This window comes from Tasmannia lanceolata, unplaced genomic scaffold (assembly GCF_043159265.1).
Source record: "Tasmannia lanceolata isolate RefF3 unplaced genomic scaffold, GAP_Taslan_0.1 ptg000012l, whole genome shotgun sequence".
In the NCBI taxonomy this organism is placed as follows: domain Eukaryota; kingdom Viridiplantae; phylum Streptophyta; class Magnoliopsida; order Canellales; family Winteraceae; genus Tasmannia; species Tasmannia lanceolata.
The window spans coordinates 41,188,110-41,259,866 of record NW_027518689.1 but is presented as its reverse complement, the minus strand read 5'-3'; the positions used below and the strand labels follow the sequence as shown (position 1 = coordinate 41,259,866).

The window sequence follows — 71,757 nt, the reverse complement described above, 5'->3', positions numbered from 1 at the left end:
TTAGGTACCTCATGTCCACTCATATTTACTACAGCCTCGCCCTGCCTCCCTACATTACTAAAGTTGCACTCCATATACGCTGTCTTAGTCCTGCTCAGTCTAAAACCTTTGGATTCCAGAGTAGTTCTCCAGAACTCTAGCTTAGCATTAACTCCTGCTTTGGTTTCATCAATTAATACTATATCATCTGCAAATAACATACACCACGGCACCTCGTCCTGGATACCCTCCATAAGTTCATCTATAACTAGAGTAAAAAGATAAGGGCTTAGAGCTGATCCTTGGTGTAGTCCTATTGTAATTGGAAACCACCCTGCATAGCACTACAAAACCTTTTATTTTTTGTGACAGTTTGCCCCGCCAAGATATTGTGATTTCTTTCTCACCACAGATAGGGTTTTAAAAATCCCCAAAATTTTGCTTGTTATTAGGGGAAGCCACAATGCATTGCTCCCACATCACATCCCTTTCCATTGGTCCCATAAAATAAGAAGAAAGAAACTCATGCAAAGAAATAGAAAATAACTACCTTTAAAAAAAAAGAAATGGAAAATAAAGGGTAGGGCGATGATTTCTTACAAGATTTGAAGCTTTGCACGGCGCTACAAAATCTTTTTTTTGTGATGATTTCCCCCTCTTCTGTATGTAGATCACAACAAGAAAGACAACTCGATTTCAATCGACAACCCCCAAGATATTGTGATTTCATTCTTATCACAGATGGGGTTTTATAAAACCCCCAAATCCTACTCCCCTCTGGCCTTGAATCTTCAAATAAAAGGGTTACTTTAAAAAAGGATTACTTTCAAAAAAGAATAAAAAGAAAGGGAAACAAGTAAAAATAAATTTCTATTCTCACGTTTCCGTAACAACACTATGAGCTGTGGTTTCGTGTTGAATTGTGTTTGAATTGTACATTAATGATTCAAAATGTACGATTCAGATCGAAAATCATACCCTTTGATCATATTTCGTAAATCATGTGAGTTTGGTAGCATTGGTTGTGGGAGTTACTTCTAAGATAATTTTACATTCAGCTGGTTTCTATAAACAAACAATGCGGCTGTTTATTACTTTTGTTTTAGGGAAGCAGCATAAATTGATTAAATTAAAGTTTGGAGCTTTATTCCATGTAAATCTTGCATACCCTTAAAACGCCATGAGATCACACATGTATCGCTTGAGGGGAAAGTGAGATATCAGTAAGAGATGTAATTTTGCACTTTATATTAGTAAGATAAAATCATATGTGCAATTTATATGCAAAAGCTGATCAAGGTGACAATTATAAGTACCGTTTTATCTTTCTGTTGCCTTTATTGATTCATCAACACAAGAAGGTTGTGCATGACTTGATGATATTCTGTTCCTATCAAAGTAGCTGTGGCTTTGGAAAATTCTATGTATATGCCAATGTTGTAGCATAATGAAAGTCTTAAAATAAATGAGGCTATCAATATTTTGTGTAACTTAGATATTATGGGTGTTGCGAACTTCAAAATTTTTTGTTGATATTAACTTTTATAACTGGTAGTGTCATTGTTGTCATTCATTCCTTCATTATTTAATGATACTCCTAAAGAGTTGCTTGATGACTCTTCTTTTATAAACAGATGGTTGATTCTAGATTCAAGGAGTTGCTTGATCACTCTGAGATCCTTCTAAAGAAGAAGTGGTTGTTTGGTATACTAGATGATTTCATCACAAAGCAACTCCCACATAATGTGACATGGGGACTGAGTTTGTTATATGCTATGGAACACAAGGGAGATCGATCTTTGACTGCTACTCAAGGTGAAATAACTCGTGTTATTCTTGTAGCTTTGTAGTTTCACTCTCGGTGTCCATAGCTTTGTAGTTTCACTTATGGTGTCCATTCTAATACTCTTCTCATTATCGTTCAGGGGAGCTCGCTCATGCATTGCGGTTCTTAGCATCTGTAGTATCACAAAGCTTTCTTGCATTTGGTGACATTCTTGAGTTGCATAAAAAATACCTTGAACTTTCTGGTGGTGTCAATCGAATTTTTGAGCTGGAAGAGCTTCTTGATGCTGCTGAAAGAGGTATGGCTTTTGATCATATTTTTCATCGGTAAATTTTGATTTTATTGTTACATTTGAACAGTCTTCATTTTTCATGTTAGGTTGTTTGTTTCAGTTTTAGGTTCATCTAAATTATTTATATTGGTGTCTTAGTTTGTAGTTTCATCTTTTTTCTTTTCTGGAAATGGGGTTTCTAGTTTCATCTTTCAACATTTTAAAAAAAAAAAATTCTTATATCATGTTAGTAGGAATTATAGGGGTTTGCTTAAAAGAGTTTCTATGATTTTCAAAAAACATACAAGAGTTTCTAAGATTGGCTTCCCCTCGTCACCATATAACTAGAATCCTAGTTATATTGGGAAACATGGGAACTTTCCCAACGGTATCGGTGGGATGCCTTGTCTGCGATGATGTATTTGTATTTAAGTTGATGCCATACTTAAAATTCTTGTTACTTAAAAAAAAGTGGGAAACATTCGCTCTTACCCACTTGCTCATACCATTTTCAACCCCATCGGTTTTAGCTGCACTTTTGTTTACCTTGTCTGCAGGCAAGTCAGAAATGGTCGAAACATTCTCCCTTACCACTTGCTCATACCATTTTCTAGCTTTTAAAGACAAATAGGGATGCACGGAATGCCCAGTAACATGAGAGTTTGGAGAGATTATGAAAACAAACAAAACCTACAAGCCAATTCTAATGAGCCTAGAAGGAAGACCCAGGGGAATTGCCCTAGGTTCGGTTCATGGATATCTGCATCTCAAGGCCTCAGGCATCACGCATCTTTTCTACGCTGTGTTGCAAGGATTCAGATTCGTGTGTCGGGATCCGACATGGATTTGAGGTGTTGGATTCGGCAAACCCGAAAAAGTAGGATTCATGGATTCAATAATTTGCATTAAATAAAATAAATTTAAAATTTAATGTATATATATATATATATATATATATATATATATATATACTAGTAAAAAACCCCGTGCGATGCACGGGCCGACAAGGAACTGTACGGACCACGTCATAGGTTGATCCAAACCGTCCATATGATAGAACACAACATAAATAGGTTGTGCCCCAAAAATCATTTCCACAGGCTGATCCTAGCCGTCCAATCTATAGAGGTTTCCATAATTCCTCTTAAATCGGACGGTTAAGATCACCCTATAGATTTTTTATTAAAAAACCATAAAGGAGGGGGGTAAGATTGAAATTATGTGGCTTTAATGGGTGCATTTGTTAAAAAGCATAAAGGAGGGGGTAGGATTGAAAATATGTGAGTTGAATGGGTGCATTTGTTAAAAAAAAGTGATGTGTAATTCTCATAGAATTTTCCAAAAATTCAAAAAATTCTCTTCTTTTCTCTTCTCCTATATATATATATAAAGGAAAGGATTTTTTGAATTATTTGAAAATTCTATGAGAATTACACCACTTTTTTGACTTTTTTTTAACAAAGGCACCCATTCAACCCACATATTTTCAATCCTACCCCTTCCTTTATACTTTTTAACAAAGGCACCCATTAAAGCCACATAATTTCAATCTTACCCCACTCCTTTATGCTTTTTTAATAAAAAAAATCTATAGGGTGATCTTAACCATTCGATTTAAGAAGAACAACATATTATGGAAACCTCTATAGATTGGAGGGCTAGGATCAGCCTATGGAAATGATTTTTGGGGCACAACCTATTTATGTTGTGTTCCATCACATGGACGGTTTGGATCAACCTATGATGTGCTCCGTACACTTCTTTGTTGGCCCGTGCATCGCCCGGGGTTTTTTACTAGTGTGTGTGTGAAGTGTAGCTACACATACGTTTAGCTAACTTAGCTACATCGACGGCTTAAAATACAGTGGGCCCCACATGCAAACCATTCATTTGATGGGCCCTCACATCGATAGGGTGTGCCCAAAAAATCAGCTCCATAGGATCATCCCAACCCTACGATTTGTGGAGGCAAAAATGGACGGGGTTTTTTACTAGTGTGTGTGTATATATATATATATATATATATATATAGAGAGAGAGAGAGAGAGAGAGAGAGAGAGAGAAGTGTAGCTACACATACGTTTAGCTAACTTAGCTACATCGACGGCTTAAAATACAGTGGGCCCCACATTGTTTGGGTGATGCAAACCATTCATTTGATGGGCCCTCACATAGATAGGGTGTGCCCAAAAAATCAGCTCCATAGGATCATCCCAACCCTACGATTTGTGGAGGCAAAAATGGACGTGTAAAAACCTTCACAAATCTGTCCATTTTTGCCTCCACAGTTTGAAGGGTTGAGATCATCCAATGGAGCTGATTTTTTGGGCACACCCTATCAATGTGAGGTCCTATCAAATGAATGGTTTGGATCACCCAAATAATGTGGGCCCACTGTATTTTAAGCCGTCGGTGTAGCTAAGTTAGCTACACGTATGTGTAGCTTCACTTAACTCATATATATATATATATAGAGGAAAAGGATTGTACGCTCGACCGTACCTAAAGTTAGGTACGGTAGAGTGCCAAATCACATGGGTCCCCCATTTTTGGTGGGCATCTAAACCATTCATTTGCAAGGCCCCATCATAGATAGGGTGCATACCAAAAATCAGCACCATTGAATCATCCTAACCCCTCCAAAACTGGAGGCCAAAATGGGCAGATTTGTGGACAAACACTGTCTGTCCATTTTGGCCTCCACAAATGGATGGGTTAGGATGATCCTATGGAGCTGATTTTTGGTATGCACCCTATCTATGATGGGGCCTTGCAAATGAATGGTTTAGATGCTCACCAAAAATGTGGGACCCATGTGATTTGGCACTCTACCGTACCTAACTTTAGGTACGGTCGAGCGTACAATCTTATTCCTCATATATATATATATATATATATATATATATATATATATATATATATATATATATATATATTCATGAAATTTTTTATAACGGAGGGTCGAGACGTTAGGATTTTTTATGAAGTGAGTCGAAAAAAAAGGAGAAGGGGGTTGATGTTAGAGGTGGAGGGTCGATGTACTAGGGCATTTATTAAGAAGAGGATGGGTTGTGCTTTTATAAAGAAAAAAGGTTAAGAAAACGTGTTTAAAGGGAAAATACACCGGACCCACATTTTAAAAGAGAGCAATATGTAGGATTCTCATAAAAAATAGGATATCTGTAGGACATGGCTATAACAAGAATCTGGATGTGTCCCACTTGTGAATTCATGGCCGATTCGCATGTTGGAACGTGTCGACACGTATTCTGCATAGGGGAGCAAAGAATCCATACAACACAATTTCTATTTCTCAGTGCGACATGAATTACACACTAACATGTGCTTCAGGTTACCTGTGCCTTACCGTCATACACTTCAAAATCATTAAAATAGGTGAGCTGTACATAGAAACTGAGATGATTCGTTGACAAAAGGTCCAGCCTCAATCTTTAAGGAAAGGTTGTATATACTTTCAATTTTCTCAATTGAATTATTAGTTTAACCCATAGTTTTAAAAACCCCCCGCGTTATCGTGGACTCCCCTGAGTCGACTCCCCTTTATCTTGGCCGCGTTCCGCATTTCGCCCTACAGAGTCAATAAAAACTCCTTTGACTCTCCTGAATTATGACCGCATCAATCGAGTACTCAGCCGCATCCACGTTTTTAAACACTTTAACCACATTATTATGTGAGTTTGACCTATAAACATCAATTTGAATTCACAGATTCTAATATAGTTGTACTGGTTTTGCTTTTTGAATTTGGTTCACAGACAACGATTACATAACTGATGTCCGATTGATAGATGTTGATTTAGCTAGCTGTTCTTTTATAGAAGATTATTCGACAATTGCCAGAATATTTTTTTTTGTAGGCTAATCCATATTACTAACAAATGCTTATGATACAGAGGTTCCTTTGCCGGATTCTCTAGCGGCATCTGAGAGGAATGATACCTCTGCCGAAGACTTTATTTCTTTCTCTGAGGTCGATATCCTCACCCCAGGGCAGAAGTTGTTGGCTAAGCAGTTGACATGTGACGTAATACCGGGGAAGAGCCTGCTTGTTACTGGTATGTGAAATGATTATTTTATTTTCTGGGAGCAAAATTTCCATTTCTCTATGGTCTAAAAATTCTGCTTGGCTATTTCAAGGACCAAATGGGAGCGGGAAGAGTTCTATTTTCAGGGTCCTTCGTGGTCTGTGGCCCATTGCGAGCGGAAGGCTTGCCAAACCATCCCAAGATATCAATCTAGAGATGGGATCCGGGTATGGTGTCTTTTATGTGCCTCAGCGGCCATATACATGCCTGGGAACCCTAAGGGATCAAATCATTTACCCTCTTTCTCCTGGGGAAGCAGAACTGAGGGCATTCAAAATCTTCAGGCAAGGTAAGCATTCCCAAACTCTGCACCCTTCAACAACAATAATATACCCCCGTCTCTTTCTCCAAACAACAAGAAGTCTTAAAGCCACTTGCCTGTTCTCCTCTTATTCGTGAATAATCAGGATACACTCTGCCTATGGATGATAAGTGAAATCATCCATTTGCTTAGCCATGATCGTTTAAGATTATGGCAACCGATTGTGAGTTATAAATCGGTTCTCAAATTTAAAAGTAATTTTGGGCCAAGAATCGCTTGGGGCCCCAACCATCGGTTGTCATAATCTGAAACGAACAGGGCCTTAATCAGGAAAGTATCATCCATTCTGAACGGATATTACCATAGCCTTTGGGCACTAAAGAATCAGGTATTTACATGGTGGAAATGGTATGCCAATCATTTTACTGTCAATGTATTTCACAGTGTTTAAAAACTCACTGGTCAAATCATTGACTCACCTTAGTTGACCTGGTCTTGGACCTACCAGGTTGATAAAAATATCTTGGTCAACCAAAAACTTGCAGTGTGAATGAGTAACTCACCCATGTCAACCGACCCAAGTATGAGTCTCTAACATTTCTACTTTGTTAGTTTGGTGAGAAGATCAACACTCCCATCACTTTTTAAAAATACTCGAGGGTGGCCCTTATGTTTTGAGGTGACCCTTTCCTTTTCTCCAAGAACATTAAAAATGTCCAAAACTTTTTAGGGTTGCCTGATTTATTCAAAAGCTATCAATGGATGCCTTTTCATAAAATTTGTTACCAAGGTTTGATGCATGTACTCTGTATGACTTGAACACATCTGGAATGGTTCACTAACACCTGTAAATATAGAGAGAAGACTTATTAGCCAACCATGGAACCCTCTAAACTCATAGAAGATTTAAAATCGCAATACAAAGAAGCCTTAAGCTTAATTGGATGGTGCTCTGCTTTAGGCTTGAGGTTGCAGGTTCATACCTAGGTTGATAAATGAAAACGTAAGAAATTCATGGCATTGTTAAGAGTTTCTGAGGGATTCATGGACATTTTAGGTGAAATTTCTGATGCCGCTCATCTACTTGATACTCACTTGAGGACTATTCTTGAGGACGTTCGGTTAATCTATCTTCTTGAAAGAGAGGCCGAAGGTTGGGATGCTACTCCTAACTGGGAAGACATTCTTTCCCTTGGAGAACAACAGAGACTAGGCATGGTAAGCCTAATACATTCTCATTTCTAAACAATAACATAGATTAAACATTACTAATTGTGTAATTTTCATTATTGATGCCAAATGTTATGCTTATTAGGCTCGTCTATTTTTTCACCACCCTAAATTCGGCATCCTCGATGAGTGTACAAAGTAAGTAAAAAACTATGGACCTGTTTTAGCTTTTCTTTACTATGTGATTAACAGAAATACCTAATCTTGGTGTCTCATATTATTTTCCTTGTTGATAGTGCAACAAGTGTTGATATTGAAGAGCACCTCTACAGGCTAGCACAAGGAATGGGTATAACCGTGGTTACAACCTCACAAGTAAGTTTGCATGTCAAATTCATAGTTAGCAGAAACGCCATTTGTCTTTTCAAAAAATGCCATTTGAAAAACTTTTACACTAGCAAATACCCAACTCAACTCAACTAAGCCTTTGTCCCAAACTAGTTGGGTTTTACCAAAAAAAAAAAAACTTTTACAGTAAAAAAAAACTCCATTTTTTAGGAAAATGTTTTAAACACTTTTGAAACGTGTTTTAAGCATATTAAACACGTTTTTTTGGCCCACTTTCCAACTTTACCCTTGCTATACTGTGTAAATTACACCGTTTTTTGGCTGTGTTTTTTTTTTAACCAAAACCGGATTAAACTTGAATTTTTGCCCTTCCCGTTTTATTGTCGAATCATGTTTTGCCAACTATGGTCAAAATCAGGTACTTAAGTTTCCTCTCTATTATTCATCATTCTCACCTTTGTTTCATATCTTGGGATTTCACAGCGTCCGGCTCTGATACCCTTCCATTCCACGGAGTTGAGGTTGATTGATGGTGAGGGTAAATGGGAGCTGCATTCCATCGGCCATTGAGTTGGTAGTGCTGACTTGAAAATTGAGCTTGTGCCTGCATTATCGACCCCTTTTATCGCGAGGTTAGTAGGGCTGAGAAAATTCGCAAAGGCAATTGTTCCACAATGTGTCGACACTTAAACAGACAGGTTCTGGTCTCAAAATAACGTCCCATGGCAAGGCTAAGATTTTTCAGTATTGAGGAGGAGCTAGAAACACGGTCTAAAATTACAGCAGAAGTACGAAAGTTGGCAACCCCATTGCTTAATTTGGTTAATAACAGTGGCTTAACGCTAAAATGATGTATATAAAGGAAACTGGATATAGGCAGGTATGCACATTCCATTTGAAATGCGACTGGTGAAAACCATTAAAAAGCATACAGTATTGGACAGACCCATTTGTCATATAGGTGCAATCTTTCTCTGAATCAGTAAAAAAGATGCAGAGATTTGGGTTCATTCCACAGTGTGACAATGGAATCTATATTTCACGCATCGTCTCCAGTTGGGCCTTGGGTGTGATTCAAAGGTGAAGGTGTCCTACTTGAATTCTTTGCATATTGCAGACTCTTGGTAAGTTGTATTGTTTTTATTCCACAAGAATTGTCATGCAAAAATATGTGCTTTTCTGACTAAATTTTCGAGATAAAATAGAGCCAGAGCTTCAAATTGATAGTTAACAGCTCCAAAGAAATTTACACGTGTGAAGGATTTAGTAGTTATAGGCTTTGTTCACTTGCCTTCTCGAGAAAGGGATGGAAAGGAAAGTTGCGTGTATTTTCTCGGGAAATATAAAATCTCATTGTTCTCTTCCTTTCTCGAGAAAATAATATGTATTACATGGATATTGAAAAGTATTACGTGGAAAATGGTCTTTCTCGCCGAATCCTTGATTTGTTTTCTCGCAAAAAGGTGAGGAAAGTTACTTTCCCACAAAGCGCGAGAAAATTTATCGAGGGTCTGTTTTTTCAACCCACCGTTCTCAACACATTTCAAGGTACGTTATCTTTTTTCTACCCAGCGAAACCCTAGCCACTCTTTCGTCTTCCTCACACACTCCGGTGACGGAAATCCTACCAGCAAGCATCGAACGACCGGAGAAGCCTATCTTTCTCCTCCATTTTTCAAGGTGCGTTATCTTTTCATCTTCTCCATGCATTTTTTTCACTTTTTTCCACGATTTGCTGTGTTGTGGGAACTATTTAAGATTGTGTGGAAACTATTTAGTTAATCTGTCTTCGCGGCATCAATCAATTTTGTGATTTTTATAAAATTGTGTGGAAACTATTTAAGATTTCAACAGAGTAGAGCTTTTTGCACCCATGGTAACACTCATAATAGATGACCATCACTTCCAATGGTTCTTCTTTCCTCTACATTACCATGTACCAAGATGAGTAGATCTTTTCGTACAGCTGGTTGATCTGGACCATTCAACATATGGTGGGCCCTATAGTGGACAGGCCAAGCAATGGTCAAAACTTGGAGCTTTAGGGAGGAACCTTTTGCCATGGATGTTCAGCAATTGAGCCATTTCATTTTCAACCACCCTTTTGAAGGCCATAAAATGAAAATGAAGGTGATTAGGATTGTCGAATAGATTTCTTTCCATCTACGGTTTGGATCATCCAATCGTGTCTACAACACAACAAGTGGCACACGTGTGTGCTGATATTGTGGGCCACGAAACCTATGCTCATACGCTCACAATCTAGACCTGATATTCCAAACTACTAGTTAAAAGAAGAATAATCACTGCTCTCGGGACCTTTTTGTTTTTTTGGCTTAATGAATGTTGAAAATTGGTTGCTGCCGTGATCTAAGGTTTGTAATGTCATCTAATATTCTAAGGATCAATTACCAATGGGGGACAAACATTAGGCGAAATTATCGACAGGAACCATGCTTTTCAAAAATTATCAACGAGGGACAAAAGAGGTCTTGTCAGTAAAAGCTGGATGAAAATGCCCTTTGGCATTTACAAGATGTTTTGACCTTGTTTTTTCCTTCTTTCCACTTCTTTTACTTTTTCGTTATCACTTTTTTGATTTTTTACCCTGCTAGTCATCTTCCTCCTTGTTCAGCCATCATTGTTGCTGGCAAATCTTGAAAACTTTAATGTTGAGTTCTTACCATCTATCTCTCTGTACCTAGGTTTTTTTTTTTTTTTTCTTTTTTTAATTCCTCTGTTTCTGATTTATCTTGTTTAGGGTTTAAGCGGTTTGTATTTTAGGGTATGTTCTGGAGATAATGCATGGATGGCTTCACTCACTTTTTTGGAAGACAAGTGGCTGTGTATAAGAAAAGGTTGATGTAATACATGAATGGATGGCTACACATTTTTATTTTTATTTTTATTTTTTATTTTTTTTGTAATACACAAATTGGGATGTAATACATGAAGCACATTTAATGGAAAACAACATCCATTTCTTTTGTTATTTCTATCATGAGCAGAATTGTAAAACCATTAGAAGAGTTGCTACAGGCAGGGGGTTTTGTAGCAGAAGGGCTTTATCAACTCTCTGAAAGGAGGTTAGTAACTCTCAAAAGTAGGGTTACAAATTTTCGAATGGGCTTATCAAGTGCTTGAAAATTGATCGAGAGTACTAGAGTTTTGGAAGGGGGTTTTCAAGTCTTTAGGATTGGGGTTATCTACTATAAAAATTGGGGTTACCAATTTCCGAATGGGGTGATCAAGTCTCTAAAAATTGGCCAAGGGTACTGGAGTTTTGGAAGGGGGTTTTCAAGTCTCTGGGATTGGGCTTATTTAGTATAAAAAACGGGGTTACCAATTTCTGAATGGGCTTATCAAGTCCTTGAAAATTGGCGAAGGGTATTAAAGTTTTGGAAGGGGGTTTTTAAGTCTCTGGAATTTGGGTTATCAAGTATCAAAATGGGGTTACCAATTTCCGAATGGGCTTATCAAGTCCCTGAAAATTGGCCGAGGGTACTAGAGTTTTGGAAGGGGGTTTTCAAGTATTTGGAATTGGGGTTATCTAATATCAAAATGGGATTACCAATTTACGAATGAGCTTATCAAGTCCCTTAAAATTGGCCGAGGGTACTGGAGTTTTGGAAGGGGGTTTTCAAGTCTCTGGGGTTGGGGTTATCCAGTATCAAAATTGGGTTACCAAATTTCAAATGAGCTTATCGAGTCCCTTATGAACACGTTTTTGCTTCCTGTTTTTTTTTCACTCGTTCATTTTCACCGTTTTTTTCTTTCTACCCTACGATTCATCTTCCTCATCCTCCATTCAAAGGGAGGAGTAGAAATACAAAACCCTAAAACAATTGAAAAACAAAACCTAGATACAAAGATAGATGGGAATGAACTCGCGTTTCAAGTTTTCGAACTTTCCCGCCTCTAATGGTGGCTAAATGATGAAGAAGATGACTGGTAAGGTAAAAAAATAAAGTTGAAAATGAAAAAGTAAAAAAAAAAAGGAAGGAAAGAAGAGAGGGAAAGTGGAAAGGCAAAACGTGTTGCTTAAAAAAAGGGCATTTTCGTCCAGCTTTTAATGACAAGACCTCTTTTGTCCCTCGTTGATAATTTCTGAAAAGCATGGGTCCTGTTGATAATTCCGCCTAATTTTTGTCCCCCATTGGTAATTGTTCCATATCTACTACTATAAGCTGGGAGGAAAAGAAGTGATTTTTTTGAACTTTTTGAAAATTATATGAGAATTACACATCACTTTTTTTTACTTTTTTTAATAAATGCACCCATTCAACTCACATATTTTCAATCCTACCCCCTCCTTTATGCTTTTAACAAATGCACCCATTAAAGCCATATAATTTTAATCTTACCCCCCTTCTTTATGGTTTTTTAATAAAAAATCTACAAGGTGATCTTAACCATCCGACTTAAGAGGAATTATGGAAACATCTATAGATTGGAGGGCTAGGATCAGCCTATGGAAATGATTTTTGGGGCACAACCTATTTATGTTGTGTTCCATCACATGGACGGTTTGGATCAACCTATGACGTGGTCCATACAGTTCTTTGTCGGCCCGTGCATCGCACGGGTATTTTACTAGTCCTAAACTAAGCTGTTTGAAACTACTCCTTTGACTATACAAGGGGGTGGCTTGAGGAAGAAAATGGGGCGAATGTATGATTTCCCTTAAAATACAAGTTGTAACCAATCAAATGCAGAAAGAAGAAGATCCTATCCGTAAAATAAAAGGGCTGCAAAAAATCAACGGTCTAGATTTTCTTACCAAAACAGTAAACAAGTTTTTATCAGATCCATTAAAGTAACAATTTCCAATCAGATGAACGAACCCGATCACTCCTTTGTGTGCTACATCAACTCCAAAACTGACTGTTATCAAAGGCAATATTCATACACAAATAAATAAAAGACTCAAAAGGAACACGTGAAATAAAGAAAGAAAAAAAGGCTTTTTAGAATATGAAGGAAGCGAGAGATGCGATGGAGTGGTGGCGAGGGAGAAGGCGAAGGCGAAGGCTTATATTTTTAGCCCTCTGTTCTCCCTTTCTCATCCCTTTATTTTGCCTATTTTGCCCTTTTCTCTGTATCTTCTTTTTTTGTTTCCGATTCGGACTCAAATCCCGTGGCCCGGAAGACGGATCTGGGCTCCGACTATGTGAGGAAGGCGTTGGTGGGCCTTTTGAAGGCCGGCTTTTGCATCGCTACCTTGAAGACCAGTTGGGTCTTGTTGGATCCGTCTATGATTGTGGGGATGATGATGATGATGAGAAAGGAGGGTTTCTTTTGCCCTGATTGTATGTAGATCGATTGAATTGAAATTATATTTTATGGGTTTTGATTTTGATTTTTATTTTTATTTTTGGTGGGCTCTATGTGTTTTTGATCGTAGGTTCTAATATTCTTGTTGTTAATGTTAAGATATGGGTCGGAAGGGGGTCGAGCTCTCTTTGTGTCAAATCATGTGATTTTGATCCGATCACAGTCACTGTGATTTTGTATCAAAATAGTCCGTTTATGATTGTGGGGATGATGATGATGATGAGAAAGGAGGGTTTCTTTTGCCCTGATTGTATGTAGATCGGATTAATTGAAATTATATTTTATGGGTTTTGATTTTTTATTTTTGGGGGTTCTACTTCTATGTGTTTGGAGGAGAATTTCTTTGTTCTTAGGGTCTGAAGGGTCGAGCTCTCCTGTGTCAAATCATGTGATTTGGATCCGATCACAGTCAATGTGTCAGTCGGAAGCCTATATTTCAGGAGGAATTTTCTTAGATTTTTCTGCTGATATTGACACTACAGTATTTTGATAATTGCACTAACTCTCCTTGATTGTTATTAGTTGAAGGAATATTACAGTTTTCAACAAGAAGTTCTCAAAAGCCAAATTAAAAAGGAAAAGACAAGCTGAATTCGTGCAGTTATCAAAATATGGTAGTGTGAATGATCAAAACCGTTCATTTGCTGGTCTTCTCTGGATAGATTGATTATGCCCCAAAACTCTTCTTCTCCCTTGGGGTACAAAAAACTATATAAATCGGTTGTTAGAATTGTCTGATGGAAGAGGTAAGCCATCCATTGTAGGACCCAATAGATATATGATCAGATACGTCCATCCGATTTGCAACCATTAGTTCATGATCCAGGCGGATGTGGGTGGGGCCCATGTGGGGTTCAAATCTCTAACTTTGAATGCTAGATGTGGACATTTACACGGTATCTACTTCTACATAGTGATAAATAGGAATGCAATAATTTGTAGAAGAGGTGAGGTGAGGTGAGGGAAATACTAAGTTCTTGTTATTTCTTATTTTTCTTAGGAGATCTTAAGAGAACACAAGCAACTAGGATGGGTTAAAAAAATTCACAATTTAAAGCAAATTTGAAGGGAAGTGATGTGCTCATCCCCTTTTTCTTCTCTGGGCCACCTCTTCTTGTGTATCCTCCAGTATATTTACGATTACTCTTTTTATACTATCAGGGGTGGGCCCGTGAAGAAAAGGGGTGAATATACTATTTTCCGAATTTGAAAGAGAAAATATTAGTTACACATGCTTGGTATGGCTGGTTTTTGCAAGGGCACCCTTCACTTTGGCACTCCTCAACTCAGTAATAAGTAATCTAACTACTATATATAAAGGCAAAATGATGGGTTAAGTTCTTCCACCCTTTGCCGTTATTTCCGCTTGTGTCCCACTGCCATAATTCCAATTGCATCCCATATGTAAGGGCATTTGTGTCATTTGCCGTTATTGTGTCCCTCCCTTTTGATCCACACGTCAGCATTACTCTTTTACCATTAACCCCTTTGCTGATATCTAACATCTGTCTCTATAAGAAATTATTTGAGGGTAAAATCGTAATCTACATACGAAAAGTAACGACACATGGTATATGTCTATGACAATTACGGCAAAAAAACTACCAAGAAGAGGTAAAGACATATGACAATGACAAAAGAACTACTTTATATTACTCATGTAGGACACTTACAAAATATTGATGGATTCCGAGCACCTGAAGAGGAACAACAATTATGGAAACTCCTATCGATTGGAGGGCTAGGATCAGCCTATATCGATTGGAGGGCTAGGATGAAGCTATGAAAATGGTTTTACGGGAACAACCGATTGATGTTGTGTTCCATCACATGGACGGTTTAGATCAACCTATAACCCTCTATAGATCGGAGGATTTGGATCAACCTATGAAAATTATTTTTGGGGCACAACCAATGTAGGAAGTGGCCCATCCAAAAGAAATTTCTTTTCTTTTTGTCTGGGATTTACACGTCAGCATTACTCTTTTACCATTAACCCCTTTGCTGATATCTAACATCTATCTCTATGAGAAATTATTTCAGGGTAAAATCTTAATCTACATACGAAAAGTACCGACACAGGGTACCGGCCATACCGTACATTTTAATAGAGTGAGGAGTGCGATCATCAAAATACGGTGAGTAGTGCCATTATAAAATATGGTAGTGAGAACATTAGCATTATATATAATTTCAAACCGTCGTTGTTACTTGGATGTTCCCACGCAGGTCGGGTTCAACCCGAATTTGGGTTGGGTCGGGTTAAGCTTTTTCGCAAATCAGGTTGGGTTGGGTTGGGAAAAATCAACCCCAATTGAAAATCGGGTTGGGTCGGGTTGGGCTGTCGGGCAACCCGACCTGACCCGACCCGAAACCCAAATTTGGGTTTCATCTGAAGAAGTTATGTATATGTGTGTTTTTCTTTTTCAACATTGAAATAGTCTCCACAGTCCACAATGGACGGTTTGGATAATCCTATAGTGCAGGCCATACCATACCTTACTTGAATAAAGTGAGGAGTGTGATCATCAAAATATAGTAATGCGGATAATATTTCCCTTTGTTAATTGTTAGTCCCTGTTTGGTTTGGATTTTGAGAACCGATTGTGAGTTAAAAACTTATTATTGGTGACTCACTATTGGTTCTCAAAATCCAAAACAACCCGGCTTGAGTTGAGGTGGTCAACAATTGGTACCATATCAAATCGGGTCAGCCCAACCCAACCCAACCCGAATTGGGTCGGGTTGACACTCAAGTTGCACCCGTAACGATGACGAAAAAACTACTTTTCCTTATTCACTATGTGCGGGTCAAATTATAGAAATGTTGATATTACGAATGCAAGACACCTGTAAAAATATTGACGAATTCTGGGTACCTTAAGAGGAACAACAATCATGAAAACCTCTATAAATTGGAGGGCTAGGATCAGCCTATGGAAATGATTTTACGGGCACAACCTATTGATGTTGTATTCCATCACATGGACGGTTTAGATCAACCTATGATGTGGTTAGTACAATTTTAAATGGATAGCACGTGCATTTTTACTAGTGACATATAATGGAGCGAGCAAAACAATGATAAAAAAAAAAAAAAAAAAAAAGGTTTCATGAAAAGAGCTATAGATATTTGGTTTGGAACGTTTGAACAAGTGGCCCCCACCTCTGATTTGACATGATGCTTCATCTCAGGTTATCATTGTGCCTAGATATACAGCGGCAAACTTTCACTGCTAAAAGGTCGAAAGAGATGAATTGTAAGTACCTGATCATCTTTGGCCTTTCTGGCTTTCTCGCTTCTGTGTGTCTTATTATGACCAGGAAAGTGATGAATTCTTAGTACATTCTTAAAGAATAATGCAGAGAGGCCAAAACTGCCAGAGAAACACATGGGAAGGCCCCAAAGGTAATGCAACACATTAGGCTATGCCCCTTAAACCGTCCCATAGCAGGCTGGGTCCTACCCAGTCCCATACCCAAGTAGGCACCCACTTACAATCCTAACATTTCAGTCGCATACCCAAGTAGGCACCCACTTACAATCCTAACATTTCCCCACACTTCCGCATCCACGGCAGTCCACTCTATGGTACCTTCACTTTGGCTCTTTTACTAGGTAGCTCTTTTACTAGGTAGCTCTTTCCAGGTAGTCCTCTCCACAGGTTGACCATGAACATGTGGCGTGGTGACTGCTCGGATACCGAATGTTAAATGCCTAACCAATATGCCAAAATGCCAAGAGGTGATGGAATTCGTTAGGGCTAGGCCCTGCCTTTACTAGTCCCATACCTAAGTAGGCCCCCACTTAGGATTGTAACAAAATTGCTTTGACAAAGAACCAGTATTGTACATGGAGTTAAAAAAGGGACTATTTTTATGTCTCGATCAATTCAACATAATGGAGAGAGTTTGAATCATTTGAACCACAAATGTTATACTTCAAAATGGAGATATTGAAGGGTATGGGCTAGATGCATCTTCAGTCATATCCGTGGGTGTTGCACAGTTGCTACCTCAGATGAGCTGCTTTGTTCCTATACAAGGATAACCTCACCTCTTATGCTGCATGAGATACCTATCAAAAAATAAATTAGACAATAGATTTCTTGATCTGAGAGATGATATCAAGTCGGCTTCAAGATCTTCCAAATCTGTAGATCATAGCATGCCCTCTAGTCAAGACAAAAATACTCAAAACAAAAATATAGCAGGATAAATAAGTAAAGAATACCTGTTAATATGGCCAAAGCAGCCCTTGAATGCTGTACTTTGGAGTGAGTTAGTGCACATTTGGGTGCAAGATTATCGACCATTCACCCTTCTACATGTTTTCACATATAATGAACCCCCATTTGTAATTAATCCCATATAGTCCATGCAAGAGCAGTGCGTGAAGATATGCCTCCAATTGTTTATAAATAGTTTTGAGAACTAAATATTACAAAGAATTTAATTATATATAAGATGTTAGTGTTTCATATACAATGAATTTGTGTATCAAATTACAACAGTAACAGAGGCAATCAACCCTACAACCAAAATCTTGGCAATCCTCTCTTCTCTCCACTAAGATGAAACAAAAGAATTTCAGTCCAACTGAATGATTACTGATACAAGAAAACATGCACGTATCAACAAATTTTGATCGGAGAACAAAATATAATCCAAGTTAAATAACTACCCATCTGTAAATCAGCCCTTTGCATGTCGGCACATGCAATCTGGCATGGGAAATGTGTATAAAGAATTATTGGGTTTCCTCATCTCAATCCCCTTCAAATCACTGTGATGAAGCATTTCTTGCATATGGTGCTTGAAAATATCCCATCTGCAATAAGAAATTGGGAATGTGCGGTAAGATTGCAGTGTCTCATGTATCATAATATTAAAAAAATTGTTAAAGCTACATAAGATAATTGCCATTCAAAAAGAAAAGAAAAACATATTCTAAGATAATGTATAATCACTATAACAAATCACCATATTATATAATCAAAACCATGTTTGGTGTTCATGTATTTGAATTGAATGATAGATAATGTTAGTAGTGCCTTTAAGTATCATCATAACACATAGGTGACCTTGTATCTTGTTCAATATGGGTGAGATTTGTCATGGTTTCAGGATTGGATGTATTTGACTAAATTATCAAAGACAGAAGATGCTACAGATCCACAAACTGTTGAGCTAAAACAGTTTGAACATTTTGCTCATGATTACACCACTGATACAACTCTATTAGTGAGTAATCTTGATAGAAAATAAAATCAATCTAGTTGGATAACAGTTCAGACCGCCAGACTCCAAACAATATACAAATCAGCTTTCATGTTTGAGGTGTATCCTGATATCCCACAAGAGCACAATAAGTGAATCAACAAATAACTCTAATTAATGAATAATTCCACAATATATTTTCTGGAAAAATATACACAATTTTACAAACAATATATTTGACAGGAAGGTTGTACAGATAATACTGAAATAATAGATTAGACTAAAACAAATTTAAAGAGAACTAGTATGAAACAGAATACAACTAATTGATACCAGAAAAAGAGTGTAAACAGGAATTTTTTATTGTAATATCAATTTGATAATTTTGCATCAAATAGAAGAACTGAATAATACTGGAGAAAAAAAACAAAAATATATAACCTTAACCTGTACAATCAGAAAAGAACACTTTTGATGAACTATAGAAGTTCTCCTCAACAAAGAATAGTGGATGTGACAGAAAACCACGCATCTTTAATGAAATCCACAGAAACATCAATAGGAATCCCAAAATGAAAGAGATGGCTCACTGATATAAAATTACAAGTCAAGAAGAAATAACCTGATCTTTGGATTATCAAATAACACCGCTAACTTTCTCTTATCAGGTTTGATTGTCTTGGCGTGACCATTGTATAGATAGCGTCTATGACCCATCAGAAAGTGGGGGAAATTGCCACCTTGAGTTGTAACGAATACTTCACTGTGAAGACAAACGGCATAATCGAGAGCAGCCAATCTAGACAAGTGCCCCTACATCAGAAACTCTCTATTAGAGATCTATCTGCTCCTTATTTTAAAAAGATAAAAAAAAAGGACTATCAAAATTGAAATGCTAGCACTAGCAGATGATTCCTGTACAGATGGGAACTCATGGATCATATCAGAAAGTGCATTCTAGATTTTTATGCGATATACTATTAAAAATTATACCATAAATGGAGCTAGTTCATCTGGTGAGGCTATAGTGTCTTTTGTCTCTAGAAATGGAAATAATTGTCGAAGAGGGGCCATATATCTTTCTGCCTTGTAAATTTTTCCAGCAGCAACATAAACTGAGGTGGTATTGTCAAAGCCCATGCCCCTAAGCATCATTCCCACCTGCATAACCCAACGATTTGATTCAGGAAGGGTTAAACATTTTAAAAATAGAACATGATCTTCGAAAGACATTTGAAACTGCATGAAGATTGAAAGCAATCATTCATGCACCACAACATAATAGTAATCTTCTGGCAATCAAACGAAAAATGAGGCATGGCAAAGAAACATAAAAAAAAATGTAAGCAAAAGCAAATCAAGACCAGAACTGGCTCTAGTTGCATACCTCCAATGGAGTTAAAGGGCATTTCCCATCCATTCGAATTGCACCTGGCTTTATTACTCGCCCAGTTTTACTGAACTTTCCTCTCCATCCCCTTTCACGAGCTTTATCCAATTCACGTTTCTCTTCCTTGCCACCATCGTAAGTACAACACGAAAAGGCTACCATATCCTGCAATATAAAGAGAACCAACCTTTAGAAGAATGAGAAACACAAGTAAAAACATGCATAAATAAGTAAATGTATCCCCATAAAGTGAAGAAACAAAGCATCACCTCTTCAAATCGAAGATGAACCGAGATGTACTTCCCACCACTCAAAGAGCTATTCTTAATCATTCGATCAACCATATTTTCTGCCAGCATTCTTATAGGTTCGGAAAACCTTAATGCTTCATAATTAGTCAAGCATCGAAGACCCTGGATATTTGAGGGAACTGCATGAGCCAATCTATTGGAGAAAGGTGCAATACGTACAGCCCTGCATATTTAATAGGAAAACCATATGGAAGTTACTTTAAAGGAAAATAATGTAAACTGTGAAGATTAGGTTCTCAGAAAAAATGTCCATAGCATATCATACTGAGTAAAGCAGAAATGAATCATCTTTAGACCACTAACTAAAACTGGGATTTGCTAACATGTGAATATCAGCAGAAGTTACTAGAACATGCAAACAAGTGATTTGCTAATGTATCCAAAACTGTGCTAGTTCGTCCAAGATGAAAAAGTGCCACAGGGGAGCTTCTGCAAGAATATATCATTTTAGCATAATATATCGGTTTGAGATTGTTTGAAACCTACAAAATAAATTGCAATCATTTAAATCACAAGCATGTCAAAACATGGAGCCTTGGTATAACTACTACAAAATGATGATTAATATTTTAGGAAGCTGATAAATTTGCCCCTATTTATTTCCTGTGGCTGCCCCCTATACCGGTTCAGGGCGGTAGCCATTTCCTTGCTGGCATAGTTCATACCAAACCCTCCTAATGGCCACCTGTTATCTTGGTTGTGCTCAACTTGCCGGCAGCTTAATAGCACCATTGATTTCTTCCTAGAAGACCTACCATCATGTCGAGTTTATCATGCAAAAAAAAAGTATTGGCAATTTTGGTGGTGTTCAACCAAGCTAGATATTAATGGCCAGAGTTCCATTCGACTTAATTTTTTGGGTAGAGAAATTTGGGGTTATGAAAAGAGATTTACTTGTGGTGGTGGAATTGCGTGGTGAAGTGGCCCTCTTGGTGGTTGAGAATGTTGGTTGTGTTTATTTTACACACACACGTGGGAGTTATGAATATTGAATTGAGAAGAAAAAAGGCCTGAAAACGATGATGATGCAAGCAGGGACGTCTAACAATGACAGGAGCCTTGAAGGCGATTGGGTCTACAAGAAAAACTGTGATGATTTACAATTGAGGAAGGCGATCACGATGGCAACGATGAGAGAGAGAGAGAGAGAGAGAGAGAGAGAGAGAGAGAGAGAGAGAGAGAGAGGGAGAGGAGGGGGGGCGGCATACGACATTCAAAAAAGCTAAGTAATGGGCTAGTACCTTTAATCATTTTTCACTTAATCATGTTAAGCAAATTATCCTCTACAATACAGGGACCAACAATCCTCTACAATACAGGGACCAACCGGACATCAGATTGCAAAACTATAGCATGAGCAACAAATTGATTTTGGACCATCTTACGAAATCTCCTTAAGTATAGCAGTACTTCAACACAGGATTTGATGAGATAAATCCATGGAGAGGCCAACTTGAAGCACATCACGACCTACTCGAAACACTAGAAAGACCCGAGAAGGGAACCCGATTCGAAATGATTGAGAAAAAAACCCTAAAGCCTCTAATAAAACTCATGTGCGTGCTTCAATGAGTCCCTTAAGCCAATTAGACCCAAGAGAACCAATCTCCCTTTCCATTAAAAATGAGCTTCAAGTTACCCTCTGGACGCTTCTTCCCTCCACCAATGGCTTCTCTTTGCTTCTTCCATCGTCCAAATTTGGTTGAAAAAACAACAATATACCAAGAGAGATGAGAGAGAGAACGGCATACGACATACAAAAAGCTCAATAATGGGCGACTATCTTTAATCATAGTTCACTTAATCATGCTAAGCAAATTATCCTCTACAAGGGACCAACCAGACGAAAGATTGCAAAACTATAGCATTAGCAACAAATTGATTTTGGACCATCTTATGAAATCTCCTTAAGTATAGCAGTACTTCATCACAGGATTTGATGAGATAAATCCATGGAGAGACAATCTTGAAGCACATCACGACCTATTGGCAACACCAACGAGACCCGAGAAGGGAACCCGATTCGAAAGAAAAAAAACCTTAAACCCTCTAGTAAAACTCATGTGCATGATTCAATGAGTCCCTCGAGCCAATTAGACCTGAGAGAGCCAATCTCCATTTCCATTAAAAATGAGCTTCAAGTTACCCTCTGGAGGCTTCTTCCCTCCACCAATGGCTTCTCTTTGCTTCTTCCATCGTCCCAATTTGGTTGAAAAAATAACAATTTACCAAAAGAGATGCAGGGAGAGAAAGAGAGAGAGAACGACATACAAAAAGCTTAATAATGGGCGAGTACCTTTAATCATAGTTCACATAATCATGTTAAGCAAATTAACCTCTACAATACAGAGACCAACCAGATGTCAGATTGCAAAACTATAGCATTAACAACAAATTGATTTTGGACCATCTTATGAAATCTCCTTACGTATATCAGTACTTCACAGGATTTGATGAGATAAATCCATGGAGAGGCAATCTTGAAGCACATCACGACCTACTGGCGACACCAGTGAGACCCGAAAAGGGAACCCGATTCGAAAAGATTGAGAAAAAAAAATCCTAAACCCTCTAATAAAACTCATGTGCATGCTTCAATGAGTCCCTCGAGCCAATTAGACTCAAGAGAGCCAATCCCCCTTTCCAATAAAAAAGAGCTTCAAGTTACCCTCTGGAGGTTTCTTCCCTCCACCAATGGCTTCTTTTTGCTTCTTCCATCGTCCAAATTTGGTTGAAAAACAACAATATACCAAAAAAGGGTCAGAAAATTATTCAAACTCCTCGACGTCAAACAATGAGAAAGTAGTGCCTATCAGATCCGTCATAAAGCCCATATTCTGAAGCCTAAAATTTCACTCCTAAAGTATGAATTTTGTTTGCCATCTCATACAATGAAATGCACTACTCTTGGGATGGTTCTTGTGCTAAAAGTATGCCCACCTTGGGAAACAGGCTGATGAATGTCCTAGAAGAGAACCATCCTAGATATTCAATTTCCCCATCTCACAAATATTAACTTTTTCTCAGGCCGACCAAACAAAGTGTGTTTTTGTGAAACATATGTTCCCAAAGTTTGCATATAATGTGATTTCAAAGTGTGCTTTTGTGCAACTCTTGGAAATTTTGTGTGTGTGCAACTATTGTAATCACTTGATTGAGATTTAGGGCTGTGTGAATGACCATCAGTTCATTCAGCAAAGAAAAACACTAAATATGGTTTATTCTTCCCATGCAGGTGCATAGTATATAATTTATTCTTCCTTTTAAGCTTGCTTTCCTCTGTAATTGTCTTACAGCTGGCATCAGAACTAGTATATCCTGACTTTAAAAAGGAGTATTAAGACCTATGAGATCTAAAAAAAATTAATTTAGATAGGCTATTAGATATCGTTCCGCATTTTTTCAGATTTTTTGCACAGGGTTTGGGACATCTAATTGATAAAAAAATGAAGGAAGAAATTTAATTTCCAACACAATCTGTTGATTTGAGAAGCAAATCTAGCTTGTGTCCCCGGGGCTTTGGAAGAGGGATGCTTTACCTTCCGGGGCCCTAGTTTCACACTTTTTCTGCACCTCCAGAATGGAAAATGTGACCAAGATATTGGGAATATTGGGTCATGACACTTAAAAGATGTAGTTTTTCTCTGGAAACTTCCAAATTAAATGCAAATACTTAATTAGAACATTGCATCCAAAACTGTGCAAAAATACAACCCACAAATAACATCCCGTGTCAGGTAGATGCCACATGCCATATCTTTGTGAAGAAAATAACTTCCTCAATAAATTCTTAAGTGACTCCAAGACCATAATGGTTGTAGTAATTTTTAATCGTCTTTGTGAGCATGGCAGGATATTGATATGTCAAGTCATGCGGCGTGCAGATGAATAGTATGAGCCAAAGTATGAATAAATTCTATAAGAAGCTATGAGTTCATTCCAAGAATCAAAGAGAAATTTTTTAAGAGTGAATGAAAACCTTCCAATTTTCAAGCTAAGCGATGTGCTCAAGTAAGTGTATGTGAGAATGTTATAAGATTAACCAGACGAGATAACTTCTTGGGAAGGCCAAGGATTTAAACCAGTAGTGACTGATATTTAAAAGAACAAAAAAAATGTAGAATGGCATACCCCAACTGTAACAACTTTGGAAGGACCTTCTGAATATAGTGGGTCGAAGTTGACCAAGCTTTAACTCTCAAATTCACAATGTTGCTGATATTGTTATCAAACTTCTGAAGAATAGCTTCAGGGAGCTCTTTGACCACTTTCACGTCAGTCTTTAACACATCAATGAAATACTCCTCGTCAAAAATGTCCCCAAACTTGCTACAGAAAATTGCAAATAACAAGATTATGAAATTGTGTATCAATATTTTGTAGCTGAAATATTATAGCTAGATAAAAGAAAACATCTTGTATTTTCAAGATATAGGAGGCTCGAATCAAATGGGGATTTGAATATGAATGTAAAAATATGACAGTCGAAATGTGTTCACAAATTCACAGTGAAATAAAAAGAAAAAAAGATGCTTCATAGAAGACCAGAATTCATTGAACTAAGTTTATAGATGAAAATCAAGATTCATAAGGAATGCTATAAACTTCTAGTCCATGCTTGAATTTGATATAGCCCCCGAGTTTTGTTGAATTACTACAACAGTTTGTTTCTTTGTATCAATTCATAGCCTTCATCTATGCCCTTACGGATTTTAATAATAAGCTATCTTTCCCAAGGAAATTGGATGTTTACAAAGGCTTTTTACATTTTTAAAATATGCCACCATTATCAGCTTACCCATTATCTCAGCCTCTCCCCATCTGCAGTTACTTGTTGCTTGCTCATAAACAATCAGCATTTTTCATTTTTTTTAACGAGATCACCACTCTTTAAAAAAATGGTTATGTATCAATGGACATAGAAACCAAAATTGTGCTCAAGGCAGTTGCAGACTTCATAGGAAACTCTTTTTCACTTCATCTTCCATAAGCTATAGCACCAAACTTTGAACAATGGCTAAAGACCTAGGCATTCTGAAATCGCCTAGCCCCTAACTAAAATTAATATAATATTCAGGTTAGAGGTTCTCTGGGCAGGAGTTTAGTGCCCATCATTGAAGACACATCCTGTGAAAAGCACACAAAATTTGTCTATTAGCTGCTTATTAAAGGGTGGTGACAAATTTACACTTGTCCACACTTTCTAGAAAGAAAAAATCCTGAGTAGCCAAAATGAAGTGTAATCAAGATAAGTGCTTGATTACACTTCATGTTTCACAATGCCTAGTGATATTGTTAATGTTGAGCAGATGACTTGTATTCTGCGGACCCTGTCGGACTGATGTGCACGTCCCCGAAGGAAAATTTAATTTATGGTTTTCTGCTAAAAGGTATTTCAGTAATTTTCTCGATCTAGTGGCATTGATATATAAGCCACATGTTAGGGTTATGGGTAGCTAGGTTTTCTTTGTTTTTACTTGGCTAAGAAGAAGAGTTTTGTAACCCTAGGCCGAAATAGTGAAAGCTCTTCTCCCGTGGGACGTAGGCACACTGGTGAACCACGTAAATCTTGTCTTCTTGCATTGTGTGATTGCGTTTTTTGCATTCTTTTTACGTCTGCTGCAAATCATGGCTGATCCTTATTCAAGAAGGTATCTCTCTGTTTTCTTCCATTAATGTTTTCAACTTTCGAGAATTCTATACCATGTTTCACAATGCCTCATGATATTCTTAATGTTTTCAACTTCTGAGAATTCTGGCTTCATTTCTGAACACTTTTTGATATACTAGATAAAGTTGTGCTCAATTTTTAAAGCTCAGAATTGCATCCAAATGTCATCTTAATTCTAGAGTTCAAACAAGCAAAGAAACATAAAGTACCAAACTCAAATTTTCCACTAAGAATAAAGAATTATTCACAACTGATTCACCTAAAAGATCCCAAAACCCACACACTTTCCCAATGCAAAGAGCTGGGATTTTTTTCTCAAACAGACAAAAGATCTGACAAACCCAAAAGAACTAATATATGAAGAGAAATAATTAATGGACAGCATGCTTAGGAAACAAATGTCAGTGTCGGTGAAAATACAAGAAACAAAGAGGGAACAAACAGGAAGCACCAAGGAGAAGGACAGCCTGTAATGAACTATCTGAATTGGGCCTTTGTCACTAACGAGACAGAACCAAACAGTGACATCTGACTTCATATTCTTGGGTGATCAAAAGGAGGACCAAGTCAACAGAAAAACTGAAAAGCCTCTACTGGTTTACAACTCATGACAACTAGGACACATATAATGAATATAGAGATAGACTAAAAAGGCAACACAACTTTTTCCTTTTTTTTCGTTAGGTACAAGGTTAAGATTGAATCCCTGATTTCAATGTCAACAGACTCAACATTAACACTCATCACCACTAGAGCGGAGGCTCAACTTCAACACATGTTGGGATTGATAGGTGGAATGTCTTTGCCACTATGCCACACAATAGTTAGACATGCTAACAAGAAGAATGATTTCAGTATAAAAAGCTAAGCAACTTACAAAGAAAATATGAATTAAATTGAGTCTTCACCTGGAATCCTGCCAAACACTATTCAAATGAAACATTGGGATGACAAGAGTAGCATTGAGTAGGCTGGCCACAGCAACTGCATCACATATCTATATCCAACACAAAAACACATCAGATATACATGAGTACAAAGGTAAACAGGTTGACTAGTTATACAAGAAACAAACGTCAATGAGTCATCTACCGTAGCCTTAATGCCCCTTGAGGCCACTAGAATATTAAAAAATGTGGAGAAAATATAGAGAAAGAATAAATTATAGAACTCGATGAAAATATCACTCCAGGTTACAGAGATTCACTTTGAATAATTATTTACATTAATTGTATAAATTGTTTTCCTCAAAAATAAGTGCGCTGTGCGCCCCATTTAAAATCTACCCTGTAAAGTACAAAATTTACACTTTTTTTTTTGTAAATTGAGTGGGGCTAAGTTCCCCACATCAAAAATCGAAAACCAATTTCAAATAAGTTGTAGGGCTAAAATTTTGCCCCACAATGCAAAATCCTACACTAATTTCAAACAAGTTGAGTGGGGATAAAATTTAACCCCATGGGTTAAAAAATCACAAAAAAAAAAAAAAAAGATATTGGGTGGGGCTAAAAAATCAAAAAGTAAAGCCCATGGAGGACACTAGACCATCAATACATAATGCCCAGAAGCCAGAAATTATAGAGAAAAACAAATTAAATAACCAGAAAATATCACTCCACATTATACGAAGCATGAAACAAGATACCGATATCCGTTGCTGATTCAGACCACCATTAGCTTCAATTATAAGGAAACCATTTGAGCTTGACAACCCTGCAAACACATAAAGAATGAAAAGATCATTTAGTTGCTTCTCAAAAATGAATACTACAAGGATCAAGTAGCCAGATACATTCATAGATGTGCCTGTTTAGCACAACGAATCCACAAAATTCAAATAACACATGAAACTAAATTTCCCATTAAAATTCCTCCAACGCTTAAATTTGTAGCAAATAAGATTGGTATATGTCACCTACAGTATAAAGTGTCTTTGACAAAACCGAAAAGCATATGCATGAAAGGAAACTAGTGTAACCTGATTATAAAACAAACATTTACAATCAGATCAATTGAACCCTCACAAATGACGTAGGACCAAGCAGCAGGGGACACAAACCCGGTGCTTTCCATTGGTCTCTTTGGGTAGCCTAAAAGGTGAATTTATGAGCTATAGAAGTGTATAGTATGGTTGATTTACAACCAATTTATAGAGGTGGTCAAGAATCAGTAGTTAGCTGCAGTCCACAAAATGCTGAGGTATATCAAATCCTGAACAATTTTTAGATTATTATCAAATTTGGGGGATCAAATAAGATTAGTTGAGATTATATTCCCAATATGGGAGCCCATTTGACACAATTTCCAGCAAGGACGGTAGTCTTTTTGGAGGTACATGAAGAAGAAGAAGAGCAAGAAAGAACAAGCTCCCAGCTAAGTTTCCATTTATCGCCTCCCACACGTGTGTTAGAAAAATGTAATGGAATTACTCTTTGTATAATTTAATCCAATTTTCTATGGTTAATCAGAGTTTACCCACTTATTGTTGTTACTCCTTATTTTTAGAAAGAAAATATTCCACTTCAGTTTGCATCTGTTTATGAAATGTTTTATCTTCTTTTAATAGCAACGAATTTCATTAAGGAAATCAAAATATAGCGCAGAGGGACCGATCAAGGTGATCAGGAGTTCAGGACTCACAATAAACAGACAGTATTTTAGCACAGCACAACCATAAAAAACTTTGGCTAAAAAACGTGACACTTCTAAAAAGCCTTCTATTCAGGCATGTGGCCTCTAATCATCAAATTGAGACAGTAAACTTCTCCGCGGATAAACTGCGTTTTATCTTTATTCTCTCCTAAAAATATTGCATCAGTAAGGTGGTAGCTTTTACATACACTTGTTTAGACATTGGACCCCAAAAGTACCCGAAAAACCAAAGTCTCAAAGATTAGATAATGTAAAAGGTGCCAAAAGGGACTTCCAATACACCAATTGCAGCAAAATAGAGATGTCGTGGAAACCCCAAAAATGAGTTCTGTAATAAAAATATAATGTGGTTTTAACACCCTGAACTCAAATCTGACTGAAATGATTCCACGGACTGGATTTTTGAACCTTTATGAATACTTCATGCTTGTAGCAGTGTAGCACGAATAGAGGAAGATAACTCAAAACTAAAAATCCTATCTCTCTCCTTTGATAACCTAAAATAACAACAAATGTCCGAGTAAGAAATCCATTATATTTACCAAAACCCCCCAAAAAAAACATATTAGGCTATGTTTGTTTGTTTTGTTTTTTTATAAAGGTGACTTTATTTACTAAGAACAGCCATACAAGAGGATGGAGGGAACAAGGTGTCCCCCCATTGCTGTATAATATGCGTTATGGGACTTTAAGAGATACAAAAAACAAAAACACTGTAAACCCAGGCGCTATTCGCCTGAGCAACACTAGAACAAATCTCTTCCATGCTTCGGAAATCCACTCCGACCTTGGCAAGCTCACCGGTCTTTTCATTTGCGGACCTGTAACTGTAAGTATGCGAGAAACTCGGGCGAATGACATTCTGTAGACACCCAATTTTGTCAAGGTGGAACTAATGATAGGCAAGGTTTTAAATCTCGATTTTGGTTTCGGTCATCAGCGAAACATTTCGGTTTCGGTACAAAATCTTGTAAAAATTTCACCTACTGAAATTTCCGAAAAGTTTCAACGAAATTTCGGGTGAAATTTTGTACTTCATCGAAAAGTTTCACCAAACGTCCGAAATTTTTGAAATTTTGTACTTTTCCGAAACTATGTGCATTTTGTTTCGTTTTCTGCCGAAATTTAAAACTATGATGATAGGTTGTCGCGAGGAAGAGTCTTATGACGAGTCCCAGAGCCCCTATTCTCTTTCTCTTAATCTCTCCTTTTGGTTTACGAAACGGGAAGGATTTTTCAAAAATAAATTTGTCCCGCAGTTACAACAAAAAGCCCGTCTTTACACGGCACCCGCCTTTTACGGCACAGCGAGAAGCCTGTTTTCACACGGCATTTCAACCAGAAGTTAACTTTGAGTTAAAAACTTACGTTTTTACCCAAAAACACTTCACACTCAAACCAACTCGTGAGTTTAGGCTCGTTGGATTCTCCTTGGAACAAGGAATCCAACGGATCTGACCGAGTACTATTTGAAGTCCAAACAAACAAACTACGATCTTTCGAAGTCCCCAAAAACCCGAAAAGCCAGGTTTTTGGACCAAAACACCCTCCCAAGCAAACTTGCAATTTCGCAAATTGCAAAATTTTCACAGTGTGTCGGGTCCAATTTCGTTATAAAACCTCTGGTTCTTTGCTTTTAAAACCCTTTTCAAGGGAGATTCTGTCTAAAAAACCCTACTTTCTTTACTTGAAAGAGAGAAAGTAGAGAAATTCTTAGGTAGCTCATACTGGGCGTCGGTATTCTGCGAATTTCCGAAGACCCGGAGCGACATCCTTCAACTAGCACCGTTGTTCTGCCAAATTTTCTAAGAACCCGAAGCCCCTTCGTCTGAATAGCTCCGTTGTTCTGCCGAATTTTCGGAGAACTCGAAGCTCCTTCTTCTAAATAGCGTCGTTGTGAACCCGAAGCCCCTTCGTCCGAATAGCATCCTTGTTCTGCCAAATTTTTAGAGAACCTAAACCCCCTTCGTCCAAATAGCATCATTGTTCTGCCGAATTTTCAGAGAACCCGAAGCCCCTTCATCCGACTAGCGCCGTTACCACGCCAAATTTTCAAAAAGCATCCTCGCTCCGCTAGTAAAATTACATTTATTTCCCGGCTCTCAGCACTTCTATTACAAAACCCGGTACAGGGTAGTTACGGGATCTAGGGCTCCTTTTGCCATGGGTCCTATAACGTAAACCCCTTACCTCTTTTTGTAAATAGGGCTACTTTCCCTCTCCTTATCCCACCACTCTGTCTCTGGTCCTAGCATAGACAAAAGAGACAGAGACGAGAGCCCACCCTAGTGCTCCACGGCGTTGGACAAATGGAGGGAATTATAAACCCAGTGTTTCATTTCGTTTATGTCTTGTCATTTTCCTTTTGTTTTAGTTATTCTGATTGAGGTCAACTGAGAGATCCTCTTGCGACTCGAAACATGCAGTGCATGACTTCAATCTGAATAATGCCCAAACCGATTTTTCTTCTTTTCTTTGCAAATCCACTTTATTTTACGCACAGGAATTAAGCCTAACCGTAATAAAGGATAAAAAGTAAAGATTTTTTATAGATCTCTTCAAAAATGCCAAATCAAGTCAAGAGACTAGGTTTACCCTGAGCATGAGGGGTGCCTAATACCTTCCCCGAATGTAACCATAACCCTTACTCAAATTTCTGTAAGGACCAGGCCTTAACAAACAAAGCAAAATTATGGGTTCTAGACACCCGACCTAGAGTACAACTACAGTTACTGCTTTTTCAATGAAACTCGGATCTCTATCCATGTTTCATTGGAAAAGTAGAGACGGGTCCTAGGCCCTAACCTAGGTGGCGAATCTGAAACTATATTTCTTATGAAATTCGGACCTCGATCCCGAGTTCACAAGAAACGCAGACAAACTAACACTCCCACTCTTTCAAAAAGAGCACCCGACGTGGTGATCCCGCGCCTCCCATAGAAAGCGAGCTAGCAGCGGCGAGAAAAAACCGGCTCCCACACATTGCAACAGTCCTGAATTTTTGAAATGATGTTAAATAGTTTCCAAGGATGGGGGCTTTTCCACTCACCCAATCTATAATGTTGGAAGAGTCACCTCCACTATCAAGGGGCTAAGACGATGATTAACATACCATTTAAGTCCATACGATAGAACCATCGCTTCCACCTTATTGGATTTGCATATACCTACAGAGCCGGAATATGAAAAAACTTTATTTCCCTCAGTGTCATGGATGAGTCCCTCCAATCCCTAGCGGGCCTGATTTTCCTTTTGCACTGCCGTCAAAGTTGAGCTTGAGCCAACCACAAATGGGCGGCTTCCAAGGTGGTGAAGAGCGACTTTTAACTCTCTTCTCTCAAATGATCACCTGCCAATTTCTCAAGATGTCAACTGCTGAGCTGCTGAGTATGACGCCAAGTGATCGACTGAGCTTGAGCCAACCATAGAGCTCTCGATCCCTCCTAGGTCAGTTTTGTCCAGACAAATCTGTTGTCGGTTTTATAAGGAAGTCACTCAAAAGTGAAAAAGCTATTTTTTTCCTCCCTTGATCACCTAAAATACCACCAAAATTTCTTTGAGAGATCTATTAGTCACCAAAAATAGGAGAAAAAGCAAGATCCTAGAGAAGGAAGAAAAGAAGAAGAGTTCCCATCTCACGTCATTCTCTCTCGCTGCCTCCCTCTCTATCTCGTTTTTTTCTCCCTTTCTTGCGTGCATCTCTCCCTTTGTCTCTTCCCCTAAATACTCTCCCTAAATCCCTCAAATCTCTCTCCCTCTCTTTCTTACCCTTGAATCTCTCTCTAGATTCCCTTCTCCCTAGCTTGACCCCCTCGCTCTTACGCCCTTTCTCTCACCCCCATTGTGCAATCGATCACCCTACCAGTACCTTTTCTTTTTCTTTTTTTCTCCAACCCGCGTGACCCCCTCTCTGTTTGCCGTTAAACTCCCCATCAGCGCAAATCCTCCTCCCTCCCTTGTATTGCCGTAAACCCTCCCCTCTCCCCTCTCCCCTCTCCCATCCACCTTTGCTGTAAACCCCAAATCCCTTTTCCCATCCCCAAAATCCCATTTCTCAACCACAGATCCCTTATTCTTCCCTTTCTTTCTCTTTTGAATTCCCACTTGAGGAAGAAATCTTCTTCCCAAATCCCTTTTGGCATCCCCAAACCCTAAATCTCTATCCCAAAACCCAAAGCATTTCTTTATGGTCTAAATCCTTTCTTTCTTTATTGGCTTAACCGCTTAAGTATTTGATTGAGTATTTCAAGTCAAACTAGATTTTAATTAACTCAGTAGGCATAATATGTGTGAACTCGGGCAAGTCAATAGTTGATACTGCGATTTCTTAAACATTATAGCCATGATTATTAGTAAGCAGTTTTACTTTGTCACTTGAAGATAATTTAGTCTTGATGCCAAATTATCTACATATGGAAGTTTTAGCACCAACATTTATTAAATAAGAAAAAGAAAGAGACTAACAACCAACTGTAGTTCACATAACAAAACTCATACAAAGAAAGATTCGAACACATTTGAAATCACATTGCAGAGAAACCAAATAATGATGTGTAAATGTAGGATGCGTGCATAATAAGTCCCAAAAGGCACTTTGATAGCGATATAAGTTACCACGAAATTGCAATACATATTCCATTATGTTTTATTTGTTAAGTGTTAAAAGGCAAGCATATGAAACTCAATCATGGTTAACTTTCAAGATCCAAATAAAATAATTCAAACTCAAACCTTCTTGAGAGGACCTTCTCTTGACACAAGGCTTCCAACTTTGACCTGCTTTTGGACGCCAATGCCATGCGTTCATCAGCTGCACAATGTTGAGACAACAAGTTTTTATGCTTCTTTGATTTTCCTAACTAATTTCTTATCTAAACACAAGAGGCTCGTTCACATTATGAACTATTCAACTATGGAATATCTATTGTGGAAGTTGCGAGATAATAACATCCAAATGAGAAGGAACTTTCTTAATAAAGAATATGCCAACTAAAAAAAGAATATGCCAACTAAAAACAAGCTTGTGACAATCAAATCAATCTTATGGAAGAGGATCATCATAGAAAAAATGCATGACCTAGTATAAAATTGTATGAAATTGATTGTGCAATGTGGAAGTTTGTATGTTGTACAATATGTAAGAATATAAATTATATCTAGTTAAGCAGAGTCCCAATGATGGTCCATCATAAATAGAATCTGGGTAGCCATTAAACAGCTAGAACAACTTAAAGTAGCAGTTCTCAAAATCTTAGGAAAGAAAGTGAATGCCTATCTATATTTAGAATAGCTTATGCTGTGCGGATGGGTGCGTAGATGGGCGTGGAACAGACATTTCAGTGCCACACTGTGGACATGGACTTAAAATCAACATAAGAATGGAATATAAATATATATAATGATGTTTGAAATGACATTTCACATGGTCAGTGGCATGGCTTCAAAAACAAAAGCGACCTTGTGACATGCCAATGTATGCTACGTGGGTCAAGGATAAAATTTTGCACCCACAAGTGTGTCATATTGCACAAATAATTTGTTTATGTTATTTACTCTAAATGTTTCCACCACGTGTCCTTCAACTCTAAGCAAAGGTGCTAACCGGCATAGATGCACCATGAAGCACTCATACATTGGACACACAACATGACATGCCTCATCAAGGTTTCAAATTTCGGCTGAAATCCGAAATTTTGGACTGAAATTTCTGATTTTGGTGAGGACCGAAATCGAAACTTTCCAAAACAGAAATTTCCGAAAAAAATTTCGAATAAAATATTAATTTTTTAATCATTTACAGAATTTCAGCCGAAATTTCGGGATTTCGGCTAAAATTTCGGTTTCGGGGAACCGAAACCGAAATTTAAAAGCGAAATTTAAAACCTTGTGCCTCATCACATTCCATACCAAGAACAGATCTACACACCCCAAATTACCCAACAAATATTCCCCCTCAAAGAAAAGGGACTCAACAACAGCAAACTTAAAATGCCAATGGGGGTAACTCCTATTCAAAGACGTGAAGAAAGTGACTCCAAATTCTCAGCCAAAGGCACAATGAGGGAATAGAAGATTAATATTTTCTTCAAGGAATCAATAACATCACACGACATGCCTATTAGATTAGGAAATTGAATATCCTTCTACAGAAGACTATAATGCAAAGTCCACCATTCTTATGGGGGGCGCAACACACAACATTGCCTAAAAATCTGAATTCCTTGCCACCTGTCAAAGCATTATAGAATGAGCAGCAACCAAGAAAATCTTGCTGCTTCCTGAGCTCCAAATTTACAATCTTTTTTTTTTTATTAATCCAAATTTACAATCTTGACCACTGTTAGGAGTGCAATTGGGGTTAACACACCCCAGCGCCTAAAAATCTGAATTCCTCACCACCTGTCAAAGCATTATAGAACGAAGCACAACCGAGATGATCTTGCTGCTTCCTTAGCTCCAAATTTGCAATTTTCACCATTGTTAGGAATGCAAATAACATCTAACCAACTCATCGATTTGATCCACATAAGTTTGCTCCACATACCTGACTACCTTGGTACCAAATTCCCCAAGGCAATTATTAACATTCATTCTCCTATCAATGGTGAAGATTTAAGTGTACGAGTGCTTCATGGTGCATCTATGCCGATTAGCACCTTTGCTTAGAGTTGAAGGACACGTGGTGGGAACATATAGAATAAAAAACATAAATAAATTATTTGTGCAATATGACACACTACTAGCCTAAGCCAAACTCAATTACTCTGGCATAAAAGGACAGTAACCACATTACGCATATTTATGCATGTTCTCCTCGTCCAATCTAATGGACCTCTAAGACCTCACACCTTAGTGCCAGTAATAAATTGTGAATCTGAATTCTTCATGGCATTTTTCAACCCATGATTTTAAAACTTCAAATGGTGAAAAGGAAAAATACTCGGTCCCTGAAAAAAGTCTCAACCTTGATCTCACCATAAATCATTAACTAATGTAATAACTTATAAATTAATAGGGCGGCCAAGTGCACGAGGCTCCCGCCATTGCTAGGTCTGGGAAGGGCTAGATGTACGCAGCCTTACCCCTGCTTTTGCAGAGAGGCTGTTTCCGTGACTCGAACCCATGACTACCAGGTCACAATGGAGCAACCTTACCGTTGCGCCAATTTATTAATAACTTATAAATTTATAAAATATCAAAATGAAATCTACACAATAGATGGTGTAAGTTTTATAACAGGAACAGTAAAGCTTCCAAGTCCAAAATAATTATCTGTACTATCTAAAGGCTTTTGTCACCAAAATATTTGTGGAAGTAGAAAGAATGAAACCGAGGCATTAAATTTAGACAGTATTTTAGTTATGCGTAACATATTGTAGAAAAAATGTGGAAGTAGAAAGAATGAAACTGAGGCAATAAATTGAGACAGTATTTTAGTTATGTGTAACATATTATAGAAAAAATTATTAATAGGTTCAACTTGAAGGTTTGGACGGGGTTATGAATTGGCAACTTCGCAAACCAGTAACACTTCCACTTATCACCATCAATCTCAGTGACTGAAATTTCACTATTTAGATATGACGAGTGAGTCCATAAGATTAAAATCAAGATCTAACCCAAGTTTCTTTCAGTAAATAAGTACTCCATACTCTGATTTGGGAAACACCAACACGGTTATAACCTCTGAGACCACAAAATTTCAAGCTCGAACTAAAACAGTGAATTCAGTAACAAAATAGAAGACATGGGGTTACAGAAGTCTCAAATTATAACCATGAAAAAAAAAAAACAAAGGTGACGCAAACATCTCTTAAATTACCCACTTGGAGATACATTAATTTCTCTGTCAAAATTCGCCAATATGCACTCTCTAAATTGCGAAACAACCAATTACTCCAAAACCAAAAGGTTAAGCTATTAGAGTTAATGTTACTTAATCACGTACACTCAAAACGAAACTGCAGAGATGATGAAAAAGAAAATTTGCTCGAATTTCATTCTTGCCTCGGAAAGAAAAATGAAATCATAGAAAAGATCAAACACATACCGCATCAGAACTGTTACCACCGACCCTCATAAAAGGCCAGAGCTTCTGGAACACCTGAGGACTCCGATACGTAGATCCCGTCGGAGCTCGCCGGAGAACAACTCCAGGAACATCAAAATTTAGATTTCCCATATACATCAACATGCCGGAAATGTACATAATCGGAGCAAATAGAAGAATCCATCTTCTTCTAAAAAGCACCGAAAACACAATGTAGATTAACCGGTCGGAAAATGAATTCTGCTTAGAATTCCGGCCACCTCCGGCACCGGCCCTGCCTTTGCCTTGTGTTGCCAACGGTGAATTCCCGTTCGATCTTAAGTTCCCTAGCCTACTGTAACCATGCATCTCTTCAAAAACCCTAGATCTTATATTTCCACCCCAAATCTCCATCAAAATTTGCCATTACATAAAAGAAAGAGAATCAGAAGTAAAATCCCCCAAAACTCCAAAAGCGAATTTTGATTTCGGAATCGAGAATGTCCGAACAAATCTCGAGAGTATGATCTTTGATCGAGGATCGGATTTTTCTCAGATATGAGCTTGCTTTCCGTTTTAGTTTTTGGGAGTGACAGCTCAGCAACTCATTTCTCAGACGCTCGCCTTTTGTCTTTTCTATGTTTTTTTTTTTGAAGTTTTTTGAGCTTCTATTGTTGTGGATTTGCTAGGGACTTTCGCTGAAAGGAATTTCGCGGCCGACTGTTGCATGACAGAACAGCCGTATAATCTGATCCGTTGATCCGAACATAGGTCAAATTTGAAATCAAATTCCGCTAGTAAAATCTAGTCTCGTAATCTTTAAAGCCGTTGAATATTTGAGCCATTTAGCTTACGCTTAGGATGATGACCGTTCAGGATTAGATTGAGAGCATGAGAGTTGTCTCATGACGATCTACAAGATGAACGGTCTTGATTTTACGTACGTGCGCTATAGAGGATCCTAAAATTGGATTTTAGGATTGATTGTCTTTCTGGATAGTTGTTCGGTTTTAAATAAGTTAAAGTGGATTAGGAGAGTGGATTAGGAGATAATCCCGCCGACACAGTGGGAAATAAAGAATTTTTAAATTCTTTTTCTGTTTTGTGCTTTAAACGGAATTTAAAAAGTTGTAATTTTATATTCGTGTCGGAATTTGAGGGCTCCCATGGAAAGGTGGAAGGAGCACGATTGTTGGGGGTAACTTCGTAATAAAATGGAATTCCTTGGGTTTATTCGGGTATTGATTCGTCAATCTTGTAGGGGGGTAACTGCGTAATAAAATGGAACTCCTTGGGTTTATTCGGGTATGGTGAGCCGCGTCCATTGATTATCTTGGGTGCCGTTCTGTATACGGGTCCACAAGTACACCAACAAAACATACAGTGGATTGGAGACTATATTATTGAATGGTCTAAACCCCCGACTCAAATATGTCGTATTATCTCCATAGGACAATCCTAGCCTTTCAATCTCTAGAAGGATGAGGTGAAATAGGAATCTCTACAGATCTGAGGGTCAAAATCATCATCAGGGTCCGGCCTATTTAAGTTGGACACAACTCACAGTAAATGAATGGTTTGGATCGTCCAGTAATGTAGGCCCCACTGTAATTTTGTTGGCATATGTGCATGTACATGTGACACCGTATGAAAACTCATAATTATAACATTTTCAATAAATTGTATGGTCGGATAGAGGGACAAGAAAACTTTATTCAAAGGGAACTTCAATTTAAGATTATATCCCTCCATATTTAACCATAATTATATCATTTCCTCTAAATTATGTAGGGCTGCAACCTGGGTCAGGTTGGGTTGAGCTTTTGGTAGAAAATGAATTGGACTCAACCCAAACCCGACCTGATTTGATGTAGGGGTCCAACTCGGGTCGGGTTGAGGCCAACCCGACCCGACTCGAGGAACGCATTTTTCCAACCCCAACCCTACCCGATTTCCATCCCGACGAGGTTCAACCTGACCCGACCCGACCTGTCCTTTTTTCGGGTTGAACCCGACGGGTTCAGGTTGCACCCCTAATTTGAAGGTAAGAGCTAAACCCAAATTCCCAAAATTCAACCCGAATTGCACCCCTAAAATTATGGAAAGAAAAAAAATCCCCTCCGAAAATATATCTGTTATAAATGTTCGTCTTGCAATCCAAACAGGGCCTTGGGATGTAATGTTGGTTGCACACCCAAATGCATACTGATAAATGTATTTTCTTACTGTGTTTTTGGGAGAATTTATACCATGTGTGGCAGTGTGGCAGTATAGCCCAATATTTTTCAAAAAGTAGCGTGGAGCACAATTCATAGGATGATCCAAAACATTCATTTGTTAGGCCACAACGTAAATAGGATGTAACCCAAAAATAATATCCATGAGATGATCTTAACCCTTCGATTTGCAGAGGGAACCCGAAAAATAACATGGGTAGGGTGGGGTTTTAAATTGGAAAACCCAACTCAATCTTTGGTAGGGCCGGGTTTAAAGAAAAAAAAAACATGAAACCCGACTCATATGGGTGTATTGTGACTTTCTTAAATATCTCCTGAATAACATAGCAAATTATATTTACCAATATGTTGATAAAATTGTTTTCATTGAGTTGGTCATGTCTGTTATACACTTAATGACATAATTTTAGAGATTTTTGGTGTGTTTTTTCCCTACAATCTTTAAAATTAGTCATTATTTTACGCTAAAAAATGAAAGCACGACTCGACCAGAGAAACTATCTTGGGTAGGGTTGGGCTTACGAAACTCGGGTTTTCATGTGAAATATCAGACCCGATCCGACCCGTGATAATTCTCGGGTAGGTTTGGAAAACCCGACCCGCCCTGCACATTATGGAAACCCTATAGATAAGAGGGTAATGCTCATCCCATGGATATAATTTACACCGAACAGCCTATTCACGTACGTTATGGCCTAATAAATAGATGGTTTGTCTCATCCTATGAAGTGGTCCCCATTCTTTTTGAAAATATTGGTCATGGTACTTTTTAAAAAAATACTGGATTTCACGGGCATACACCATAATATCTTCACAACAAGTCGGTACAATTTTAGTACTCTTATGGGCCATCATAAGAGGATGTCGGCCAATCGCCAAGACAAAGTTGTGGAGAGGAAAACCTTTTCTCAAATTTCCATCATTTTTAGTTGTTTGCTGGGTAGGAAAAGTATCCTTTTCGAGGAGATGGACCTTTCCATGCTAGAATTTTTTTTTTACCAACACAGCTTGGAAAAATAATTAAAATCAGTAGATCCTAAATGATGGTAAAGTTTTAGTAATTACTGAAGATTATGTTGGAGTTTTAGATTATGGATTTGATCTATGGTTTATTCGAACCCAAAAAAATCTGCAACTTGAAATGAAAAACTCTTTCTGTTTGGAAATCAGAAATAAAATAGAACTTATCTGTTTGGTTGAAAACCCCTTGGAAATCGGATTGAAAAGAATAAGGCTGAGTCGTGCCACTGGTCACTCTCCTTAAGAATCGTATCCACCCCCTACCGGTGCAACCGGGATTTACGAACCGACGCTCCAAGATAAAACAGCCGAAATTGGCCCCAGTCTATGTCTAAAACAATCTGTCCCGTCCCCTCGGACCACGGCCCGTCGAGGCGCGCGCGCATGTGTGTGTGTTTTTTACACATGGGCTTGTGCTCTTCTAAAAGCCCAAGACCCAACAAATTCTAAAGCCCCTTGAAGGCTCAAGCCTTTCTCCAAATCTCCATCTTCTATGGATGAGAAAATTTCTCTCAAGCTCCCATGTGGGACTATTTATTTTGCCTTGGTTTAGAGAGCACAATGTTCACACACACATCGAGGTCTTGGGTTCAAGTCCCCATTCAAGCAAAAGACTTTTGCCTTCTAAATAAGAGAGGGAAACTTTAATTTGAATCTTCCCTCTAAATTTTAAATACAAAGGAAAAGTATTTTTGACTTTTCAACTCTAATTTTGATTTAATTTTAAAAATACTAACAGATTATAAAAAAATATAAAACTTATTATAGGAAAAGGTTTACGAGGGCTCAGAGCTTAGCAACACCATTTTCCACAGTTGTTTGACTCATCTAACCCATTCATTCCATAGAACCTGCCATAGGTAGGGTGTCCTTGTGGAATCATCTCCATAGGATAAAGGCAACTGTTGATTCGTGGAGGTTTAAAATGGATGGCTAGAAAATGGGATTCGATAGATTGAATGGTTATGATGATAGTATGGAGATGATTTGTTAGGAAAACCATATCTATGTTAGGTTCTATGGAATGTATGAGTTGGATGAGTCAAACAATATGAAGAAGGTGTATCTGTAGAGCTCTAGCTTAGGCTGAGCTAGAGCTCAGAAACCTCGCGCCTCGCCCTCAACTTATTAATTGAAGGGGAGATTTTATATGACATGTGGGTGGTGTATTTCTGTAGAAATACGCACCTGTTCGTATAGAGATACACCAAAAATCTTCTCCCTGGGATGATCCAAACACAAAAACTTTACTATTATACTAGGGAAATGATATCCGCCATTTCTTCATAACTGAACTAACTCTTCTTGTCTTTTATTATTTGAAGACTCGTAAAAAACTAGCAAGCCAATTGAAAAAGAAAAGACAAGTTGAGTTTGTGCAAAACCTTCTGCTTTTAAAGCCCGAATTGAAACCCTAACCGTGACCAGAAAAGCCATGGAGGGCCTGAGATCGAGCTCGGGCGAGCTCCAGTGCGTAGGGAGACTGGAGATAGCAAAACCCAAGCCCGTGGGTTTTATCTGTGGAACCTTACCCGTTCCAACAGATGAATCCTTCCTTCTTTCCCAATCCGCTCTCGTTCCTTCAACCCAAACGTAAGTATATTTATATCTCTCTTCTTCTACATTTCCTTTCATTTCAAAATCAATGCTCCCCTCTATAGTATCTTGTCATTTTTCTAGGGTCAGGGCTCCTCGTTATCGGATGCTTCCTACAAAAACTGATCTCAGCACTCCTCCTCTGTTCTCGAATTTACCGGAAAAGGCGATCCCAATCGCTGCCATGCCTGCCAAGACCAATGGTGATACATCTCTCTATTTTATATGTTCATTTACGCCCCTTTGGATTGCAAGAAAATCATTTCTTGAGGAAATTCTTTTCTTAAGATTTTTTTTTTATTTTTTATTTTCATGTGTGATCAAACAATGGAAAAGCATGAAATTTTGTAACAGAATTTCTTTTGCAAATTTTTCCAAAAAAATCATGCAATCCAAATGTCAATTCTACAAGGGATATAAGGTCTAGGGTTCTGATACCAATTTGGTGGAAACCCAAGTGAACAAGTCAATTTTGGGAACTTAGGAGCAGCAAGAATACTGTTTCTAGGTCAGTTTGACAACAGCATGCATTTCCAAAATCATAGTAAATATCGCATGATAATCAAATTATAGCTAGGGTTTTCATGAAAATTCAAAGCTTTCGAAAACAATTATCAACAAGACTTTAATCAACCAAGTTCCATACATCCAATCCATAAAAGAAGGCAAACTACTGATGAAAGATAAATCATGCCTCTAGCAAATGTATCCTAAGGGCGTGTTCGGCATAGCTTCTCATTCTGGCAGAAAAAATCCGATAGAAACGGACTAATGAGAATCTGCGGAAGCAACTCCGAGTTGCTCCGCGAAATCTCATCAACCAGCGTGGAAAAAAGGTGAAAAAAAAAGAAACGGACTCTATGGGCTGTAGTTACCGAACACGATATTTGGGAATTTTCTATTTTTCCTCATTCTCGCGCCTACAAAATAGGGGGAAACTATTTTTATAATGGTTGCCGAACATGCTCTAAATAACAGATCTATAAAAACAAAGCAAACAAAGGCTCAAACTGACACCTAAAGGGCAAGGAGAATGCTAGTAGGTAATGGAGTCGGGGTAGGGGGTTAATATGGCCAAGGATAAGGAAATCCAAAAAGGTTGTAGAAAAATAGATGGGAAAGGTTAAGGCATGTATTGGGTGGGGTGTGGAGGTGAATGACGATGACAAGGATTCAGGAGGGGAAACTATAGGGTAAAATATGAAACTCCCAATAATGATAGGTTAGGATACTCTTACCTGGGAGTGGCGTGCCAGGGCCTCGTGCCATGGTCTTCCAATCGAAGATAATAGTCTAAATGGGAGAGATAGACGGCTAAAGAGAGAAGAAAAGGGGTTGGTCTCGGCCTAGAAGAATAGAGGGAGAGGGGAGAGGAGGGATGAGAGAAAAGGGAGAAAGATGAGAAAGCAAAGGGGAAAGGAGGAGAGATTTCACAAACACATCCTCAGTCTAGAATACCTTCTGCACCCTTGCCCAAGAATGGTATGATTCTATGGGAACTCATCTTTCTTGGCATTGTTTGGGTCTTATGGAAGGAGATGAATGCCCGCACTTTCAAAAATAAAGTCAAAAGCGCAACATCCACATTCTCTAGAATCATATCCTTAGTCATCTCTTGGGCCAGGAGTCTCCCTTGCTTTAAGATATACTCGGCAATCGATATAAGACGCAATTGGAGGGGGGTTTGCGGGAGTAAGGATCAAGAGGTCATTTTGGCCACTAGGATTCGCCCCTGAGCCTAATTGTTGAACCTTAAACTTCGATGGTTCTAGTTTGAGCAATCATGGCCCGGCTTGCATCAGAGGCGTCCTTTGAGATGAGACTAGCTCAATAAAATGGGCGTACTTCGGTGTTATTGGAATCAAAGACTCTAATGAGTCGGAAGTGAGAACAATCATTCAGGGCATCAGATTATTGGCCAGAAGAGATTTGGATAACCTCATTGTGTAGGGCGATTCCCTCAGCATTGTTAGATGGTTGGGTAGGAGGCACCCTCACCCCTTGGCAAGATTTCGATTTTGTGGAGGGCCACCGGGTTCGTTTCTAGCATGTTCGAAGATCGGCTAATGCAGAAGCGGACCGTTTCGTCTCCAGCATGTTTGAAGACTGGCTAATGCAGTAGTGGAGGGAATAAATCCTCCATTGTTAGAAATCTTTTTTTTTTAAAAAGGTAACGTAATTTTATTCCCATGAAATAAGTCCGTACAATGGCGGGGACAAGAGGTCCCCCATTTAGCCCAATTTACATCCCAAAAATACAACCATCCCTAGGTGTGAGAATGTGAGAATAAAATTCTCACACCATCCCCAGGTGTGAGAATAAAATTGCAAGAGGTCCCCCATTTAGCCCAATTTACTCCCTTGACTTTTGATGTTCTTGTATATTCATATCTCCGTGTTCTCTCGATCTCTTCGGTTTGAGGGCCTATCTGTTCGTTTTAATAAAATCCTTCAATTTAAAAAAAAAGGAGAAATCACAACCGTGAGCTAGGGGTGATCTAGATAGGAGGAGAAGGGAGAATGGGGTGGCTTTGATGGGGCTCACAGTTGTGAGCTGGGAGTGGAAAAAGAGGGGAAATTAAACGAGATGGGGAGAAAGGGAAGGCTGTGATGGGTTTACAGCTCAGAGAAGAAAGAGGGGAAATAAGAAGGGGAAGATGGGGAGAACAGGTGACTGCTACACAGTGAGCGGTGGGGTGGCTATTTTTTTGTTTGTTTGTTTTGGGGTGTGTGTGTGTGGGGGGGGGGGGGGGGGGGGGGCGCGCCGAAGAGGAGGGGAAAGAGTGAATCTTTCCAATCGTTCTTTCAAAATTATTCTAGATTGAAGATTGCTGGGTGTTTTATATGGGGGGCAGATGCAGAGGAGCTTTGGGTCTAATTTTAATGTAAGGGTGACTTTAATGACTTAAATTGGCCGAAGGAAATTTCTCAATTTCTTAGACCAATTAGAGCTTGCTGGTGTGCCAAAATCAAACACAATCAGTTTCAAAGTCCCAAGCCTTTTGATCCACAATCAAGCCTTCAATTCTGAAACTGGACAGAGACCAACGTGTGGAGTCCTCTTAACTCGCAGTTTCAATTAATTGTGTAATAAATTCCATACACAAGTCACAAAGCTCGGCTGGTTGGTTCTAAAGGACGTCAAACGGAGAGAATTTTCTGTAATGATTGCGCTAACACATTCTTTTAGGAGAAGGATTGAAATAGCTGGTGGTCACACTTCATGTTTTAAATTCAATTAACAGCAAGATGAAGGTCTTTATAAATTTGTCAAGTAGAAAAATAAGCCTGATCCAAATACCACTCAAATCCTGATGATAAATTTTCAAGGCATATTTGAGTTCAGCTCATGCCTTTTAAAACTATCACCATCCAAATTCACCCTTCCATTAGGTTCCTAATCCAAACAGATGGCCAGATCGTTCTACCAATTGAAGCTAGTAGTGGATGCAATTTCATTCACTAACTCACTGTATGGCTTTCAATAAAGCACAGATCTGTGTTACCTAGCATCTTAGGGTAGCAAGTGTTATACTGTTATAGGAGGGTCTATATATGATTATGAAATATGATTTTTTTGTTGGACGACCAGATCCATGACTCCAAATCCCCCATAAGTATTTGACATGCAAGTTTCTTATGGCATTCAAATGAACTTTAACAAATATTAAGAGTTCTAATTACATGCTTTAGGCTCTTTGTTGGCCTTTTTGCTGTTTCTTTTGGTTGTTGGTTGCTGCTCTATTTTCCCCTTGTGGGGGATTGCCTTCGATCTTCATGTATATCTCTTTCTTATTTAATTTATTCTGGTAGGGGTCCCCCTTAACCCCAGCTTACCCATAAAAAAAAACAAAAAAAACAAAGAGTTCTGATTACAGAACGTCTGAGGCTTAGATGTACCAATAGAGAAGCCGTTCCAGACGTTAATAAACCGTCCGCTTATGATTACTGAAGCAGCTCCAAAATGATTTTACCCAGGCTTACAGAAATTGTGTGAGTCTTATAGCTTATTGAGGGAAACTCGATCCAGATTTTCACAGTTTATAAGATTGAATAGTAGAGGTAAAGGAACACACTTTCAGAGGTACTTCTGAGTGGAATTTCAGCTCAGATTGACCAAGGAATTTTCCAATTCTACAGTCAATAGCATACACACCATTCAGAGATGATTTCGCCATGTTTCCAACAACATGCATCCAAGTCTTGCATGAAGATCAGATGTGCAGGTTCTTCGTATTTTCTTGCTTGTTTTTTTGCAATAAAAATGGAGGTTTTCTTGAAAGGAGATGCAGGAATGTGATATGGACGACAACTCATTATTATTTAAGGATGGAGATGGGAAGAAGAAGCGAAGGAGCATTATCTCCAAGCTCAAGAAATTCCCTTCCTCTTTGGACGAATTTGGCAAGGGAATCTTTCCCTCCAAAGGAAAAGTTGCTATATCTAAGGTAGCTACAAAAGTGAAATTCAAATTTCAATTACAAAATCAAGGTCTTGTTACATTTGGTGGGAAATGGCCCTTTTATAGGCTTTCCTATAATAGAAATAACATATGTGCCCCTACTATGAATAAATGACTAAAAAACCAAGAGTAAGTGGTCAAAATAACCAAACTACCCATAATAACCCAAAATGCCTAAAAAGGACATGGAACATGGCAAAATAACTAGGCTACCCTACCAATACAACTAAACGAGGAGCAAAAATGGCCCTACACTAATGCAGCGACGGCCCTACACTAATGCAGTGACGTCGGATGCCCGATAGGATAAGAGATGCTCCTGCAGTAGGGGCGGACAAAGAGAAGGGAAGAGTGAATCTTTCCAATTGTTCTTTCAAAATTATTCTAGATTGAAGGACATGGGATAAGTAGCGGGCCATAAGGGGTAGCCATTGCCCATTAGCATATAAGGATTGTTTTAAAGTGATTAATTGGTGTTCTATGGGGGCAGCCAATGGGATTATAAGGTGATTTTAGACTTTTAGGGGGTTTTAGTGGAGGACCTTGCGGAAGGGCCAAGAAGATAAAGAAGGGTTTTGGGCTTGGGTTTAGGGTATTAGATAGTGGCCAATGGGTATAAATGATAAGGTAGTGGGCCATAGGGTTGATATGAATGTCCTCTTCATTTAGGACCAATCAAATGTATCCATAAAGGGCTAAAATAAAATCATTTAATAAAATAAACAAACATGTCCATAAAAAAAGATAATCCTAATGCTAGATTACATCATTTACCCTCATCTCACCTTTTTCAAGGTTCAGGTGCCAACTTGAGGTTGTCTCCATCTTACATTTACCCTCAAGTGAACTGTCTGATCCATCCATCACCACTCTGCAGAAAATAACAATATCATTTTCTGAGAAGGCGAAATATACAATATCATTGACAAAAGGTAGATGAGAGATTTGAAAATTAGACTCATCCACCTTAAAGCCCTCAATTCAAACAAGCTGGGCTGCTTTCTTCACCAAATCTGCTTGCACTTTATAGTTTTTATAAACTACTTTCACATGCTTCTCTAGGCATTACCACTGTGTTGACTACCTCATTCACTGTGGTGGATTAAGTCATTATACAATCAAATAATGCAAGCACAATAGCAATCATGTTAATTTGTTCTTCGATTCCAGATTCTCTATATCATGAAAAAGTGTGCACGGAAGAAAACTAATAAGCAAAATTCATTTGTTGGCCATCTTTTTATGCATTACAAAACTCCAATAGTCCTGGATATCTGCCATGTGTGCTAGTTACTGCCACCCTCCTTGTGTAAAAGGAGACCTTTAATGGTCCAAAGTTTCACTTTCTAGGCTACTCGGCATTGCACATGTTTGGTGGCAATTGGCAATTCTATAAATGCCTTTCCTTAAATCCTCTCTTGGAACTTCAACATCTGAGTGTAGAATTGGTTGCTGGAACTCGACAGACCTGTGTTGGGAAAGTGGACCTCTTTCTCAAAATCTTGCAAGAAAATGTGAGGCACTTGCTGTCTTGGGTCTTTCGGAGTATGGAGATGAGATAGATGTGGTTGCTCCCGCTGACATTCTGAAGCATATTTTTAAGATACCTTACTCCAAGGCTCGATTATCTATTGCAGTTCATCGTATAGGACAAACTCTCATTCTAAATACAGGGTATGTTGTTGACTTGGTACTTTCTTGTCTAGCCTATCATAATTTGTAACTGCAATTTCTCACTTCTTTGAAATTTTCACAAAGGATAGGCCTGATGTTGAAGAGGGAGAAAAATTGGTTCGAAGACAAAGCAGCCAATCTAAGGGCGTGGATCCATCTCTTTTTTTGAATTTTGCTATGCATTCAGTAAGAGCAGAGGCTTGTGATTGCCCACCTTCTCAATATGTTCCGTCAGAAGATCAATCAAGCTCCACCATTTTACCTGGACATTTTGAAACAAAAGAGGGTTCTTTTGTATCGTCTTCCTGTTCGACACAAGGTAGTAAGTCTCAGTATTTTGATCAGTGTTTTGGTGGCAGTAGAAAGGAAGGATATAATCGTCGTGCAGAGTACTCGCAAGGAAATCATGACAACTTATTTTGGGGCAGTAATCAAAAGCAAAAAAACAGGCATGACGCTTTGAAAAAAACCTCACAAGTTGGTGAAAAGTCCAGATGCCCAATTCAAGAGTCTGACAAGTACAGAAGAGTTGGCAATGATGGGTTTTTAAGGGTTCTATTTTGGCAATTTCACAACTTCCGCATGCTCTTGGGAAGTGACTTACTTTTGTTCAGTAATGATAAATATGTTGCCGTGAGCTTACACTTATGGGATGTTGCACGGCAGGTGAGAAACACATTGTTGATATTTTCTTCCTTCATTTTGTGATTTCTATTCTTTATTCATTTTTTATGCTATAAAAAAAAAATCTTTTTTTATGCTGACAGGTTACTCCATTAACATGGCTTGAAGCCTGGCTTGACAATGTCATGGCAAGTGTGCCCGAGCTGGCCATTTGTTATCATCAAAATGGTGTTGTTCAAGGGTATGAGCTTCTGAAAACAGATGATATATTTCTACTCAAGGGCATCTCTGAGGATGGCACGCCTGCATTTCATCCTCAAGTTGTCCAACAAAATGGCCTTTCAGTATTGAGGTTTCTCCAGGATAACTGCAAGCAAGACCCCGGTGCTTATTGGGTATGGCTAGGGTACCCCTATAGTTGATCAAGTGTTTTGTTGCCTTGACGTATCTTTTTCATTGATACAGTATTTTACTCTATTATAAATTCTCTTTTGTATGCTAATAAATTCATGATTGTGACTGATTTTACGTTTCCAGCTCCACAAGAGTCCTGGAGAGGATGTAATTCAACTATTTGATCTTTCTGCTATACCTAAGAACCATTCATCTGAAGATCATGATCAAGGCGATAGCTCTTTGCCATCTCTAATGCATAGAGGGAGAAATGATTCCTTGTTTTCATTGGGGACTCTTCTTTACCGTGTTGCTCACAGGTTATCTCTTTCAAAGGTAGTGGAACTCTAAAATTACATTAATTTCTTTCGTTGTCATTTCGGCCATTCTGATTTGATGAGCTAATGATTCGTGTTTCTTCCTGCAGGCACCAAATAATAGGGCCAAGTGTGCAAAGCTTTTTAAGAATTGTTTGGATTTCCTGGATGAGCAAGACCATCTGGTATAGTAAATTTCCAAGTTAAAGTTTAATGCTTCTTATATATTGTACCAATAATGCCTGGCCTGTGTTCCTCATATTATCTACTGTGGTTGCTTACGATGAATTCTATTTTATAATAGGTGGTCCGTGCGTATGCTCACGAACAATTTGCAAGATTCATTTTGAAATGTTACGAGGAACTGGATTTAACATCTGAATCTATTCTTCTAGAATCTGAAGTTACAGTTAGTGATGTAGAAGATGATTCCTCAGAGTTTTCACTAGGAATGTTCGGACCTATTGTCCAAGATAAGATGCCGTCTCAAGGTGCTCAAGATATACCTTTACCTGACGACGGAAGTATTCTTCAAAATTCACTTCCAGAAGCATCCGGGGAGATGATCATAGAATCGAACTCACGCCCTCAGAGAGACATCCTTGCATCTAGAGGCAAGGAATTGGACAATATAGAAGGAACTGGGCCCAGTTCCAACAACCTCGCAGTGGGCCCAATCTCTTCAACTTCTTCCCAAGTTGTTCAAACTGTTGCTGATCCGATCTCCTCCAAGTTGGCTGCTATTCATCATGTATCTCAAGCTATCAAGTCTCTCAGATGGAAGCGCCAACTGCAAAACACTGAAGGGGGGCTGATTGATCATGGAACCAAAACTCAGGATAGGTCTTCACTGGGCCATTTTTCGGTATGTGCTTGTGGTGATAATGACTGCATTGAAGTTTGTGATATTAGGGAATGGCTTGCATCATCTAAAATGGATCATAAATTATGGAAACTCGTTCTTTTGCTGGGAGAATCTTATTTGGCTCTTGGACAAGCTTATATGGAGGGTGAGCAATTGCATCAAGCTCTGAAGGTTGTAGAATTAGCATGTTCTGTTTATGGATCAATGCCAGAACATCTCGAAGATGCTCAGTTTATCTCATCTATGTCTAGAGGTGGAAAGACAAATTCAGTTATAAATGACTCAGTCGAATCAAATTCCAGTTCCATTGAAGAATGCCATACAATTGATTGCCTCTCGTCCAATTATTTGTTCTGGGCCAAGGCGTGGACAATTGTTGGTGATGTTTACATTGAGTACCACAGGATAAAGGGTGCAGAAATGTCGGCAAACCTAGAAGGAAAAACTTCTGGAAGTGAGTTGAGAGTGTCAACTGAAGTTGTGAAAGAGGTTAAAAGGCTGAAGAAAAAGTTAGGGAAGTTCAAACAGAATTGCAGCACGTGTTCTCTACTAAACTGTGGCTGCCAAAGTGATAGGGCAAGCAGCGGTAACAGTGCTAGTAGTAGCCGGGGAGATGTGCACCCTTTGGCTTATGGCAGGAAACAGACCAGAAAATCAATCATGAAGAACTCTCGGCATTCTCTTTTTGGAATCCCAGAAGACGAGCATGCTCCGTATAAAGTGGAAAATGCAAATGGTTTTGAATATGAATCTTTACGGAGTAACAGTAATGGTATGACTCATTCGCGTACTTCTCAACTAACCATAGATAAGCGTGATGTAACCTGTTTGGATGCCGACTCTGGAGGAACTGAGGGTATCTTGGAAATGCACAATATGGGTTCTAGTTTGTCTGTAGAATCTGAAACTCATATTCAAGATGCACCCAAGGCGAAAACTGGAGGTATCTTCAAATTTCTTCAAGGTCCTATGATTGGCGATGCAGAAAATAATCTCTCAGCTGCCATCAGCTGTTATGATATGGCTATCAAAGCAATGGGTGCACTTCCTAATAGTTCAATGGAACTGCAATCTGCAGTTAAAAAGAAAGGATGGGCATGTAATGAACTTGGTCGATATAGACTTGACAACAAAGACTTAAAAAGTGCTGAACTTGCATTTGTAGATGCTATTAAAGCCTTCAAAGAAGTCTCCGACCATGTCAACATCATATTGATCAATTGTAATTTAGGCCATGGCCGAAGAGCATTGGCCGAAGTAATGGTATCCAAGATGGAATCCCTCAGAACACATGGATTCTTCCAGAATGCATACAACCGTGCTTTAGAGACTGCAAAGTTGGAATACGGTGAATCCCTAAGGTACTATGGTGCAGCCCGTTCCGAATTGAACGTTATCGGGGAAGGGGCAAGTTCAGTTCCAAGCAGCTTGCAAAGTGAAGTTTATACACAATTTGCTCATACATATCTGAGGCTTGGAATGCTTTTGGCTAGGGAAGATATTTCCGCGGAGGTTTACGGAAATGGAAGCTTCAAAGAATTGTCTATAGGTCATATTCATCTTAGCGGTGAGAGACCTAAGAAAGAATTGAGGAAGCGTGAAATCTCAGCCAATGATGCTATTAGGAAGGCTTTGTGTATATACGAATCATTGGGTGAACAACGCAGACAGGAGGCTGCCTATGCTTATTTTCAACTTGCTTGCTATCACAGGGATTGCTGTTTGAAATTTTTGGATTCGGATCACAAACAAATGAAACAATCTAGAGGTGAGAGCGGCCTTGTTCAGAAGGTTAAGCAGTATGCTTCTCTAGCAGAGAGGAACTGGCAGAAGTCTGTTGATTTTTATAGCCCGAATATGCACCCCATTATGTATCTAACAATTCTCATGGAGCAATCAGCCCTTTCTTTGAGACTCTCAAACTATTTCCATTCTAACACTGTAAGCTTCTCTGAAACCTCAATGTTGAGCATTTTAACCATTTTACTACTTCTAAGAATTCGCCTGACTAGTACACTTGAATTGAAACTGGCTGGATGTTCCTACTTCTTTGATTAACTGATTTAATCTCATGTTGAGTATTTTATTGCTGAAAAAGTTGCCTTTTTTGTTCTTTTCTGAATGATATAGGATGATTGTTTTCGGAAGAGTAAGTTGGCTGTTTTGAGTCAATAGTTAAAAGGGAAAGTGCTGTAGATATGAAGTGTAGGAATGTTTCAATATTTATTTATTATTTAGGGGCCGTTTGGATACGCGGATTTTAGAATCTTGGATTTCCTCAAAATCTAGGATGGGGGACAAGAGAAGAAGACTCTTCGTTTCGTTTCTCTCTAGAATCATGGATTTTAAGTAAGAAATCCAGGTTTTAGAAATCTCTCCCCTATCTTGAGAGTTCTAAAACCTGGAAACATGAGATGATCTCCTACTCTCTTGCTGACAGAAAGAAGGGCGAGAAATCAGAGAACGACGGACGGTCTCCTTCTCTCGTCTACCACACAGGATTTTGAGGAAATCCAAGATTCTAAAATCCGCATATCCAAATCAAATTAGTATTCCTGAAAATCAGGGATCTCTCTCTCTCTCTCTCTCTCTCTCTCTCTCTCTCTCCAGTTCCATTTCTCATTTGTGCAGGTTTATACATGTCCATTTTTGCCTCCGCAGTTCATAGGGTTAGGATGATCCTATCGAGCTGATTTTTTGGGCACACCCTATCTATGTGAGGGGCCATCAAATGAATGCTTTGGATCACCCAAACAATGTGGCCCCAACTGTTATTTTAAGCTAGGGAGTAGATAAGTTATCTACTCTCCAGGGAGTACCTACTCTTTTCTCATATATATATATATATATATATATATATAGGGAAAACGGTTCGTGAACTTGAGCTCATATAGTTTATATGGGCTAGAGTGCCACAAACACATGGGTCCCACATTTTTTTGGCATGATCCAAAGCATTCATTTGAAAGGCCCCATCATGGATGGGGTGTGTACCAAAAATCAGCTTCATTGGATCATCATAGGGTGTCCATTTGTGGGGGTGAAAATGGACAGATACTGTTTGTCCACTAATCTGCCCATTTTTTCACCCCACAAATGGACACCCTAAGATGGAGCTGATTTTTGGTGGACACCATATCCATGAAAGGGCCTTCCAAATGAATGCTTTGGATCCCCCTGTACTCATATATATATATATATATATATATATATGCTGAATGGTGACACCAAACTTCATTAAAAACTAACCAGTTTCAATTGGCAACCTGTCATACAAATTCTATGTACTCCATAATATTAGTATAAGGTGTTTAAAAGAGGGGCGCTGATATTTTCCCCCTCGTAAATGAATAAAATCCCCCCCTTTAACGGTTTCTGTGAGAATGGTTCCCTGCTTTAGGATAAAGGCACCACTTCAACGTTTTTCTTTTGCCTTTAAAACCTAATGAATAACGTTGGGGGTGGGGGTGGGGGGGGGGTTGGGATTTTATCCATCAGAGGGGGGGAAATATTATTTCCCTTAAAAGATATATTCCTCTTCAAACTTCTCTTAAACTGGAAATAACTGTAGGTAGATTCTATCAAACAAGCTGATGTGCTATTGATGTTCATCGTGGTCCTTGCTGCAACCAATTATGGTTCTGCTGCTTCTTCAGGAAGGAAGAAATTCCAGTGGCTAGAAAGAAAACTTTTTAGAGACCATGTCCAATGAAAATAAATATATTGATGTTGTTTAACATTGTAATTTCTGTCTCTTGACTTACTCTTTAAAATCACAGAAATGAGGGAGAAATTCTTGCAGCTTTGTCTAACTCTCTACTTGCTTTTGTTCCAGATGCTGGAAACAGCTCTATCCCAGCTTCTTGAAGGTCGCCTTGTAGCTGGAGAAGATGACGATTTTTCTGGCAATGAGCATGCCGAGATTCAGCTAAAGTTTTGGGATCAGTTACAGGGACTACTAAAGATGATGCTGTCAATGGCATTCTCGGGAAATGGGGGCAAATCTTCTGCTTCTTCTCAGATGACTGCGACCAATAGAGCGGGAGATGTTGGAAAGTTGAGGGAACTGTACAGGATGTCATTGAAGTCGACTGGTTTTAGTCTATTGCATGGTATGTACCAGTTATGGGCTTTATAATCAGAGATTATTCCATCTCACTTTTATCATATGTTTCACTGCAATGCAGATTCCTTTTACCTTCTTCATGAAATTTTCCTGAACGATTCATTTAGCCGACCCCAACTAGGTTGGGACAAAGGCTCTGTTGAGTTGAGTTGAGTTGATGTTTCACTGCAATGAGGATTGAAATGAGAGCACAGTTTTTTCTTTGTTTGGGATTATTGTTCAGGTTATTAGGAATTCTTGTAACAATGTTTGAGATGTCCATTATTACACCCCTCTGAAATCTAGTTATGAAAATTTCTTTTTGGTTTTTTTTTTTTTGAATAGCTTAGTTATGAAAATTTCTATGCATTCTTTTTCTCAGAATGTTCCCAGAAAACTTCTATTAAAATCTTCGTGTCTTCATTTTTCTTTATCTTTTGGTGTGCTTTAAAATCTCCATTGAAAAATGTCAAAATCTGTTGGAATTTTCATGATATTTTTGTCGGAATTCTGATTTGATCCTCTAGAGTCAAACTGCTAATTATATATTGACCATTCTAACTATTTGCATATAATTGTATATGCATAATAGTTAATGGCCAAACCTAATATTGGGCTCAAATTTACGTTTAAATTGAGCCCAATCACGAAAGAAACCAGGAAATCTACGAAAAGCGGGAAGAAAGAAGAAAAGAGAAGGAATGATAGGCTCAGGAAGGCGTTTTCATCACCTTTCACCTGGCCCATGGGTTAAATGAGAAGTTGAACTCATCACGCCGTTGCCCAAAATGGAAAACCACGGAAAGAGACAAGAAAACCGACATTCTGTTTTTTTCATAGGTAAGCTGGCATTGAACATTGGACCTCAAGGTTGAACTTTGGAGGCCATTAACGAAGATATAGAATTACTATTCTGATTTTTTATTGTATAGAATGCGATTTTCACAGACATGATTTATGAGAAAAATATGTGCTTTATGACTAAGTTTTTAGGAGGTAAAAAGTGGGTGAGAATAGAGAGCCTTAAGGGCCTCTTTAGGGAATGTTTGGCAACCATGAAAAAGTCTTCCATGGAATATTAGTAGGGCCAGTTAAGAGAGAGAGAGAGAGAGGAGCATAAAAAGCCCCTGATAAACAGAATTTTTTTTCAGTGTCTCCAAGTGGTGAGAGGGGTAGGGCAGTGAAAATGGGAGGACAGAGATTTCATAGGGCACGATTACGATTGAGATGAGCATTAGAAGTGGCTAAAGATCAGGAAAAAGTCGAAGAGTAGAGTTTTTTGGTTCCTGAATTTTAGCCTCTCATCACTTGGAGACACCAGTTTCCTGATTTTTAGCTATTTCATCCTCATCTCCACCGATTTATCATGAACACCAACTCATAGTAGCCAAAAGGCCCGAGTGTATTTTTTCCACTGTTTTGATTTCTCATGCTCTCTTCATTCTCCCTCAACTAATGCCTTCTCAAGTCTCTCTCCCCTCTCTCAGGTCCTCTATTACAATTGCAGAGATCTCATTTTTTTCATAACACAATTTCCTCTATGTTATAGATATTCTTTAACTTAGTTATTAAGTTCTGTGATTTTTCAATTTTTTCCATGAATAATTCATGAATTTAGCAAATAAATACACTGGAAACTGAAATCGCCGAATATACCAAATTTCGGTTGAAAATTTGATATGATACTAATTTTTTGGATGCGAGAATTTTTTTGGTTCTTGGGACTTTTGTGGAATTTCCACAAGAAACCCACGTTTGGTTGCGGGTTATATAGTGGGCACAAAAGAATCCCATGAACCAAAATAACCCCACACAAAACCCAAAGCTGGAAAAAAAGATCCCAGGAACCAAAATAATTCCGCACGAAATCCAAGGAACCAAAATAACCAAAAGAACTTTTTTCTTCCGTTCAAGCAACCAAACAAAGCATGTGGATTTTTATTTTACTTGGATTTTTTTTCCCACCATAGTCCGGTCAACCAAACATGGGATTTTTATTTTACTTGGATACTTCCAGGGAGTTTTTTTCCCACCAATCTCCCAGGAAGTTTTTTGTTCCACAAAAGTCCCAAGAACCAAAAAACTTTCGGCATCCAAACGGAGCTAAATTCGGCCGAAATTACCGAGATTTTGATAATTTAGGCCCAATTTTCAGGACAAAAATCAACATTTCATGAGCTTCTACAAATTTTGACTGAAATATTGGGATTTCGGCCAAAATTTCAGTTTCGGTGAGCACCAAAATTATACCCGAAACCGAAATTTAAAACCATGATTAGAGTTCCCAAAAAGCTCTCACAAGCCCTTTACCATTATAGCTAAGCTAAGTTGAAATGGCAGATGTCTTGTGGCTAGATAGAGGTAAATCAAGTTGCCAGTTCTTTAGCCAATCATACTTGCGATAATAAATGCAATAATGTCTTCAGATTTTGGAGTGGAGAGATCTTCCTAATAGAGCAAGCGATGCAGCTAAATGTGATGCTTTGTGTATACCAAATATTCAATGCAAGTATTTGATGCAATGGATCCTTTTTCTGTAATTCGGAGATAGGTGGTATGTCCCTCTCTTATACCTTTTTCTTACATAAAATAAAATTTAAGGTGCTGGTCTGAGTTCCAAGATAAATTCTGGGTTAAAAAAGAAAGACAGTTACAGCAAATTGGTCAATGACCATCGTCAGATCAAAGAAACTTTCGGTTGAGATCTCGCCCGCAGAATCCTTTCTGAAGAAACTAGAAATGAGAATAAGGATTGTTTCTATAGCTGCTTTGCTGCTATGATTTTGACAGAACCAGCAATCTTAACTTCCTCAGTCATGTTCCGCTTCTTATACTGGTTCTGATTTATAGTAATATCACAATCTTCTGAATAATGAATTATTCAATAAAATAAATAAATTCCATTTTTTCACTACCAAGACAGACTTCAAGGGCGTTTGAACCATTCGGACAAACCAGTTGGACAAGCAAAACAGAAGGGCAATCCTAGTAGTATGTGACTGATTTACACTGAAAAACCCCCGACAGCAAACGCTGCTGTTAATAAAGAAAAAAACAAAAAGAAAACAAAAGAAAGGAAGCTACGGGGCTGTTTAGTTGACACGAAAATGGTAGAAATGAAAAAAAAATAATGATTACATGAAGGTGGGCTGGACAAACATGGAAGGGATCATGGAGCTAGTAAAACTTCATACCCTAGTATGTACAACACTATTGCAGATTCTCAATAATTTTGATTGTTACCTCAAGGAACCCTTTGGGAAGTAAATGAGCAGTCAATCCATCGTCAAAGAGAAGTAGTCTGGTCGGAGGACGGTGATGAAATCAGCAGATAACCCGTCTTCATCCTTGTGCTTCCATAGTTCCCCGTTTGTTTGGATGTGCCATGATATCTTTGGAGAGAGCGGTGTATACAGATCTGCACCACAAAATAACATGAAATACCACATGGCAACGTGCTTTATGAGGTAAACTAAATCATGTTTTAATTCATGAAATGACCAATGTAAAATGAAACTAGTAGCAGAGAGCAATTGGAGACAATCTTCTATGAATAGGTGTGCGATTTGGGTCGGTAGGGTTGAGCTTTTGCTGAAAAATGAATGGGAATCAACCACAAACAGACCCGATTTTATGGTAAACGCTCGACCCAAATTCCCAACAATCAGCCTGAGTTGCACCCCTATCTATGAAGTAATTTGGGTTTTGGAGAAAAGTTCAGAATCAACGAGTCTCTTGAAACTAAGGTTAGTGGTTCACTTCATATTCATTAGCATAAGGTGTAGTTGTGGGCATGCATGCATCCATATACCTGTAATAAAGGGTGGATCTGGCTCTCTTGTAGCATGCAATACAGTAGTCCCAGAAATCACAGTAATCAATCCACAAATCTCTGATGCTATGTTACTTGCGCTCATACCAGACAAATCCTGTATGACAACGATAATGTCAACGATAAGTTTGTACCGAAAAGGAAAATTCTGAAAAAAAAAAACTTGAGGTTAGGATCATGAGAATACCTTAAACATTATGGCATTCGCAAAGAGTGTGAGTGTTGTGAACATGGCGTAGTAGATAGGAGAGACAACTGCCGTGTTGAAAGTATCCAACGCCTGAAAACATGCCAACGGTTATCAACTACAAAAAGTTCTGCCTGATTTTACAATAGCTCGGGAAAGTTGCATACAAGCTTAAAATTCATTTTTAATCTCTTCTTGTCAAAACTGTTTCCTTTTTTCAAGATATCCATGAAAAAAAATATATAATAAGAACTTGAATTCAATAAGCACCGAACTGAAAAGATTCAAAAAGTTCACTTGAGCTGTGGCTGGGAGCCTGAAAATAAACTCAGGAGATTTCACACTTGTTTTTTTTTAACTTTCAAAGGTATTACATGGTTCTAAAAAGAAAGATTCATGTTGGTCACTGTTAGCAGCTGTTTACAATATCTTACTTCAAAGATTTCACTTTCCTTTTTCTTTTATCAGGCAGCATAAAACAAATTACAAAATAAACTGCATAAGAACAAAGCAAAAGCTCAAACAAAATTACAAATCTAAAATGCAAGATTACAAGCCACCTTTTTTATTTCCTAGGCATAGAGGAAGCATAATGGCCCCATGGCAGAAGAGAGTTAAGGTCTTGTGGAATTTATCTATGTTGGCGACGATTTGTTTGCTGTGGAAGGAAAGAAATGCTAGAGTGTTTAAGGGCATGAGAAAAAGCCCCCATCATATTTCTACCATGGCTATTGCACTATCTCTTGGGCTAGAACCCTCCCCAAATTTAGATTCATCTAGGCCTACGATCTTTGATACGATTCGAGGAAGGTGTGTTCTAGTGGTGACCATGCAAAGATTGGTGGCCCCCAATGGAGTCCTCCGACCCCATGTTGTCTTAAAATTAAATTTGATGGATCTAGTCTTGGCAACCCCTGACCTTCATGGATTGACGGTCTTCTTAGAGACAAGGTGGGAGCCACGATTTGGGCTTTCTCCGGTCCGATAGGTTTAGCGGATTCTAACGAGGAGGAAGTCAGAGCAACTTTACAGGGTATCAGGTTAGCCAAGTCTCTTGACTTGGCAAAGGTGATAGTGGAGTGCGACTCGCTTAACGTCATAAAGTGGCTGAAGGGAAGTAAGTCTTACCCATTGAGATTTGCTTGTTGGATTGATGAGATTAGGGATCGGATTAGAGGGTCAGAGTTAGTCTTTCAACATGTCAAAAGGTCAGGAAATGCCGAGGAGGACAATCTTGCTAGGAGCTCGAGCTCTTTGATTTTCTCCCCCTTGAGCATCTCATTTTGAGAGCACCTTTTTTTTTTTTTGAATGGTAGCACATTTCATTTCAAAAGCGATGACCAAGAAAGTCATCCAGAAGAATATAAGAGAGAAGATAGATGAAAAAATAGGAAAAAATAGAACAGGGGATAAGGATCAAGGAGGCAAGAAATGGAAAAACATGAGACCCTATTTAGTTACACCTTCCTTTGCCAGGCAATTTGCGACACTATTTGCAGACCTTCTCACATGCAAGAAAATGATCGACGAGCCTTCTATTTTATCTCGAATCCCATAAAAAAAATGTGCGAATCTCCAAGGTGGGACGAGAGAACCTCTTAGCCGCTTAATAGTATTAAAAAAATCTCCCTCTACCAGAACCCTATTCAAATCTTCCCTCGCCAAGCTTTTTATCCCCTGATGTACAGCTTGGACCTCGGCTTCACTCGAATCTGCAATACCAATTGGCCCTGAGAAAGCCCACACGACATCACCCCATGAATCTCTTAGAACACCACCTATTCCCGCTGGTCCTGGGTTACCCAAACTGGATCCGTCAAAATTTAATTTTAACATGCCCTCATATGAGAGCACCTTTGTATTTTCTCTTCTTTCCTCTTTTCTAGTTGACCCCCTCGGTCAGCGTTGTACTTTCCCTTCTTTATTTTAATGATATCTTGCCATTTAAAAAAGAAAAAAAGAAGAAAGAAAGCATAATGACAATAGCGAGGAAGGAAAGCCAAAGATCTAAACCTAGTAAGCATAACTCACTAAATATACTTTCAAGAAATAGCAGGCTGGCAGTGAGGTACAAAGTCACTATAGTAGGCCTCTAATTCCATGAAATTCAAGTTAGCCACATCTACAAGAACAGTATAGGGCAAGCACCAAAATAAGGAATTCAGATCTAAAACAGCACCCAAGGATGCTAGTTGTTGTCATCAAAGTTGAAGACTTTTGTGGATAGGCGAACGTTAAACTCCAACCACCACCCCAACCACCCAAGAGAAGGATTGAAGCAAAACCTTACAGCCACTTCCATGACGGCCCCACAAAATATGGATTGATGGACACAACAAATGACCAATCATCTGACTCCAAGTTCTTTCCATAACCTATAACTAGTTGAATGCCCATACTTGAGTATGGGGGTAAAATAGATAAGCAAATGAGCTCATGCCCCAACCTCCGGAGCACAAAATACTCCAAAAGCTTCTCTAGATCAGCTGATCCGCTAGAAGGATTTCATCAAGAAGGGCATACCAAGAGAAGAACACATTTTGGGTAGGGGTGCAACTCGGGTCGAGTTCAATCCGATTATTCAGTGGGGCGGCCTATACTCTCTTCGGGTCGGGGTCGGCTTGGGAAAATGTAACCCGACACAAATTCGGGTTGGGTTCGGGTTAGGTCTCTGGCAACCCAACTCCGGCAACCCAACTCCGGCAACCCAACCCGAGTTGGGGCACAACCAAATTTCAAACTTTTTATTGTTTTACACATTTCCTACTTTTACAAAACACCAAAAAGTCAAAAAAGGAAATCCTGCTCTTTTTTTGTTTCTATTTAGTGTCCGGTTGTTTTGCCTTGCCTGTTTTCTCTATTTAATAGGGTTTTTTTCTTGAGAAAGGTTAGTCATGCGTCTGCTCCTAGTTGTCCCCTATTTACTAGGGTTTTGAAAAACGAAAATCCTAAAAGGTGTGACCTGTTTACTAGGGTTTTGAAAAACGAAAAACCCCAAAAACGGTATCCAAAACAGCTAGTCTATTCCCAACACTACCATTCTCTATCACTAGTCTGCTAGCCTATGTGGGTTGGAGCCCTTAAACACTACTGATCCAGTTATTGAATATGCCATGCATGTTGATCGGCCGACAACATTCCTGCGCTGGTACCTTCACAGGTTTTAAGTTTTGATTTTAAATGCAGGATATCATTGTAATCCGGGGAAGCTTAAAGCAAATCGATGGATGATGTTAACTCCGCTCTGGAGATCTTTTGAAAATTTTGGATTGCGGAGGAAGAAGAAGAGAGAGGGAAGCATCATAGACACTCATGCTTGTATTTTTTCCCCTTTTCAGTTTTTTCTTTTCTTTTCTTTTCATTTTTCTTCTTTTTCTTTCTTCTACTGTTTGCTTATTGTAGCAATAATAACCCTTTCATATAGGAAAGTGGCTGGTTCCAAAGGAAAAGTCTGGATTTTTTGTTTTTATTCTAGATTTCTCTCTATTTTCTGTCGATCTTCCTGTTCTCTTCAAGTTGGTGACTCGGGTCGAGTCGGGTTTGGGTTAAGTTCGGGTTAGGGTTTGGTTTGACCCTCCTCGGGTTGGTGGTCAGGTCGGCCCAGGTTCAGGTTGATGTTATGCTTATTCGGGTTGGCCTCAACCCGACCCAAGTTACACCCCTAATTTTGGAGGTGCAAAAATTCTAATGATCCAAATTGCTGCTCTAGTTCTCATGTAACTGGGCCTTAAGATATTTCTAAAAAAATGACAAAATAAAAAGAAAAACAACTGGTGAAGAATCTTACCTGGATTTTGGCTATGATTTCGTACTGAAAGGTTTCCTTGATTTTACAAGATTTCAGCCAAAATTTCATACCGAAACCAAAATGTTTCCATTTCGCTGATGACCGAAACCGAAATTTAAAACCTTGTTTGCCGGAAACACCTTGGGGTGGGGTTAGGGGAAATGAATTCCCTAGAAATATGTTTCGTAAATGAAAATGAAGTAAAAAAAAAATTGGAGAGAAGTTTTCGAAACACATAGGAAACGTATGGGAAACATATGAGAAATTTATATGAAACATGTGCAAAAGGCATGAGAAATATATAGGAAATGTGTGGAAATGTATGTGAAAGAGATAGGAAATGTATGTGAAAAGTGTGTGAAATGTATGGGAAAATATTTTGCAAAAGTCACACCAAAAAATTGTGCAATACATAATTAAAAATCATTAAAAATGATGTGTCAGATTTGAGGATGTAGAGTCGAGGTGCTAGGTTTTTTATTAAGAGAAGACGGGTGTGCTTATATAAAAAAGGTTAAGAAGAAAACGTGTTTAAAGGGAAAATATACAGGATTCACATTTTAAAAGAGACAATGATATATCAGATTTGCCGGAAAAAACATGATTCGTGTAGGACACGGCTAGTTGGCTACGACAAGAATCAGGGTGCATTTCCACGTGAATCTATATTTGATTCGCGTGACTAAATGTGTCGACATGGATTCGCCGCGGGGCGGGCGGGGGGGGGGGGTGGGGTTTGGGGGAAATCCATGCAACACATGCTACAACTGTTGTGCTAACTCAATGAGTGACGTGTATTGTGTTAATCGGGTGTGGGTTCAACAATAGAAGGTATTCAGATTGGGATTTAGTGAATTAAGTTCTACGTTATTTTGTGGCAAAAAGGAATCAAGAGACCTTGGATCTTGACCTGGATGTTCTGTAGGAATTTTTCCAAGAATTCAAACTGGATCTAGACTCGCACGAGATTCTGGGACACAATTTAGTGTTACACATGAGATTTAGTGGTGAAATTTTGGTTATGGGAATTGAAATGTTTGGCTCTGTGTGAAGGGATTTGGCTTTCCACCAGTGAGAGTACAAGGACTACGTAGTATCTTTATTTGTGGAGAACATGATTTGGGATCAGCACAGAGATGTCTCTTCATTTCTTTTCTAGCTTGCAGCCAGCCTTTCCTGGCATTTAGCTTTAATGTACAGTAATTGAGCTGCCTTCCTGCCTTTATGGACTAGTGTGACTAATGACGTTCCTTTCTTCTTTTCACAGTTGAATAAACAAACTGCACTAAAGTCAATTTCACAACCATGACATCACGAGCAAATTGTTAGGTTCCCACTCAACATGCTGAGGGTTCATTAATCATGCCATTTATATCACCCAACTTATGTTTACCATTGATAAACATCTTAATGGAGTGAGACTATTGGATAAAATTAATGTCATTCAGTTGAACAGTGGGGATCTGATAGGGTTCTCTAATGCTTCGTTTAGTTGCTAGTAAAAAAAAAATCCATTGGATTTTTGTGGGAGAATTAGTGGTGACATCAGCTTTTCCTTGGAAGTCTCCCTTGTAATTTTCTAGGGAATGGTGCTCTCTCTCTTTCTCTCTCTTCCCTCTCTCTCCACTCATAATGACATCCTTGTCTAATAAATGCTTGTCCCCTCCCTTGTCTCCTCCCTCATTCCACAAAAATCCAATGGAATTTTTTTTACTAGCAACCAAATGAAGCATAACAGGTAAGCAAAAGATATACAGTAGTTTTATCTAGGTAAGCAAAAGATAAATTGTTCTACTACTATAACTGAGCATTCTTGATAGAAAAGGCAAGGACTCATCAGATAAATGAAGACTACTAAAGATATGCTGATCTCAGCTTTGGCGTGAATCAACCCAATCAATGTGCAGTCCTACGGATATTTCTTTAAAGGAAAACATGACAAAAAACGCTGATAGGTTAAAACTTATCATTTTGTCTCTCAGAGGATAACACAAATGAAGAGCTAGGTATGAAATTTCAGGACATGCATCCCTCCATTCCTAAGTGAAAATTCCATGGGAATACTAATTATTTATCTTATGGAGATTGCATATACAAGTAAAGAATGAACACAATAAGAAAACATATTTGTAGGTAACAGATTTAGATCAAGAGCTAAATGCCTCCTGAACAAAAAAAAAATAGTGATCAGCCAGTTTATCTCCCATGACAACCATTTCCTACCAATTGTGGAAACAAGTATAAGTTTTGGGCAGGTAAGGTGCCCTTAACATCAATGATACACATTTGGGCATTGTAACAACGCGCGCGCGCGCATGCACGCACGCATCTCTCTTCCAGACACATGGCACATGTTTGTATAAGTGAACCCACACTAATGTATGGGCCCAAACTTGGATCACTCACAAGCCAAACATTTCACGATGAGATCCTAGCCTTGGGATCAATGTAAAAAATTTCAGACATTGATAATCCATGCCCGTGATTAGACACTTGGCATCTCAACAAATGGTGAGATTTTTCAGTCAAGGCCATCCAATAGTGAGCCCATCTAATGGTGTGGGATCCCACATGTCAAACATATGCCACAAGTACTATGGGGTAGTGGGTCCAATTGAACCAAGGATCATAGTACTATCCGCACTTGTCCTGATATTCACACTCCTAACTTTTGTTTTGCACATTTCTCATTGGTTGTGAGTCGTTACAATGTCCAAAAAGCTATCAATAGCCAATCAGAGAAGTTTAAATAAAGATAGGAGTACCAATATCGAGATATAGTAGTGTGGACCAATACCCCTCGACCAACTCCTGACAACTCCAGTCCCTTCTCCTTGTTACCGTAACTCAATGCGCTGCTATATCTAGTAATCCTTTATTCCCTACAATTTTCACCTTCTACTTGAAAACAAGCATGAGAAACACGCCCTTAGGGCTGTAGAATTATTAGATACAAATATATGATATATCAAGTAAAATGTATCAGGAATTTTTCTTAACTTAATGTACTTGTACCTGCACCAGTACTCCTCGACACTCTTAACAACTTTGCTCCCCTCCTCCTTGTTAGTTGTTACCACAAGGCAATATGCAGCTATAACCAGTTATCTTTACTCCCGATCAATTTTCACCAACTTACTCAAAAACAAGCATGAGAAACACACCTAGGGCCGTAGAAAAACTATGAGGTAATTTAAGCTAACCGTTTTTGTTGCTGCCTCCAGTTCTGGCACTTCTTCATGCTTTCTTTGTTTACTTTTTTTTCATCACAGTAAGACATTAACCTACAATAACTGTGTCTTATCTTCCTACAAGACTTCATATTGCTCAACCATGTAACATACTGAACTGGAAAGATATGAAATGACACCCTTGACTTTGCCACCATCAAAGCAAGCTACATTCTCATTAGAACTCAGTGCAGAAATTGATGACATGTTTGGGCACAACTATTTTACTGTCGTTAAGAGGTACACAAGTTTTCTGAAAACTTTTGATTGTTAATGAGAAAATTAAACATGGAAGATGAGGATATTCTACTTGTTAGGCATTAACATAGAACATCAAATAACACGGAATTCCATCCAACAAAGCAAAAAATTGATACTGTATGGGCAGTGATTACATGGAAACTGACCTTGTTTAGATAATTCAACTGAGATATGATACATGTGACCGCAACCATTGCAAATACCCACGTCTGGAAATAACCAGCCTGGCTTATACCCTCAAACGAAAGTTTTATTGCAATGCCTATAGCTTTTATACTCACAACCTGGAAAAATTCACATCTAAAATCAGACCTGAGATAATGATAAAAGCCAAACAACAAGATGAAGCTTCTAAATTACCGTCAATGATCCAATTATAGAGCAGATGCCCAAGTAAACCATGATGTTTGTCTGCCCATAGCGTGGGGCAAAATGCAACATCAATACCAGTGATACAGCTAAAGCTGAAGCCGTATATAAGAGAAATGCTGCACGAAACACATCAAGCAATCAAGGAATAAGCTATAAACAAGAGAAATGAGCAAGGTTTAGAGACATTCCAACATACCCGGCTGGGTCGCCAATTCCCAGATTTCTTCCACCGAACTCGGACTACTTTCCTCGGGCGCATGAAGCACGACCACTGTAGAACCCACTATGCAAAGAACACAACCCAGAACCCCCATCCTCTGCAATCTCTCCTTCAATATAAAGTGGGCTAAAACAGCACTGCCCCATTTTCACAAACACCACGCAACAATAACTCTCTCATTTACATTCTACTTTCCAAATCATCTAAAACACATTAGATTTCACACTCACCTGACAATAATACTCAACGCGCCGAGCGGTGTTACAAGCACAGCAGGGGCAAAGATGTAAGCTACGAAATTCGCAATCTCTCCAAATACCACTATCACAATTCACAAACTAAATAAAATCAACAAACCCAAATCAAGAATTCCATTCCTAATCTCAAAAATCATTAACTAAAATCAACAAACCCTAATCATGAATATCAATCCCTAGTTTCAAAATCAGACAATTCCCAATAAACAGAACTTACTAGTTATCATGCCCAGCCACCATAAAGGCTCTTTCAGATAACCATAGCCTCCAACACCTTACAATTCCAACAAAAACAAAAAAAAAACAAAAATTAGGGTTAGGGTATTCAAATCTTTACTAAATCTAAGCACTTGTATTGTACTTACCGGCTCCGGCACCGGATGCACCGGCCCGTTTAAGACCCTTTTTCTTGATAATGAAGCTTGCTCCAATGAAAGCACTAGAAACTACGGCGAGAATAAACCCTTTTAAATTATCAGCATACAAAACTGAAACTAGGGTTTCTGAAATTAGGGTTTGTAAGATCCCCGTCTGAGACGGACCCATTGATTGGTTGTTATTTTGGATCGATTGCTCATCTACAACTGATAGAAGGAAAAATGAATTCGAATCCAATTAGAATTCATTGGAAAATAGTAAGAGATAGTTTGAATTCGATCTTTCTATAGAGATATTGACCTAAAATCATCTGTAAGGGGTTTTTTTTTTTTTTTTTTTAATCTGTTGTCGTTGAAACATGTTAGAAGAAAATGGTATTTTTTGTTCACCTGCCAGTCCAAAGGAAGGCTAACTTTGCCAGCCTGCATTTATTAAAAAAGGAGGGAGGGAGAGAGGGAATTTCGCAGTTATCCTGCGCACTGCCCGTGTTTCTAATCATCTCTGCTAAAATGCGCCGTGCAGGCCCATCACGGCCGTTGGAAATTTTAGGGGAGGGGATTGAAAGGGAGGGATGCCTTTTGTTATCTCGAGATTTTATATGGTGCACTGTAAGCTACTTATGTATCGTATTTTTCAAAAAGTAATGTACGGACCACATCATAGGATGATCCAAACCGCCATCACTTAAATAGGTTGTGCCCAAAAAATCATTTCCATAGAATTATCTTAGCCCTCTGATCTATAGAGGTTTCCGTAATAGAGGAGGATTTATTTAATCATATAGTTTGGGCTCCTAGAATTTGGCGCCCCTGTGGCAATCTATTTGATTGAATCGAAACGCCCATTGAATTGGGATTTCCCTATTGGGCGAGGCCATTTTGGGGCAAGTGGATCACAAAATCCAAAGTTGAGAAATTAGAAGAAATCAATGACGGGACACCGGAAAACCCAAAACCCATACACATCAACAAAGAGTTAACGGCAGATGAAATGGAACAATACATCGCATTGTTAACAAGGAATAAGGATTGCTTTGCATGGAATTATAAACAAATGTTATCATAAAGAGGATGAACTTCAAGAGAATGTTTCGGAGTTCTTGCAGAGTGGAAACATGCAGTACCAGGCACGAGATAGATCTTCCAAAGAACAAGGCTTTTTTTCGAATAGGCCAATTCATTTGGAACCCTGCAGATCCATTCTTTTTCCTATTCAAAAATCAACCCTTTGTCTCTGTGTTTTTAACTGCAAGGAGGGGGATGCCGAAAGCGGGGCTTGTAACTGGAGTGAAGTCGTAACAAGGTAGTCGTAGTGGAAGGTGCGGCTGGATCACCTTCTTTTCAGGGAGAGCCGGAGAGCTAATGTTTGTTGGGTGTTTTGGTTTGACACTGCTCCACACCCAAAAAGAAGCGAGCTTCGCCCTTACTAAACTCTAAACTAGTAGGGCTAAGCTTGGAGCTTGGAGATGGAAGTCTTCTTTTGTTTCTTGACGGTGAAGTATGACCAAGTTCATGAGCTTATCCTAGGTCAGAACAAGTTAATAGGATCCCCTTTTTGCACCCCCATGCCCTCTCGTGTAGCGACAAGGGGCGCAAAAAGGAAAGAGAGGGATGGGCTTTTCTCTCACTAGCTGCTAGCTATTAGGTATTTGCATAGTGGCCCTCCCTGTGGGAGGCATGCAGGGCTATTAGCTCAGTGGTAGAGCGCGCCCCAGATAATTGCAACGTTGTGCCTGGACTGTAAGGGCTCTAAGCCACATGGACTATAAGGGTTTACACCATATAACTTCTCGCCTTTTCTCGTGGTTGAAATTTCCTTTTACCATTTTGATGGCTTTAATTTATGAGTTTGTATATGCTCTAAGCTGTGTTGCCCACTATTTTTCAAAAAGTGCGGTACGGGCCACATCATAAGATGATCCAAACCGTCCATTTGATGAGCCAAAACGTAAATAGGTTGTGCCCAAAATATCATTTATATAGGATGATCCCAACCCTCCGATCTATAAAGGAACTGTATATAACGGAAACCTCTATAGATCGGAGGGTTGGAATCATCCTATTGAAATGATTTTTGGGCTTCAACCTATTTACATTTTGGCCCATCAAATGGACGGTTTGGATCATCCTATGCTGTGGATCGTATAGTACTTTTTGAAAAATACTTGACTATACGGGCTTACACCATACAAAATCAGGGTGTTTTTTTCAAATGATCAAAGGTGGGAAAAAAGGGAAGTTTCATGAACGTTGGGCGGAGTTTAATGTGTAGGCAAGATTTACGTGTTGGGAAGAGGGGTCGTGGCTAATTTGCGCGGAATGGGTACAGGTCTAGGAGCGAGGGAAGGGCGAAAAGGACAAAAATCTAAACGCAAAATTCTACGCACAAGACATCAAATTTCAATTTTTCTTATTGCCTTAATAGAGAAGAAAAGGAAAGAGCGGGAATATATGTTACTGGTGGGGTCCACCATTTTGATGATCCAGACCGTTCATCTGCCAGGGTTTATTACTGCAGATGAACCGAATCTCAGCCGTTGAACATTCTAACCCTTTGATTTGGGGCTTTTGCAGAAGATGGTAAAATAATCGGAAGGGCAAGGGCCACATTAGTGGCAAAAATCTTCATAAATTCCTTAGGATCGTACTATGGAAGCTTTTTATAGAGGTCAACGGTTTAGATCAATAGTCCCCGATGAAAGGAGAGCTGTTATTATTGGATGTACGTGGGCCCATCTAAAAAGAAACAAACTATATTTGCACCCTTTTCTTCCTTGGGGCAACCCTCTCTAGTGTATTTATGACTAATCTTTTACACTAGAATGGGCTGTCCCAAGTGAGAAAAAGGAGCAAATATATCATTACCCACTATTTACTATTTAGGTGTGTGATTGGGGAGCTCAATGGGTACTAATCTATAGTGGGCCTTGTATGCCCCGTATGGCCAATTTCAAGTGGGCTTCTATGCCACACTGTGAGTAATTTAAAGTGGGCCTTATATGGCACACTAGGTCAAATTTGAAGTGGCCTTTGCACGATGCCCATAATCATTCTTTTTGTTTTCTAATTCTCTCAACAAATTAAGAGGTGTAATAATTGCAAGTCTTGTGACATTGTCACTTCTTTTCCGTATGAAATATCTCAAAAAATAAAAAATTTCAAAACTGAAATATTTTTATGGTGTAAGCCCTTATAGTCCCGTACGTACTTTTCAAAAAGTACTGTACGAACAACATCATAGGATGTCCGAGCCGTCCATGAACACAACATAAATAGGTTGTTCCCCAAAAATCATCTCCATAAGATGATCCAAACCCTTTGATCAACCTCTACAGATCGGAGTGTTATGAGTATCATTTGGAGATGCTTTTTGGGGAAAGGCCAGCTATGGGACCAGTGGGAGGACCTGCATGCATCTTGCTGTGAACTAGAATATCATACTCGAAGACTCAATTTCCAGATCCCTCGAATCATGTGGGTGAAACCAAAACTTATGAAAGAGTTCTGGAAGCAATAAGAGAGGGTGACTTTCTTTTTTGGAATTACATTGGGCCCATCAAATGAACTGTTTGGATATTGGAATTGTTAGACATTGGTGCGTCTTTCAGTCAATTTTACTTGGATATGGTGAATGCTAGTTATTTTAAGCATGTTGATAATTGTGATTATTTTTTTGCTTAATATGTGGAAGCATGTTTTGCTTATCATTGCATTATTGTGGAGATGCATGTTATGTAACTAGATGGATTTAATTAATCGTTGAGATTAATTAATGATCGTCATTAGGTTTGATCTGCTGCTCACACGGCATAGACTAGCCCCGACATCTGGGATGTGCGGGATGAGGCCGATTACGAGGAGGCGATACACCGCCTCGACATCTAGGATGTGCAAGGAGGTAATTGGCCGCCCTGATTCCATAGGAGATCAGGATAATTGACCTGTTCCAGAGCCAGGATGAAGTATTCCCGAGATGAGTCGGATGAGCCTTATAGTCGTTGAGGACTGATCCTGCATGGTGTAACCGCATGACGATATATCTAGTTTCGGATAGCCATGTGTTTTCCAGATTTACACCATAGCGTGTGCACTGGGTGCGACACGTGCTTGAAACCACTACCTACAGGTGCATGATTAATCCCTTTTACCTAGCACCGTGTGTAAGGAGCCGGTTTCGTAGGTAACTCTTGTGCCCTTAAGACCCTTCGCTTTTGCTATGAACTTGAGGTCTGATGCTCGCTACTTTGGCATGCTAACCTACGGTTGTGATTGCTTTGACCTACTGGTGCATTGCTGGGAAAGCAGTTGGACTGATACGGAATAACATTGTGGTTGGGGAAGATCCCGTAATATTTACACTATGGTCAGGCTATGGCATGCACTTGTTTCTCTTTTATTATCGAGTTTTATCAATCATATTGGATATTGTTTTCTAACTATATTTATATAATTAGATATGCTTATTTTGAAAAAATAATTTTGCAAAGCATTGGTTTACTCGACAAATGAACAAGTACATGCTAAGGTGGATGGAGGCTCTTTGGGATTAGAGCAGTTCATCTCGGTGTATATCGTGGGGGTCTAGGGCAGGCTAGATGGGATTGGGATGTTGCCGTGCTGGTCAGATGGAGATTTGGTACGGTGCTGTCGTTGAGGAGATGATTAATCCCTGAGCTCTCACCTGTTAGGTTTCAGTATTTGAGATCGGGCATGGATGATTAGGATTGCTAGATGGTTGGTTTTGTGCCATTGGTTTGACTGCCTTTAGGGTTTGGCAGGTTCATAATTATTATTGAGCGTGTAGGCTTTTTGGGAATGAGTTACTGATGGCACAACTCTAATAAAGTTGAAGAGGTTGGGCTGTTTGTTTGCCCTTGAGAGTGTAGAGATTTTTAGGGTAATTTGGGAATTACTAAGTTTCCTCTCTTTCTATATAAGTGAACTTATGGCTCATTCTAAAAAGACGCGAGAGTTCTCTCATCTCACATCTTCTTCTCCCCTAGCATCTTTTCATTCACCCTCGATCTCATTCCTTCATCTTCATCGGACTAAGATCTAACGGGTGTACAGTTACAAGCACCCTAGTGGTGTACGTACAAACCCCCTCAGGGTTTGCAATCGTCTTCCATCTCATCATCATTGGTGGTTTCTTCGCGGCTTTCTATGTGATTATGCACCCGGTTCGAAGATCTGGAGAGAAAATATTTGAAGTTTGCTTCCTCATCAACGAACAGGAATAATGTGGGCCGCAATGAATTTTCAAATAAATATACGTTATATGGTGTCCATTAGTACGTAGGTGCATGTATTTTTTAAAAATAGAGTGGGCCCATCTTGTTCAAATATGTAAACCATTTAGTTGCTAGGCACCAACATTGTACCACAAAAATCATTTCCATTGGATGATCCTAA

The 71,757-nt window shown here is 38.8% G+C and overlaps 4 protein-coding genes across 6 annotated transcripts in view; 2 read left to right on the top strand and 2 right to left on the bottom strand.

Moving 5' to 3' along the window:
- Positions 1-9,153, top strand: part of LOC143888237 (ABC transporter D family member 1-like) — a 66,732-nt gene extending 57,579 nt beyond the window's left edge. For both annotated transcript variants that reach the window (XM_077392598.1, XM_077392597.1), the window contains exons 19-26: positions 1,614-1,794; positions 1,905-2,063; positions 5,951-6,112; positions 6,195-6,431; positions 7,462-7,622; positions 7,720-7,772; positions 7,871-7,949; positions 8,406-9,153. In XM_077392598.1, the coding sequence (XP_077248713.1) occupies positions 1,614-1,794; positions 1,905-2,063; positions 5,951-6,112; positions 6,195-6,431; positions 7,462-7,622; positions 7,720-7,772; positions 7,871-7,949; positions 8,406-8,492 (1,119 nt within the window). In that variant the 3' untranslated portion in view covers positions 8,493-9,153. The remainder of the gene's footprint in view (positions 1-1,613; positions 1,795-1,904; positions 2,064-5,950; positions 6,113-6,194; positions 6,432-7,461; positions 7,623-7,719; positions 7,773-7,870; positions 7,950-8,405) is intronic.
- Positions 9,154-17,697: 8,544 nt separating this feature from the next.
- LOC143888239 (O-fucosyltransferase family protein) lies at positions 17,698-37,126 on the bottom strand. Its single transcript, XM_077392599.1, has 10 exons — positions 36,551-37,126; positions 33,232-33,310; positions 27,494-27,561; positions 26,757-26,845; positions 24,309-24,506; positions 20,136-20,340; positions 19,864-20,031; positions 19,470-19,637; positions 19,099-19,289; positions 17,698-18,087 (listed from the first exon to the last, which is right to left on the bottom strand). The coding sequence occupies exons 1-10, from the start codon at positions 36,941-36,943 to the stop codon at positions 17,952-17,954; spliced, it is 1,695 nt and encodes a 564-aa protein (XP_077248714.1). The 5' UTR covers positions 36,944-37,126; the 3' UTR covers positions 17,698-17,951.
- Positions 37,127-41,132: 4,006 nt separating this feature from the next.
- On the top strand, positions 41,133-54,155 carry LOC143888234 (uncharacterized). Of its 2 annotated transcripts, XM_077392593.1 has the most exons (9): positions 41,133-41,379; positions 41,467-41,585; positions 47,311-47,518; positions 47,608-48,184; positions 48,286-48,537; positions 48,680-48,871; positions 48,963-49,037; positions 49,157-51,658; positions 53,553-54,155. In XM_077392593.1, the coding sequence occupies exons 1-9, from the start codon at positions 41,222-41,224 to the stop codon at positions 53,853-53,855; spliced, it is 4,386 nt and encodes a 1,461-aa protein (XP_077248708.1). In that variant the 5' UTR covers positions 41,133-41,221; the 3' UTR covers positions 53,856-54,155. The 2 variants fall into 2 exon arrangements, with proteins under 2 accessions (XP_077248708.1, XP_077248709.1); XM_077392594.1 differs by lacking the exon at positions 41,133-41,379 and having other exon boundaries at positions 47,195-47,518.
- Positions 54,156-56,672: 2,517 nt separating this feature from the next.
- On the bottom strand, positions 56,673-66,761 carry LOC143888235 (putative magnesium transporter NIPA6). Its single transcript, XM_077392595.1, has 9 exons — positions 66,334-66,761; positions 66,186-66,242; positions 65,942-66,032; positions 65,688-65,848; positions 65,480-65,607; positions 65,266-65,403; positions 57,842-57,934; positions 57,634-57,751; positions 56,673-57,240 (listed from the first exon to the last, which is right to left on the bottom strand). Exons 1-9 carry the CDS (start codon positions 66,512-66,514, stop codon positions 57,098-57,100), a joined length of 1,110 nt encoding a protein of 369 aa, XP_077248710.1. The 5' UTR covers positions 66,515-66,761; the 3' UTR covers positions 56,673-57,097.
- Positions 66,762-71,757: the final 4,996 nt, after the last annotated feature.

Bases quoted from the DNA above. Each gene is read 5' to 3' on its own strand.
- LOC143888239 (XM_077392599.1), bottom strand. From the start codon at position 36,943: ATGGAGATTTGGGGTGGAAATATAAGATCTAGGGTTTTTGAAGAGATG. The intron at 19,638-19,863 runs GTATGCAACTAG...TGGGTTATGCAG, and splicing joins GCCCTTTAACTCCATTGGAG to GTGGGAATGATGCTTAGGGG. The intron at 19,290-19,469 runs GTATAATTTTTA...TTTCTGATGTAG, and splicing joins ATGAACTAGCTCCATTTATG to GGGCACTTGTCTAGATTGGC.
- LOC143888234 (XM_077392593.1), top strand. From the start codon at position 41,222: ATGGAGGGCCTGAGATCGAGCTCGGGCGAGCTCCAGTGCGTAGGGAGA. The intron at 48,185-48,285 runs GTGAGAAACACA...TTATGCTGACAG, and splicing joins TATGGGATGTTGCACGGCAG to GTTACTCCATTAACATGGCT. The intron at 51,659-53,552 runs GTAAGCTTCTCT...CTTTTGTTCCAG, and splicing joins ACTATTTCCATTCTAACACT to ATGCTGGAAACAGCTCTATC.
- LOC143888235 (XM_077392595.1), bottom strand. From the start codon at position 66,514: ATGGGTCCGTCTCAGACGGGGATCTTACAAACCCTAATTTCAGAAACC. The intron at 65,849-65,941 runs GTGAGTGTGAAA...AAAATGGGGCAG, and splicing joins GCGTTGAGTATTATTGTCAG to TGCTGTTTTAGCCCACTTTA. The intron at 65,404-65,479 runs GTAATTTAGAAG...GAATTTTTCCAG, and splicing joins CTATAATTGGATCATTGACG to GTTGTGAGTATAAAAGCTAT.